The sequence below is a fragment of the Numenius arquata genome, chromosome 9 (genome assembly GCF_964106895.1).
Source record: "Numenius arquata chromosome 9, bNumArq3.hap1.1, whole genome shotgun sequence".
NCBI classification, from domain to species: Eukaryota; Metazoa; Chordata; class Aves; order Charadriiformes; family Scolopacidae; genus Numenius; species Numenius arquata.
This window is the reverse complement of record NC_133584.1, coordinates 56,855,790-56,927,878: the sequence shown is the minus strand read 5'-3', so window position 1 is coordinate 56,927,878 and position 72,089 is coordinate 56,855,790. Positions and strand designations below refer to the sequence as shown.

The 72,089-nt window shown below is 39.8% G+C and overlaps 1 protein-coding gene across 1 annotated transcript; it reads left to right on the top strand.

The window, feature by feature from the left end:
• The first annotated feature begins 16,100 nt into the window (after positions 1 to 16,100).
• LOC141468306 (serotriflin-like) lies at positions 16,101 to 63,189 on the top strand. The gene is made up of 8 exons (XM_074153325.1): positions 16,101 to 16,266; positions 18,838 to 18,899; positions 20,229 to 20,348; positions 20,831 to 20,918; positions 21,318 to 21,463; positions 22,202 to 22,296; positions 22,966 to 23,054; positions 63,062 to 63,189. Exons 2-8 carry the CDS (start codon positions 18,840 to 18,842, stop codon positions 63,187 to 63,189), a joined length of 726 nt encoding a protein of 241 aa, XP_074009426.1. The 5' UTR covers positions 16,101 to 16,266; positions 18,838 to 18,839.
• Positions 63,190 to 72,089: the final 8,900 nt, after the last annotated feature.

The following is a 72,089-nucleotide window of genomic DNA, read 5'->3' as shown; positions in this document are numbered from 1 at the left end:
CTGCCCTTTTTCCCTCTCCAACTCACAAGCACCATCCTGAGCCAAACAGTTGCTAGTATGTCCAACGCTATCTATCCACAATTCCCTCACTAAATGAGAAAGTCAACAGGACACTTTGGGATCAGGATGCCATTCTTCCAGGACATGACTGTTAGACACACCTACACCTCTAACACGGACATAACCCCTAACACACGGATGTTAAATTAATCCTCTTTCTCTTCTGCACAAGCGAAAGGTTAAAGCTGACTGTGAAACATCTTTCTGGCCTGGACGAGCTGAGTTAGGAGAATGCTCTCTCTAGTCTCATAAACTCAAACTAAACAGAGTAAAACCACTTCGGGTATTCCTGCCCAGGTTGGAAGCACAGCTCTGGGTTTCAGGAAAGACACAGCCCTAGAGACTTAAAGAACATAGCTAATTCTAACTGCAGAGTAATCCCTGCTAGCTGGATGTCCCCTTTCCTTTCAGGAGGTTTTTGCAAGTATGAAGACACTTGCTTACAACAGAAACAAAGATATTCTCGCAAACACCCCTATATCCAGCAACACTATCCTGGTTCCTATAAATGCATCACTGAGACAGAAAAATACTTGATTTAAGAGAGTTATATAATTGACATAGGAGAGATTAGTCCTTGAGGTACGATAGAAAATATCTGTAATAAGAATACATTTCCAAATTAAAAAAAAAAACAACAAACTATGCCTACTATATTCTATAATTATGGTATGGCTGTATTATAATTTAGCTATAATGTATCATTTTCCAGCTAGCCTTTATTTTCTATTGAGTCTTGCTACATATTAACTAGGAATATTTCCCCCTTGAGTTTCCTTGTATGCTCAAGGAGCATACAAACTCCCTACTCAAATAGCTGCACCCTCATATTATTATTTTTTCTCAATATTATTTACCTTGACACCACGTGAGAAACCTCAAGAAAGCTACAAAAGCTGCTTCCAACTTTTCATCACAATGTAATTCTCAAAGAATCTGCATTGTCTTTTTTTTTCCACGTTTCTAAACTCCTAAAGAAAATTCAAGGCGTCTTACTTAACTGCAGATTTTTAAACATTAAGGATTTGATCTGATCTAATCTGTCCCTTATTGCTGAATAAAGTGAATCTCTTGCAGAGAATGTTTTATCCTATTTTTCAGAGCCACTTTGGCAGAGATATGATGAATAGCCCTCTTACAGCTATCTATCTCTCTCCATCTACTACATAGGAAGCCTACACAACCTGTTAGATCAGATCCTTAAGCTGAAAAGATTAAGTCAAAGAAATTCTACTTTCTGTTGAACTATTTTATAATTGCATTTCCAGTGGAGTAATTATGAATAAGATGAAAAACAGAACAAAGGAATGAGATCCAATTTCTCCAACTTTTTTTTTTTTTTTTACATATGACCCTCTTTTTAATTCTGGAAGAGCCAAATTAAGGAATTTTCTTATCCTGTAGGCAAACGTTATGCCGGAGCATGCTCTTAACTTTTGCTCAGGCAGAAATTCAAGGATTTGAAGTACAGGAGAAAAAGGAAGCCTGGCATTTAAGCAAACTGACATCTGTTTCATTAACAGACAACCTGGATAACTTGGTTTTGTGTGTAAGAGGTTTTTATTTGTTACAACTCTGCAAACTGAAGGAACTGTTTAATCAGCTTCAGCAGAGCATAATCCCTTAACTTTGATATTTTTCCCTCTCAGCACTTAGCAATGCAAACAATATTATGAATACCTGGAAGCATTGCAGCAGATTCACAATAGCAACCTGTCATAGTCTGCCCATGTGAAATTGTTTCTGAGACAAAAAAGAAAGTGAAATTACCAAGAGAAAATGGCTGTCATTTGGGAAATTCATATTAATTGCCTACAGCCATAGTCAATGTCAACTGACTCAGCAAGGAATATTTAACATCAAGGTTTGAGTAGTCCCCAGAAAATCAACCTCTCTGTTGTAAGTCAGTTGAGCACTTTAACAACTGGCAGAATAGGATTTTCCATAAGACATTTGCTCCATTGATCTGCAAATGACAAGATTTAGGACATACATTTACATAGAACAGAGGTGGGGACAGCTTGGAAAAGTTAGCAGTGCATGGAAATTTTCAAGAACATAAACGTGAGGTTTCCATCATGGACCATATGTGTGCCACTAACGGGCACCACTAAATAAGTTATCCTGTATAACTAAAGCTATTTCATACTGGCAGCAAGCAAGCCAGAAAAAATGGAGAGGAGAGAGCGTTGAGGAGAAATACAGCAGTTATTCAAGCAGATATGGTTTCGGAGGAAAGAAAAAGAAAGCAGAAAAAGCAGTAGCTATCATCCTCCATGTGCATCTCTAGACTTTTAAGCTACAAGAGAATCCACCCCTCCTCAAGATAGTCAGGGGAAAGAAGGGGGAAGGAAGAAAGGCAGAAGGGAAAAAATCATCCATATTAATCCCTGGGATCTCTCTGATTGTCATGGTGGTCTGGTTTCCTCAAGTCATACGACCAATATATTTCTGCTATTACTGAACATTTCCCTTCTTATCAGTGTGGGAAACTGCTGTCTTTCCCGGCATTAATGTTGATGAAGCTCTTATTTTCCTTTCTCATAAGCTCCTCACAATATAAGAACCGTGAAATGGGACTTTCTTTTGGCCACGCCTCTTCATCCCACCTTGATTTACAACCTATACCCATCCCCTTGTATATTTTTGCTTTGCATCTCTGAGAAGAATCTGTATCTATCTTCTCCACAGCCCCTGCTGAAATATAAATTAGATATTCCTTCCTGGCCTTCCCTTCTCTAAGCTGAACAAATGCAGCTCCCTCAGCATCTCCACTTACGCCATTAACTCCAGCCCCGAGTCATCTTTGTGGCCTTCTGCTGGACTTGCTGCAATTTTCAAATATCTTGCTTGTAATGTCTATACCAAGCCAGCAACACCCATATTGACAAAATCCAATGGATAGACAGAAATTATTAAGTGGTCTAAATACTGTTTAAATTATAAACCGTTAAATTACAGTGTCCAGATTAGCTACCTGTAGTGTGCAGTCAACATACAGCCCCAAATTTCTGCTGATTTATAGTGGAGTAAGAGATGGCTGCTATTCTGCGTGTACTAAAATGAAAAACAGACTTCACTGGTGCAGTAACAGTAGGAGTGAAAAAGCAGTGATTTCAAATGTTCTGCATTAGTTTTGGGCTTTGGAAGGATCTGCTTCTTTTGTTTTGGGAGTTTCTCTGTTGTCCTGTAATATTGTTCTATTGTCAGAGAACATTCCAATGGCACATTAAAGTTTCTATTTTTAAAACATAAGATATGCAAGAATAAGACACGTTTCTGCCCGGGCAAATCAATCTAGCTGTGAGTTTGCACTTTCAAAGTTCCCTTGAGAGCACAAAGGTGGAATTCAGTTTACCTGCCCTTGAGCATGTATACAGAGGTGTCTGTTGAAGTTAGGTACCTAGGCTGCCACTACAGCTAGCAGAGATCAAGTCAACGCAGCCAAAATTCATAGTTCTGCATACTCCGTTGATTCACTCAGCGCTGTAACAGGTTGAAGAATACCTGTCCATCTAACTCTTTCCCAAATAATGTCCAAACATAGTTCAAGAATCATCACAGGTCAGAGACCATCCCTGATAGACAATTTTAATGCAGTTTGGAGGCTGAGAGAATCAACAACTTTTCTCAGAGCTAGAGAATAGTCCCCAGAGTGGATTTGCTTGCTACACTTATATATGTGTATGTACTTGTATACACATATACATATTTATAACTGTATTTTCAGAGGGAGGGGAAGGATAGAGAGTCTATGTATGTGTATCTGTGTTAATATATGTAAATAAACATACAGTAGATAAAGCCTCAGAGCATAGACAGATAAGACCTTAACTCTGGCACTTCCATTTAAAAAATTCTCTTTACCTTCTCTTTCTTCAAAGTGAATGTGTGACAGCATAATTTATTTGGCAGCATTTAGGCTCATTTTTGTGCGTTTACTGCTTTTATGTGCTGTGCCTTTCTTCTGGGCTTACTGTGCAAATTCAAAATCTGAAAATTACTATTCATTTTATACATTAGGAAAACTCCATTCTTCTAAACCCAAACTAGCTGTTTGTGAAGAGAGAAATACTGCAAATGGAGCCAGCATATAGGTCACAAGTCTACCAACTAAATTATTGGTGCCTTTTCCAGACTCTTCATTCCAGGCTCTGTTTGGCAACCCATCAGGATCCTTTATGAGAAACCTGTATAACTGCAAGAATCTCAGGTGCTGTGAGAATCAATACAGAATCAATGGTAATTCCTGAGATTTAGCTGGATATTTAAGGAAATTACTCATCTGGAAGAGGTGTAACAACCAATGACTTCCTGTCAGCGTATCAAAGCTCATGGAGATTTATCTTACTGATGGAATAAACTATTTTTGAGCAGAGTCATTGTTTCCTAAGATAAACCACTACCTATTATGTTGCTGCTGAATGACACAAGGATGTGCAATTGCCAAAACATAGAAGAAAGTGTCAAGGACCTCAGAAGAAAATAAAACGTTTATCAGTCCTAGCAGTTCATGGAGATGGGTGAAGACAGTGATTAGTAAAATGAAGAAAGTGTAAAATGGCACCTGTAAATAACTGTAAAAATAGTTGGTGTGAATATTTCATATGGGTTTTGGGGGTTTTTCCTTTTTTTCTTTATTTACTGATTCTTAAATAACCTTATTAAGGTTTTATTTAATTACTCAGAAAATTAAAAAAAGAAAAAGTGAAATTACACCTGGCTTTGCAAAAAAAAAAAATCTAGTAGAAAAATTAAGATCTTCGTTACAAAGTCAACATTTTTTGAGTGTTCAGAAGAAATTAAGATCCTTTCTTTAGTGACTGTAAGACAGACATGTGTCAAAGATCTCCGTAACCAATGGAGCAGGGCAAGCATTTCCAGAATGCAACTCGTCTTGTCTTTAGTTGTTTGAGTGGGTTAAATCACGCCCCGTTGATATCTTTTTCAGTCTAATCACTACTGGACATCTATATGATTAGCTTAGACCAGACATCAGACTTTAACATATGAAAACTTTGTTAAAAAATAATCGCACCATTCATACCTAAATATGGTTATGTTATTCTCTGATATGAAAAAGAAAAATACCATCTGTTTTGTATAACTGATCAATAATAGGCCCTTGTTCTTTTAGAAATGGAGTGAAAACTAATATGAAGAAACATTTGCAGTGCAACTGTAACTTATTTCGAGTAAGGTAATTTGGGGCTTCGTGTGGCCATCTAGTGAATACAAAGAAGCTATTGAACGGTGAGACAATGGCAACTTCTTGAGATGACAAAAAATAATAGAGAGAGAACCCACCTTTGTCTATAATTTAATTCCCAGATGTACTGTCATGTAGCAGCATTAGGGCATAATGAATCTGCTCTGTTATTTGCTTTGCTGCGGGCTTTGAGCCAGGGAGTCATTCTGCCCGAGAGACAAAAGACACTCTGTCTGCGCAGAGATCCCTGCATCTTCCCGGCACGTTTCCTCATGCATTTTGTGAACTGTCTTTCCCCTCCCCTCTCCCTCTGTTATGTTAGCTGTGAACTGCAGTGAAAATCTGTCTGTGACAGACACTTGCTGTACTTGGTCAGCTGTCAGACAAGCATGAGGTGAAAGACTTCAAATATGGCATCGGGCTCACGAACACACATACACGCACACACACATAGGGAGAAACAGCCATCACTGGCTACTGCTCAGGTCCAAGCAGGAAAACAAAAACAAAACACACACAAAATCCTCAAGGAAGAGAGTGCTCCTATACGAGTCTGAGAACTTGCAAACAAAGAAGGCATGTTTAATGGTTTCATTAAAATCAAACATGTAAGATTTAAAATCAAACATATAAGATTTAAAATCAAACATGTAAGATCTAAACTCGAAGGGATGGTTCCTAATCTCAAACTGCAGGGTTAATAATGTCTTTGTTCTACACCCAGAACTCATCTGTGGCAGTATTTACTGGAGAAGGTCTACACTTCGAAAGTTGTTTCTGTTAATGCCAATACCAGGACAAATATAAAGGAAAAAGACCCGATGAGAAACCTGTGAATGGATGAATGGCCCAGGCTGGCTCACAGAGTATGAACTTAAATCATCCCATTGCAATCCGCCTTCATTCAGGTACTTATTTTGTACCTGGCAATGCATTTTCATGTCTAGCACAGTTAGGATGCTGTAACCTCACCACATTAATCTAAGGTACATCGCAGTGAAGTCACAGTTTATCCAATGTGCTAGGGCTCCAAGTGAAATATCCTCTTTGCATCTTGTACCGTAACAGAAAAGTGTTGTCTTCTCCTACAACACCAGCTGAATCCCACCTGTAAATATAATGCACCATGCAGGGAAATCAAAGGATGCTTCTCAGCTGGATCCAGTCTGAGATCAGGTCTTGAAAAGCCTTGTTTATTCAAGATCTGATCAAATAAAGCATCTGGGCTGGAGTACACAAATGACACAAGAAACACCTTGATTTTCTTGTGACTGTGAGAGACATATTTTAGATCTACTAGGCTGCCTTACTCTTTTAGTGTAATCTGTAAATCTAAACAAACAACATGACCCACATTAATATGTCTAATATTCCAAGGTATTACTACTGTCTCTGGATGCCTGTGGACAACTGAATCTTCCTGCCAGTGATTACAAGAGTCAGGACATTTGGGTCAAGTGTAGACACCTACAATTAGGTGTGTGAACTTGAATCCTTCCATAGGCTCACTCTTAGTGGCTGGCGAGATATAGGCACCTGTAGAGGGTGGTTCACCCTTTTCTAAGATTGAGACAATCAAGACATGTCAGAGATAAATTGGATAAGAGTGTCTGACCTTTTCTCTTCATTGAGTATGGATTGGGTACTAAGGTGGACTAAATCCCTAACATTTCACCAGCTGAGTCTCCATTTCTTTCCCTGAGCTCAGCTATTTTGGGCTGTGTAAGATGCCCTGGCATATCTCAGACAGCCACGCAGGGCTGTCAGATATTACAAAACGTCAACGGGAAGCTCAGACTTTCTGAATCAGTAGCTAATGTTGAAGGCAGAATCTCAAGACAGTTCCAGGCACGGAAGCTGTGGTAACTGAATTCTACATCTGAAGGAGAGTGACAGAAGCAGACATTGGGCTATATTTAGCTGCCCAGACTTTGGTATTTAGTGTCATTTTAGAAGCCATGCAGACATGACTTTTCCAGACAACTTCTGGGAAATCCTCAGAGTTTTGAAGCATAGCTGAGGCCAGGCAAGATAACGCACAGTGACTGAAACAATAAGGTTGCGATTCATTTGCCTACACATAGACATTTGGGTTATTTTGAGTACTTCAGGATGTCCTACCTAGCCTCCATCTGACACTCCAGAAGGACAGTCTCCCATGAGTGCTGTGTAATACCTGTCACTACCATGCGTATGTCTCAAATATGCTACAGCAAAATTGGCAACACACATCCATGTTTCAGCAACAAAATCCCCTCTTGTATGTCTGCACTTCAAACTTCCCTGAGCATATGGAGATCCAACCTTGCAATTTGTCACCCACATAGCACAGAACCGCAAGTATCAGCCAGCTAAGGCACAGAGCAATATAGTGCAGTATGGTGTCTAAGCCAAGGGAGATACCCCTCATCCCCAGGCAGTGCTCATGGCTTCATGAATGGAGATACTTGTTTCTTCTTGAAAATCACCCAAGATTTCTCAGCTTTCTCTACACTTACTACTGAGGACATACATACCCGAAGAGCATGCTCAGACCCCTCTGGTAGATATATAGCACACAAGATAAGATCTGCATCATGCAGATCTCTCTTAATGACATTTTTTGTAAGAGAAGGAGAAAGGAAGGACTGGCATTGTCTACAGAAATTAATTTCCATTTGTGACTGAGCCACAAACTTCCTGCATTTGACAAGAAACTTGTTTCCTCCTATCATATCCTGCGATTAATATTGCTATTACTTCCCCTTTTTTGAGATAACTTGGGTGGACACATTCATTGATGCTTATCAAATATGTCCAGAAATATCTTTATCACTGAAACATTTAGAATCCCCAGGGCTTCTTGCCAGGGAGATAATAATCAGACTCATCTCCTGACAATACTGAACTTTTTCATTTCTCTTCAACCTCTTTGGTCCTTCTTTTTTTTCTTTCTTTCTGAGCACCAAAAAGTCCCTCTTGACCTCCACAAATTAAACCTTCATCTAATGACAAACAGTTTGCTTTCTCTTCAACATTTTGGCACTTGACATTCTCTTCCCCTTGCCCTGACTGTGACTGTTTTCACAAAAGTGACCTCCCCAGAATGATAAATCATAGAAAGTCACACAAAAACCAGAAAGAAATTCTAGAAATTCCCTCTAAAGAGAACAAAAGAACAGGAAAGACTAACTCTCCAGGGGTGTGCACCAGCTTTGAATATGCTATTCCCTTCCTTCACCCATTTTCCTCAGCTTCTGCTACACCTGTTTAATGAGGCAAACTTTTAGTATGTCTTTAATTAATTATTTAAATAAAAACAATTATAAAAATAGGAAAAGTAAAAAATATATGAAAATTTTGGCTCTTGGAGCTCTTTTTCTCCTACACATTGATGAAGAACATAATGAAGATCAAATAAGATGTTGGGGTTCAAGTTTGAGTGGACACTGGCTTTGGCCATAGGAGAAGTGACACTTTAGGTCTTGGGTCTTTTCATGTGATAAGATGTATATCACCACAGCCGGTGAAACAATGACTGAATTTCCAAATAAATTGTCTTGAGTCAGTCCAAAAGACTTGACGATTTGTTCTGATTTGCAGTGCTTGGGGAACCATAGGCACTGGAGCAAAATGCATTTGCACTGTGAACACACCACTCTCCTTGCCCAGTGGATTTTCTTCTCTACTCTGAGCAATGGAGAGATAAATAAACACATACAGGAATACAGAAAACCAGAAATACAGTTCTGCAACAGAATTTCCTTCTACTTAGATTCCTTGATGGAATTAATTTTTTAATTCCAAGACTATTTTCTTAATAAAGTACAGTACTGGTCATAAACACAAGACTTTGCTATTTGTATAACAGATTCCTGCTTTAGACCACTTCAGGGTTTGACCCAGCTACACTGTACCTAAATAATCACTTTGGGAAGAAGGGAAATAAGAGCTCTACTAGTCCAGTGCAGCACTCAGTGAAGATACTGAATTTTGGAACACACCTTTGGACGTACTGTTTCCTTAAACAATCCATGTTGAACAAAGGGTAAGAAATATGTATTGGACATTTATAAAAATCCACAGAATGATCCTTTTCTATTGTCTTTTACAGGCCCAAAATGTTGCCTTCCATAACATCTAACATGTTCTTCTTGACATCTTTTAATCAGAATTGATAACAGCAGGTATGCCAGGAATTAACTCTACCAAAGATATAAATGAGGCCTTATTGAAAAGCATGCTATGGTACAAGAATATGTTACACAACCTTGTCATACTGCTAAAATAGTGGCAAGCAACATCTCACCCTAAACATGGAACCGCTTCTTTCAGATAAACTATGGAAATTTAAATTCATTTGTAGTTGCATTTTGCTGTGTGATTGCCTAGTAGAGTAGATCCTTGAAACATAATCCTTCTAAATAAATGTACAGTTGCTAAATGCATTTGCTATGGCAGAAGTCTGAAGTTCCTAACTAAAGAAGTTGTTTAACCTTCTTCTAAGTCATGCTTGCTTAGAGTTACTGGCTTTAGTACTCTGGGAAGAGCTACAGAAGAGCCTGGGGTTTGTGCTCTGCATGTAGAAGTTAGGGATGATGGAGAGGGAGGAAAGAGACACTGGCTCTTGAAAGAACCAGTATCATCTTTAGGATGGGAGCACTCTGCCCGCGTGATTGACTTTGTAAGCAGTCTACTCCTTGAGATATCTAGTAGAGCCTTCAGTCTGCTGTTTTCCAAAGGTTGAGCTTAATAGCACAATATTTCCATCAGTTTACTGGCAAAACTGTGGCTTTGGGAAACACAAAAGTGAGCTAGAAATAGAAACTGAGGCATCAAGTTTCTTTTTGGATTATTAATATAAGTTGGAATCTCAATAATGGACTCAAAATATTTAACAAGCATGTGATCTGAGGTTACACTGATTACAAAGGAATTAAATCCCTGAGATAAATGCAGATGATACACAGAAAAGAGCACACTTTTGTTCAGGGTAATAAAAAAATGATATGCTCAAATAAATGAGAACATTTTTTGTCATATGGAGCACGAGAAAAGAATGTGGTCAATTATGTCTAAAATACCAGTGGGAAAACTGCCAGAAAGCCTCTTTGGCCTTTAGAAGAAATGCATTTATTGAATGTTCCATTTACGTAATAGGTATGAAACTCCAGATGTGCTCGATATGCATTGTCTGGACATCTAAAGACAGGTAAGAGGAATCTGCAGTATGTTTCTTTATATAGTTTATTAGTCCTTTTTGTTCTTACTGTGAGAGCTTCTGGGATCCGGTTCTGTGCTAAGAAACCATTTTAGAAGATGCGGTACAAATGAGAACAAATGGACGCTGTTCCTCCTAGAGGGTATATAACTAGCTAGCAGGCAAGATAAAAGAAGGGTACAGATAAACAGGAATAATAAATGGAGATAATAAGGACAAAATAAAATGGTTTTGACCTATTTGTAAGACAATATCCACAGACTAGAGCTAGCTAACGGCAACAAAATATTTTGAGGGATAAAAGCAAAGAAGATCCAGAAATAACTCTGCAAATGTTTAACGACCACTTTCCATATAACAAAACTAAAGATCCTGAAAATTTATCAACTAAAAGGTAGAAGGTGAAAGTCATCACCAGTGGCTGAGGAAGTCATGGTCAAAACCTGAGGAGTGAGTGAAAGACAAATGTCAGGAGCCAGAGAGGGGTTCCACATATCTGAAAAATGGAAACAAGTAGCTTATGACTAATGAGATGGAGTTGGCATGTAAATTTTAAGAAAAATAAGGAATTGTATTTATATTAACAATGCCAGGCATACAGACATGTTATAAATGCCTGAGAATTAATGTGATTTACTAGAGAAGTGAGGTTTAGGTAATCATGTTTTCTGTGTGCATGACCACTTTGCTTCCTCAGTGGATGTGATTTATTTCATCAGCCTTTAGACATCTTCAGTATAGAAACCTACCACTGAGTTAGTTGCTCTAGGCTTTATTTAGAGAAAATGAAGTGAAACAGACATTTGTAGGCCTTAGTGGCTAGAATCTATTTTAGATAAGTAATACAGGATGAAATGATTCACATCCTGGAAGTGTCCATTTTTCTTCATATGCTATCAAGGGAGATGCGCCTGACTAGCTTCAATGACATCAAAGAAGTTAATTTCCCAAATTTAATGAAAATGACCAGCCAAGCATAAAAAGAAGACATTTTCAGGGTGAGGGAGGCTAGTAGATCAACTTTTACTAAACACTGAATATTTACATGTCTGTCTTAGACCTTATTTTCACAGTAAGCCTAATACTGAATTTTCTGGTTAGGGATAACAAGACATTTCAGTTCAGCATAATACTAAGAATAATTCTGAGAAAAAACAGTACACAGTAAACTGAGGAGAGCTCACAAAAAAACCCCAGCTGTTTCCTCTCAAGGGTCCAATAATATGAGGCACCTCCATTAATCGCCTGGGTGATGGGACAGAGTACACCCTCAGAAAGTTTGCAAATGATACAAAACTGAGAGGAGTGTCTCAGACACCAAGTGGTTGTGCTGCCATTCAGAGAGACCTCAACAGGATGGAGAAATGGACCAACAGGAGCCTCATGAAGTTAAGCAAGGGGAAATGCCAAGTCATGCCCCTGAGGAAGAATACCCCCATACGTGTAAACAAATGTACATACTGGGGGCTAACTGCTGGGGACTGACTGGCTGGAAAGCAGCTTTGCAGAGAAGGACCTGGGGATCCTGCTAGACACCAAGTTAAATATGAGCCAACAATGTACCTTTGTGGCAAAGGTGGCCAACTGCAGCCTGGGCTGCAAAAGACAGAGTGTTGCCAGCAGGTCAACGGAGGTGATCCTTCCCCTCTACTCAGTGCTAACTGGAGTGCTGGATCCAGTTCTGGGCCATGTACAAATATCTGATGTGAGTGTATAAAGATGATGGAACCAGACTCTTATCAGCAGTATCCAGGGAAAGGATGAGAGGTGATGGACACAAATTGAAATACAGGAAATTCTATATAAACTTGATAAAAAACTTTTTTTACAGTGAGGATGATCGAACACTGGAACAGCTTACTCAGAGAGGTTGTGAAATCTCTGTCTTTGGAGACATTCAAAACTCAACTGGATTCAGCCCTGAGCAAAGGGCCACAAAGATGTTCAGTGGGCTGGAGAACCTCCTCTCTGAAGAAAGACTGAAGAAGTTAGGTCTTTTCTCCATGAAGAAGAGAAGGCTCAGGAAGGGCCTCATCACAGTATTCCAGGACTTAAAGGGCAGCTACAAAGAAGATGGAGGCTGTCTCTTCATAAGGAGTCACATAGAGAATACAAGGGGCAATGGGTACAAATTGCACTGTGAGAGGTTTCACTTCAACATAAGAAATAAATTTTTCAAAGCAAGAAAAACCATTCACTGGAACAATCTCCTCAGGGACATGGTGTAGTCCCCATCGCTGGAGGTTTTCAAGATGCAATCGAACAGGATGATAGATAATCTCATCTAGATTACCTTTCCCACAGAAGGTTGGACCAACTGATCTTTCAAGGTGCCTTCCAACCCGAGCTGGCCTATGATTCTATGATTCTATGACAATAAACTACAGGAAAAATTTATGAAGCATCATGATAGAATCTCTGTTCACAAAAATGTTGTTCATAGAATCATACAGTGCCACAGGCAGGGACACCTCCCACTAGACCAGGTTCCTTAAAGCCCCATCCAGCCTGACCTTGAACACTTCCAGGGATAGGGCATCCACAAATTCTCTGGGAAGTTCCAGTGTCTCACGAACCCCACAATAATGAATTTCTTCCTAATATCTAATCTAAACCTGCTCTCAGTTTAAAACCATTACCCCTTGTCCTATCATTACACTCCCTCATAAAGAGTCCCACCCCATCTCTCCTGTAGGCCCCCTTTAGGTACTGGAAGGCTGCTATAAGGTCTCCCCAGAGCCTTCTCTTCTCCAGGCTGAACAACCCCAACTCTCTCAGCCTGTCCTCATAGGAGTGGTGCTCTAGCCCTCTTATCATCTTTGTGGGCCTCCTCTGGACTTACTCCAACAGGTCCATGTCCTTCTTATTTTGGGGGCCCCAGAGCGGGATGCAGACCTGGTGGAATCTCACCAGAGTGGAGCAGAATCACCCCCTTCGACCTGCTGGCCACACTTTTTCTGATGCAGCCCAGGATGTGGGGGCTTCCTGCTTTGCGAGTGCACATTGCCAGCTAATGTTGAGTTTCTCATCCACCAACATCTGCAAGTCCTTTTCCTCAAGCCTGCTCTCAACTCATTCTCCCCCCAGCCTGTATTTGTGCTTGGGATTGCCATGACTCACTTGCAGGACCTTGAACTTCCGCTTCTTGAACTTCATTAGGTTTGCACGGGCCCGCCTCTCAAGCCTATCCAGGTCCCTCTGGATGGCACCCCTTCCCTCCAGTGTGTCTACTGAGCCACACAGCTTGGTGTTATCTGCAAACTTGCTGATGGTGCACTCAATCCCACTGTACATGTTGCCAACAAAGATTTTAAACAGCACTGGTCCCAGTACCATCCCCTGAGAAACCCACTCATCACTGGTCTCCACTTGGACATTGAACCATTGACCGCAACTCTTTGAGTGTGGCCATCCAGCAAATTCCTTTTCCGCTGAGTGGTCCATCCGTCAGATCTGTGTCCCTCCAGTTTAGAGAGAAAAATGTCGTGCAGTACAGTGTCAAATGCTTTGCACAAGTCCAGGTAGATGACATTAGTTGCTCTTCCCTTATCCACCAATGCATTTATTCCCCATGCTATGTGCCTTTGCATAGAGGCATTTAAGTTGGGCCCTGATGAAGATAATTTACTGGCTGGAGTGGTTAGTTTTCCTGTATGCTACTCTCCAGATGCTCTCCTGCTGACCTGTGGCTCTTCTTCAGGTTCTGGGCATGTATTGCTGGCATTGGCATCATAGGAATGGTTTGGATTAGAGGTTCCCCTCCCCTGGCAACTCTAGTTTAAAGCCCTTTAAATCCCCTGTTACAGGATAGGATGTTGCTCTGAATCACTCACTCGGGTTTATACACAGTTTTTATGCTTGACTGGGGAGATGATTCACAAGGTTTCAGTGACATTAGGCAGAGATATGAATGACATGAGCATAATAGGATCCATTCTTTACCTTTGGATCCATGGTTCACTTAATTCAGGACCACCGGAATGCAATCTTTTTCATTAGTAATGGTTATTACGATTATGCTAGTACCACTTGCTTTCTCATATAACAATTAGAGGTTCCCACTAAAATTAATTAGTCGTATCTGTCAACAAGTAAGTGCCTTTCCAGTGTAAACAATACAAAAATCACACAACCTTAGTACAGTTTGGGTTGTACAGGACCCCTGAAGCTCGTCTGGTCTAACACCATGCTCAAAGCATTGCCAACTTGAAAGGTAGGTATTGTCCGGTTTTTAATATCTCCAATTATGCAAAACCTACCACCTCCCCAGTCAATCTGCTTCAGCGCTTAACAAGCCTCACTGTAAAAAGTATTTGTTTATATCTAGTTCCAATTTGTAGCCCTTACCTCATGTCCATGTTGTAAAAGAGTCCATCTCTTCTTTCCTCTTGCCATCTTAGTGGCCCTTTGCTGGGCTTACTTCAGTTCGTTAATGATTTTCTTGTACTGGGGACTCCAAAACCAGACACAGTTTCAGAAGTGCTTAAAAATGAGCATAATCCCTGTTTTCAGTACTCTTGCTACATAGTGGCTTATGCAGTGCCGTGCATGGTTAGACCTCACTGTTGCAAGGGAGCACTGTTGACTCATATGCAACTTGTCGTCCAACAACAAGCCTTAAGCGCTTTTTGTTAGAGCTGCTCCCCAGACAATTGGTCTCCCTCAACTGTTTTCTTTCAGATCATTTCTGTCAAATCACTTCCCCAGCTTTTTGATATTCCTCTGAACGACAGCCTTATTATCCAGCATATTGACTGCTCCCTGCAATTTGGTGTCAACCAGAAACTTGCTGACAGTGTATTCCTTTCCATATAATTACAAAACAACAAATCACACCACTACCATTTTGTCTGGCAGAGCCAATGTGCTGGTTTCCCAGGTACTGAAAAATCAAAAGATTGTTTTGAAGGCACACTTCACAAGGAATGATGGTAGGAACTGAGTGACTACGAGGAAGGAAGAACTGAATTTAAATAGAAAAATAATGACGTTTTATATAAAAGCAGTGACGGCTGTTCTGGTCAGTAACTTCTTGAGACTAAATGTGGACAAAACCAGTCGATGTGCACACAAAAATACGCTTCTGGTCTGGCAGTATTTCTACTTGTTCTCATCTTACTCCATGTACCCGAAAATGTCAAATCAAACTACTATATGTGTTTTAATGGTAGTGCACACGATAATATTTTAATCTTTATCCAATAAAAGTATCAATTAAAGAAATATCCTTGTCTCCTTTGACTTTTATACTACAAGACTGATGTAAAGACACCATAGCTGGAGCAGGAACTTGACCCAATACTTTTTTTACCCCCATGAAAAAATCAATAGGCAAGATTCCATCTTGTTTACCACAATGTCAGTCTGGAGACACCTCAGGAGCCAGCTGAGTTTATTTGCATGGCTAGAGATTAAGATCAATTCTCACTACAACTGGATGTGTCAATCATTAGCAGAGAACATTTGTACCTGGTGTTCACATTGACTGCAAATTTCACATACAAGGAGCAATACATACAAAATTCATTTCACAGTATTTAATCTCTTCCAATACAAGAGGTAAGAGGAAATAAAAATGGAACACAAGGAAACAACCTCCTTCTTGGAAGAATGTGCACTTGACAAATACACTATTCTATCTGGTCACTATTTGAATTTTATACCTGTGACGCTGACTCACCTTGTCCTATCAGGAAACAGAAGAGCTATAAATTACTTGCCAGTGAACAACACTGGTCACTTCCAAAACCACCTGCAGACGGACAGAAGAAACTTCCGATCTTCCTGGAAACAAAAGGTAAGATTCAGTTTGATTTGTTTGCTTAAAGTATTGCAATTTTTTTTCATATATTAAAATGCAACTTATTGTCAGAAGGCTTCCTGAACAATTTAGAGCAGTAACAAAAAGAGGATTTTATTCAGTGAAAAATAAGGATTACATAGGCAGCAGTGTAACACAAGCTGAAGAAAAGGGAGAGAAAATTGGTGAACAATCAAAAAACAGATGAAAAGCTGCCTGTATGCAAGAAAGCAGTATCTTTCTTTTTTTAGGAGGAGGGATGAGAAAAACATATTCACACAAGTTTGCTAAACTCATACAAACCAGGGATGCTAAAGCACCATCTTTCAGTGGCAGATCCCTGTTCACAGATGGAGTTACAGGAAAGTCAATAAGACTTGGCACATGTCCTGATTTGTGTTTGATTGAGGGGGAGCAGGGGAGGGGGGCAGAGAGACTGATTTTAGGACCAGTGCCTAGAAATTAATGCAGAGCAATTAAATTTACATCTCATAAACTATAAGCATTTGGTTGAAATCAGTGGGATTGCCAAAAGTATGTTAATATCTTGGAGCAGGAAACCCACAGGGTTTTAAAAAGCATTCCAATAGCATTTTGAAACTTGTATTGTGTATTAAATTACCAATTATATTTAATCGTAAGTTAATTCATAGAAAATGCTACAGTGAATTAAATCTTTGCCCATGTCTTTAAGTTACCTTCTTCACTTTGGTTTGCAAAATAGAAAGCTTCACAACTTCAATGAAGAGTTATTTTTCCGTTGAATCAGGGAATTTGTTCATACTTGGTTTAGGTGCAAAAAGGGTTGTTTTCTATTTGCATATCATCACATTTTGCACTCAAAAGAGGTATTTTTGCTTGTAACTTGAGTACAGCTAAAAATAACCCCCACCTCTATTTATTTACTAGTTAGAAATTAAGTGAAAAGAATAATTTTTCATGTTATTGAGAGTATAAACTTTTATTGCTGAGCACCTAGGTCATATACACTGCAAAGTTTTGTAATAGCTCTGGGAAATAAGTGGTAGAAAAATTAGTAAGAAAAATTTCTGTGAATGCAAAGCACTTCAGGGAGGCATAGGTGATGTCACAAACGTGTGACGAAAGTCAATACTAAGAACAGGAAATCATTGACTTATACTGTTAATTACCAGTATGGTTTTTGCCCAGATCAATTAGACCTCATGTATAAGTGCTTGGAATAAGCCACCCTGTTTTGGAGGCTGAGAGAGTTTAATTGTACAGATGTGGCCAGTCTGTCCAGTTTTTTGGCCTCTGAGCTACAGCTGCCCATAGTCACAGTCCAATTCAATGGGCTTTGCTCTTTAGCAGAGCTGGAGTAACTCCCCTGCCTACAGGCTGGGGACTGTGGGTCACCTCCAGTGCATAAGCAAGCTGGTGAGGAAAATGGGCCTTGCTGTACTATTTGGAAGAGGGTAATTTTTCTTAACCACATGTTCTCCGTGAGCTTGAGAACCTTGTGTTTTATATAAACTGGTTGCCTTGAGGTAAAGGGGCTTTGCTGAATATGGAAAGATCAGCAAATCCTATTGGCCATTCCCCAGGAACAAATTAAAACTAAAACCAGCAGCCCCTCAAAAACCAAATAAGAAGTTAAGCTAATAATATACCTCTGTGGCAACACGCCCATAAATTCCCTTGCAGTGGGAGGCTGGGAAAAATGCCAAAATATGTAAATTCCACTCTAGTCACCTGCTTGCCTGCCCAAGGTAGCTAAGCAGAAACAAGCTGAATGTAACTCCTATGACTGATTGCAGACATCTGAACTTTGAAGTGACTTACATTACCTCCTGGGTCACTGTAGTTTCATGGTATGGTGCTTTGAACCTCCTAAGCAAGTTAGAGTCTTGGAGTCTAGGGTCTGGTGGTTGCTTCTTCAACTGGAGAAGGCTCTCGTTTCTGTTGCCATTCCACACTACTTATAATATAATCAAGAGCTGTCTTTAAAAAAATCAAAATAAATAAGAAGCTTTCTGAAACAAGTCTTTCACGGGAAGCCAGTGCTGGTCCATTTCTGGTCCAGACAGTTCTGCCCCAGCTCACTTGCTGGTCATTAAGTAAGGGACACCTGAGCATAGAGGTCTGGACATGGGCTGAGTGTTTAATTCCCCTTTCAACCAACGCACCCAGTCAAAGCAGGCAATGGGGAGCAGCGGAAGTTTCAGAGTTAGAGACACAGAAACAAACTATAAGCAGCCTCCCACCCCAGCTGTTCCAATGTGTGGCAGTGAGCAGAAGGCTTCCTACAGGAAGGGAAATACATGTGTCCTCCTGTACTGTGAATTCAGGTATTTGGCCAGGATTACAGCAGGAAATATGAAGTGTACAATGCAGTTGATTCATAGAAATTTGGAAATGTAGAGGAGGAATGAGTTGAATTGTTTTAACTTCTGAAAATGGGAGGAGGAGAGCAGGAGGAGAGAAAGAAAGCATTACCTTGCTAATTGAGAAAAAGCCAGGAAATACACAAAAGAAAGATGCACTGTGTATTCAGAGAAATAAGAGCTCTGTAAAAAATAAATTAAATCCTCATTCTCCCCTTTTCAGAGATGATTCTGCCAGTGGTGTTCCTGTGTCTTGCAGCTGTGCTGTCTCCATCCACTGGAGTGGTAAGATCCATGCTTTGTACTCAGAAAATCTGGGTGGGATCCCAGTTGCTGATGGTCTGACTGAATATGGCTTTTCCTGTGCACACTGATGAGACGTGGAAAGAGTCTGATTAGAGATCTAGGGTCTGGAAAGCATTTATCCTTGAAGTCTATTTGATTTCAGAGCAGTAGACTGGTTCCACACTTGCACATTAAACCATCTATAAAGTCAGTGTTACTTACGAGTTGGGTCATATTTCTATTTGTTCATATGTTGATGAAAATATGTCCATAAATATATTTTTAAAAATATGTTCATATTTTCATCTATATTTTCAAGAAGCTCTTATACACAGATCCTGCAATCTGGATCTCCTGAAGATCCAGCCCTCTTCCTATTAATTCCCCATAGTTTCACAGACAACAGTTACCTGAGTTTCTCCTTTTCTTATCCTACAGGTCCTGACATAACTGCCTGTCCCTTTGCTAAAGTCCCATCCTCTCAACATGTATCACTTTTTTATCCCTCAAACAGCCAAACGAACAGACTCAGCACACACTTAGAGTGGTTCCTTCCAACCCATACTCAGTCTGAAGTCTGAGTTTTATTACTTCTGTTTAAGAAACACTCATGTGACTGAAGGCTTGACTACATTTCCCCCTAATTTTTCAATTTCTGCTCTCTGTGCTGCAGTCTAGTGAGAATGGTTGTAAAAGGGAGGCTGAGTTCTTCACATGGGTATTTTTTAATTAAAAAACACATGAAACTATGAGAAATGCTATCAGTTTTGGCAGGAGTAGAAGAAAAAGTAAGGCATGAAAAACATAGGCACGCTTTTTTGTTCAGTGGAGTGTCCTGATGAACAAGAGGTCTGTGACTATCCTGTGATTAAACCGCAGGTTCCTTCAATAAAAAAGCATTGATAGGCACATTTAAATTACTGAAGAAAGGGAACACATCGTAAGCACATCTGTATCTTCAGCTGATTTTTAGATCCTGTTTCCTCCAAACCTTATGAAGGAAACTATAATAATAGTAAAATAAGTCTTATTCAGTTGCCTAAATTTAAGAATCTACAGGTACACGAGACATTACAGGATATCTCAGCCATCCACAGAGGGTTGGCAGATATGATGCAGGAATGAGTGTTATTACTGCTAAGCTGTGGAAATGCTGGACGCACCCTTGGAGATACCTAGGAGACAAAGTGTACCATAGTACCTCCTCCATCACAAGGATGATCTTTGTGGTTGATATTAGTATCCTGATATTTTAAGATTTCCTAGACAAGATTCAGGATTTAGTTACATTCAAATGTAAAAGGAATATAACATGTTCTTTCAATTTAGGAACCTGCAAGTTTCGATGCTCTGTCAACTAGCAGAGCAGATCAGCAAAAGGTGATTGTTGACAAACATAATAGCCTCAGGAGAGGAGTAAAACCAACTGCCAGCAACATGTTGAAGATGGTAAGTTGCGTGCTGTAAATCTGTTTTTCATGGGTAATGCACTCTATGAGAGATACAGGACTGTCTGCAAGGTCACATTATTTTATTTAGCTACAAATTCACTCTCCAGACCTTTCTTAAGGATTGAGCACGGCCAGCACCAAGAGAAACATAAAGCTGGACAGGTGGGAAAAAAAGTCTGGAAAATTTTGTGGTGTATGAACAATAATATTTCTTTCTTTTGAAGGAAAAGAAAAAGGATATGGAGGAGCCATGGTATTTTTCATTTCTTTCTGGTGCATTCTTCATCAGTCTTTACAGTTTCTATTCTCCTGGGTACATAGTGACTTTGTTCCTACCCCCAATGCTCCCAAAAAGGGGAAGAAAAGAATTTTGAATATTATGTTTTCTGATTTGAAGTGTAATTTCCAAATGTTGTTCCTTCATGAGGGGTTATTAATTGGTAAGTGTCTGAATGACTAATATTTTCTTCTTTCATTAAGGAATGGAGTCCTTCGGCTGCAAAGAATGCCCAAAAATGGGCTGATCGATGTACTTTAAGTCACAGTCCTATTAACATGAGGACAACCAGTAAGTGAAGCATGAGTGCTAACTGAATAATGTCATACATGTTAGTGATGTGACCAGTTTGTTTTTTGTTTGGTGTGTTTGGTTGGTTTTTGTTGGGTTTTCTTTGAGATGCCGTTTATATTCAATGTAATTTTGTTGGTGCCTGGGACAAAATATCTGCAGACATGCAGAAGGTCTATCAACAACCAAACTAGTAGCCAAACAGGCTGGCCATGCTGCAAACTGGTCAAGTGACAACTTCAGTATTGACAAAGAGTGATGTCACTGAACTGGAAAAAAACACCAACACTCTCCTGTTCCACCTGGGATGAGAACTTCCATGGAAATAGTACCACCTTTTGCTGTCTTTTTTTCACACATATATCTTTTATGCATTTCTGAGTACCTTTCTCTTTTCAGCTGTACCATGTGGTGAAAACCTTTTCATGTCAACCGCCCCCTTCCCATGGTCAGACGCTATTCAGGCCTGGTACAATGAGAAGAAACATTTCGAATATGGAATTGGAGCAAAAACACAAGGCGCTGTGATTGGCCATTACACTCAGGTAGATGCAACTTTTTTATATTTCAGACTGGATAAATAAATACCTATATGCTAGATAAGCAACATTTACCCTCTCATTATATTTAAAGAGAATAAACACAATGGAGGCATGAGAGTTATTCTGACAAACAAGAAGAAAGCTTTCAAAGTAACAGAATTAAAATGAAAATAATAGGCTAAGCGTCTTTACAGAGTAAAGATACTGGTATTTCAAAACTTAAGGAAGAAACGAAGAGAAGAAGCTTATTTGTTTGTATAACATCTAAAAATTGCTCAGACGCTGCAAGAACAGGGTTATTAAAGTATCAGGAAGGAGATATAAATAGGTTTGTTACAGAGTTCCATTGACTCAGAGAGTTTTTAGTTGGACAATGGCTTATGATAACCTCCTTTGTTCACCTGCATGAACCACAGGATAAAAAATTTTACATTATAATTCCTACATCTTCTTCAACAGTTTTAATTGAATGAAAACATATATAATTGAGACAGTTTAACTCATATGTTTTATATATGTGTATGATAAATTATCATTATATCCTAAATGTTTTTTGATTTGGGGATGAAAACAAGGAAATTAAAAAGTTTTTCCAGCAAAGTGACAATTCTATTTTATTATAAAGGTTTAATAGAGTGGCTTGATTTGTTTGCAAATGTTTATTTAATGCATATTGTACTTAAATGATTTTCATATATATATATTTTTCATTCTCTCATGATTTTATTCTTATACCTACAGGTGGTTTGGTACAATTCTTATCAAATTGGATGTGCTATCGCTTTCTGTCCCAACAGTAAATACAAGTATTTTCAAGTCTGCCACTACTGCCCTGCGTACGTACTAATTCTGACTCTGGAACTTCTTATTATGTTATCAAAATTAGTCAGGAGATAGTGAAATTTGTAACAGAGCACATTATCCATAGCTGAGGAACAGGTGTGAAGAGTGTATAAGGAATACAAAAAGATAGAAACATATTCATTAAAAGAATTATCAAACAAAAAAAAACATAAAACACATAAAAGTGACACTTATTTTCAGATTAAATTTCATTTGCCTAAAAATCCTAAAATTAATTTTCACATTCACATTGTAATATATTGTGGTGGCCTGACCCTGGCTGGCCACCAGTAGCCCACTGAGCTACTTTGTCACCACCACCCACCTCAACAGGACAAAGTGAGAGAAAATACAACAAAAAGTTCGTGAGTCAAGGACAGAGAGATCCCTCAGCAGTTTGGCTCAGTAGCGGGTACAAATTGGCTTTGTCTGAAACAGGGACAGCTTCTCGTGTCTTCTCACAGAGGCCACCCCTGCAAATTCCCCTCCACCCCACTACCAAAACCTTTCTAGATAAACGCCAACGCATATATAAAAATTGTTTCACATATAACCAAAGACTGAGTGCAAATTAATATATGCATGCACCCTTATAATTAAGTTTTATTCTCAGATATGGTACAGTGACTTTATAGCTCATGTTGGTAATGTTGATGTTTCAGGGGGAATTTCATAAGTTCAATTCCAAAGCCCTACAAAGAAGGAGCACCCTGCGGTGATTGCCCTAATGCTTGCGATAACGGATTATGCAGTAAGTTTTAAGCATTTTAATTGTGACTTGCATAAAGTCGAGGCTTTAAAAAAATCCTAATTAATTTATGCAAATTTAAAGTTTTTGAAATTATTTCTTCAAGTACCAGGCCAAAAGCACTATTACAGAACCACACTTCACCATGCCAGGTGCTTTACCTAGGTGAGAAGACTTGTGGAGTGAAACCAAAGAAGAAGGAGTCTATGATAAGGGTGGACAAATGTTAGACAGTCATTGGTGTACACTGGGATGCAGATGTCCTCTGCTTCATGGATCAAGATATTCATATGGCCTAGATAGATCATTAAAGATGACAGTGTCGTGGTCTCCATGTGGAAACTCTCATGTATGCCTCCTAGTGTAAGAAGATGCATTGACTGCAGTGAGGTCCAAAATAAGTTTATATGAATGGTAGCACAGAAATTTCGGCTCCAGGTTTCCAGCTGCAGTTTATATGTTTTTCCATACTCAGGAAAGGCAATTCTCACCCTTGAATCTAGGAAATGCCAGGGAAGGAGGGGACTTTATTTTTTTCCTTCTTCCTTCTTTGAACAATGGTGGCTGATCAGGTAGTGGTAGCAACACATTTGTTAAGAGCAAGAAGCAAATCTGAGTTCTAAGAATTCTAACAGAAAATAAAAACTAATGGGCTAAGTCTCATAATGCAAGACTTGATTTCAATCTTCTGTTTCTGAATTAAGCTAATTCTCATCACAGGCTGTAGTATAAAGGAAGAAAGCTTCTAAACATCTCACAGAATTTCCGTGAGAAACCTCCTTGAAAGAGCTAAGAATTTTGTATGTGTGGTCAAAGGTTTTGGATGCTGCTGTGGAGTAAATGGCAACAAAGGGTAAAAAATTACAGAGAAAAGAAATATTGGTGAAAAAAATATTCTAAAAAGAAGTGCTGCACGTTCTCTTTTCCCATTTATGATTAAATTTATGTTTCAATTCATTTTCAGCCAAGCTTTGAAAACTTGAAGGTGTTTATTCCAACTGCCATGGCAAAGTGTCCTGGATATACCCATTGCTTCGTCAAGTTCCCTGTCCTGCTTCCTGCCAATGCAAAACTGAAAGAAAATAACAGGCTCAACTTTTTCCTTCCTGAACATCCATCTCTTTAGTAATTTCTTCCAGAAAACCAGATTCCATCCTGCCTCACCAACAATGCAGAAGGACTAACTTCAGTATGGTGACTCGCTAAGAAAAGCTGTAGAAGGATGTACATATTCTATTCATATAATGGTCTAGAACACAATGGAGATCTTAATCGAAATTTGGCATTTGGGTGCCAGATATATTTAATGGTTAACTTCTCAAATTTTTCTTTTCCCAAAGTGTTATCTAAGGAGCCTTGTTTAAAGTTCTGTGGTTCCATATGTTCTTAGTATATATAGAGCTCCTTGGTCATGCAACTAGTCTTAACTTGACCAACATTTTGAACTATTGTACTTTTAAGAGGATCAGAAGATCAACAGGGTTTCCTGAAACATATAGTTCTCAAAAGGAATTGGGAAAGCAGTGTATTTTCCACTAGAATTAGTCTGGTTTAGAATCTGTATCTTTTGCTGACATACCTTCTACTGTAAAATGTTTAGTTGTATTTAAAAGTGAAAAAAAAAAAAAAAAGGTGTATTTAATTTAAATTAATGATCTTGCTTATAGTATAAGATTGCACTTAGCATAAATATGGGTAACCAAACCTGCCCTCTAATGGAAAAGAACTGTCTGAGAAAAGGGCTTAATTCACAAAAACAGATAGTCAAGGGGAAAGGTCCCTCCATATGGAAACTTTGGTTTTAGTAAGAAGAAAGGGTCTCTTCCAAAATTATTTATTTAATATATGATTTTGCTGTATCAATCATTAAATTACTCATTCTTCATTGACCAATTCATTGTCATTTTCCTTCTTTCTTATTACTGTGAAATACAGTTCACTCCCACCAACTTTGTGACTTTATCAGCATTAGGTCCTGAAGGGAGCCTGATTCTTCAGCAGTATAAGCAGAAACAGTTCATGTAAGAAACTGAAGATTTCCTAGGCAAAAACAGAAGTCAGACAAACACCTTTCCTTGAGGCTCCTTTCAGAGAGAATGACCATTAATGTAAATAACATGCAATACTCACTTCTGTGACCTTCGGGAGTAAAGTGTTCTACTGTGCAGTCAAGAGTCGGAGGAAATATTATTTTAGTCTCACCTTACAATGGTTTCACATTTCAGTCTTCTTTTAGTAAGGAAGCTGCTGTCATAATTGAGATTCCAAGTCCCAGAGTCTTTGGCACAGAATAATTTCAGCACACACTTCTGACTCATTCATTTCAGTGGCAATTTCAACACACATTTCTGACTCATTCATTTCTTCTAGTATGAAAGATGAGCACTAAGCTAAAAGTCTGGTTTCACAATTCAAGCGCTTGTTGTTTGGGTCGTTGGTTTGTTTTCTCTCATTCATCTCCACCACTTTTTCCCTCCCTGGTATACCGCCCTCTCATTTGGGTACATCTCTACTAGTAAATTAAGCAACACTGGGACATAGATGTGAGCGCTGGAACATGACTTACCACACTCTTACATAATAAGCAGAAGTCCAAGTAAGAATGATGATAATGCAATAGCTAATCCAGTGTTGTTATCAGTAAGGAAATGGGTAGATCCATTACCCCCAACTCCTAAAAAAGTCCATTTATTATGAGTAGCAGGTCTAGAAATCTATTCCTTTCCGTCGTAACCCATAACACGAGAACTGATTTCTCAGTCACTCACAAGATGAAAGCAGTTGTGTAATGAGGTAAAAATCAGCCCTCATACAGCTCACCCATGAGGACCCAGGTCAATAAGCTTAATTTAAATATCTAGGAAGGTAATAGAGCAAATTGTTTAGCAGTCATTTTGTAATCAGTAGGGTATAAAATATCAGCATGGATTTGTCACAAGCTGATCTTGCCAAACCAAACTTTCTTCTTCAATGAGTAATTCAGACGAGTGGATGTTGCTTTGGCTTTGGTAGCATGTTTGACAAAGCAGCAAAAGACATTTGCAATCCAGGGAGATGTGGTTCAGATGAAAGTAATAAGACAAGGCCCATACATGCTGCTGGACACACACACCCATGATGCTCCTGGGCAGAGGGCAGGGATGGAGGCCTCTGGCAATGCAGGTGGGTGTTGCACAGACAGGCAGCAGCCACATCCAGAGCTAATAGCACAGTTCTCGCATGTGATGTCCGTTACCTTCCCCAGCCACAAGTCACAATCACAGTTGAAGACGGCTTTTGCTGTCTTTGACATGGTATGGAAACAGTATGGAAAACCTTCACTGAATGCTCCTCTTGGCTAGAGAAGAGTCAGATCCACATTCCCATTTGCCATAAGCACATTCAAGGCATTTTCTTGGACAAAAACATGTTCTAGGTTCTCAGGGTACTTTCAACGAACATTAAGAGCTGATTCTGTTCTAACACAAGAGGACAAGAGGAAATGACCTCATGTTGCGTCAGGGGAGGTTTATATTAGACATAAAAAAAAATTTTTTACACTGAAAGAGTTATCAAACATTGGAACAGGCTGCCCAGGGAAGTGGTGGAATCATCCCTGAAGGTATTTAAAAGACGGGTAGATGTAGTGCTTAGTGATATGGTTTAGTGGTGGTTTTGTCAGTGTCAGTTGATGGTTGGACTCAATGATCTGAAAGGTCCCTTCCGACCTAGACAATCCTATGATTCTATGATTCTGAGAAATATGCCAGAATTTTAATCCAGTTCATCTTAGTATAAAATGAATAACTGGTACTTAAGAAAGACAAGATCTGGAGAAGTAATAACAATCAATATATCGATGATGGTATAAACAGCCCTTGGAGCAGGAAAACCAAGATGTTCTGTGCTGTGCTACAGAGACATTAAACTGCTTCTATTTGCTTCAAGGTATTTTATAGTCTTTTTTCCTCCAAAGGGACATACCTTTGATGGGTGAAGTACAGAATGTTTTCCTCACCTATCTCAAATAGCATTTAACTTAGAGCTCACAGTACATTCTTCATAAACATTGGCTTTATTGCAGACTGGCATTGCATCGGGTCTCCTGTTCCACTGACACATTCTCTCACTACAAAGCAAATTGGTAAAAAGTAGACCTCCACCAACACCTTTTTTTCATTTAAGCATAGATTGGAAGGGAGATGGCTATGACAGTTGCTTTAAGTGGGGTCCAGCTGTTGTTTTGTCTTGGGCAGGAGAAAGGTTTAGTGATTGACTCTGGTACCAAATGGTCATGCTGCAACCAGGTAGTGCTGGTAAAAGACTTAAAAGCTCTTATAACATATACTTCATAATGTACAGCAAGGTGGTGTGCCTTGTCCCTGATAGCTCCCTGTGGTCGCTGGGGTCCCCACATCAGATCATCCTAGCCCACCCTGTTCCTGGGTTGTTTCACCTTTCAAGGTGAAACCCTTGAAACCCTTCCTACCTTTACCAAGGATCCAGAGCAGACAAGAAGCTGCCATGGGAGGGCCCATGGAAAGGGGTTGTTTCCCATTTCTCTTTCTCACCTACTTCTGATGAACCTCCCTGTAGACAGCTGGCTGCTCTAGGATGGTGCTTGAATTATATCCTGGCCCCTGATTCACTGTGGAAAAATACACAGGAGAAGAGAAGAGAAGAGAAGAGAAGAGAAGAGAAGAGAAGAGAAGAGAAGAGAAGAGAAGAGAAGAGAAGAGAAGAGAAGAGAAGAGAAGAGAAGAGAAGAGAAGAGAAGAGAAGAGAAGAGAAGAGAAGAGAAGAGAAGAGAAGAGAAGAGAAGAGAGAGAAGAGAAGAGAAATCAGTTGGAAGTGACCTACGTTGATCACCTGGTCCAACTGCCTGACCACAAACTACTTTAGAAATAGTTCCTCTCTAACCTGCATCAATGCTCTCACTTGTTCACTGGTGTAACAGGAACAGTGGAACTTTATCATATGTCCAGTTCAGCTTAGTCAGTATCCTGTCTCTCACCATTACAAAAATAATGTTGTTTAACAGCAGGTAGAAAATTCCTGTGGCAGGTAAAACTGAGTTTGCTCTTTCCCCAGATTTGATATCCAACAGTCATGACATCCCTTTAGCGCTGAAACAGAAACTTTAATGCTATTTTGAAAATGTGTCATCATTAGTTATGAAACTCCTGGATATTCCTAAAACGTATGCAGCCTTCTGAAAGCTGTAAGACGGATGTATTTTACACCCTTCTCATACTGTAGTCCTTGATTCACTTATTTTTTTCAGAATTTGAAGAAATGTTCTTGAAACCTGCAAAGCAAAAACACGCAGTACACTTTTAAATGCGTGCCTAGAGCCTTGATTGATTTGACACTTTAAAGTGTTACAACAATGTTTCAACGGTGAGGATGGAAAAATGGTGAAGTCTTGCTATGTGCGGTGGGTTTGAGAAATCCCTCCCGAAACTGTGGATTACCTCTCACTTAGACTCTCTCCTGGCTGCACGATGCAACAACTTTTTTTCCAAAATTCAAGAAAAAGATATTGTACGTGCTTTAAAGTAACATTTGTTCTCTGTGAAAGGGAGTTGAATGAAGCAAAGTGTGCGCCCATCTGAAGGAAATAACTGCAAGAAGGATCTCTAATTTTTAAATTACGCCCTCATCACAGAGCTAACTTTCCCTAAGCCAATGCTTTGCACTTGTTGGCGTATGCCAGGACAGCAGTGTTTAACCACGCGTCTCTACATCCAATAGCTTTATAAGAGAAGTAAATCTTCAGTAAATGGCAATGCATTCCAATGAATGGTGAGACCTATTCTAACTTGCAAATTGTATATCATGTAACCAACAGCAGGAGAAAAATAACCCCGTTTTGTGTCTTTTCAAGACTATTTTCACATGAATAGGCTTTTTTTTTTTCCCCACTTAATTTTGCTTATACCTTTTTAGTCATTTACAAATAACATCCAAGGAGCAAACTCCAAAGCTTTTTAAAAGACAGAGCTAGTGACCAGACAACCACACGGGCTTAATATAAGGATACCTTTGAAAGCAAGCATGACAAACCAACAGATCTCATAAATAAATATAAAATGTTTTAAACTGAGTTTTGATAATGTAATGTCTTCAGTGACTTTCTTTCCATACTTTCTTGAGATTTGAAGAGGAAGCTGTATTTTTTTTTAGTCTGCCTGACAGCTTTCAGCAAAACACTGCCTTTCAGCAAAGCACTGGCATGTATTACAAAGGCAAAAATGTACTTGCTGCAAGAGGCATCATCATTAGATAATAGACTTGACAAATACTAATGTTTTGGAGTATGCTAATGAAATTTAACATCCTGCACACTATTTTTAATGTATCAACTTGTTTTTCCCTTTTTCAGACTAAACATAATTTATTAACATCTGAGGAAGCCAAGAAATGTAGGCTCTGCCATTGTTACCAACATCCTGCTATGAAGGCATACATGAATGCGTTGATTAAAATATGGCAAATTCCATAGTATTCAAATACAGTCTTGAAGAAAGTCCTAAGCTTTGAATGGAAGGACAGCTTGACTTTTTGAAATGTGGGTCACAAGTAGTTGAAATTGCATGGTAGGTAAAATTTTCCATTCCTCAGCTGAACCTAATTGGTTGATAACTAAAAAGAGAGAGAGGCCACAGTGAGGTTACAAAGATTGGGAGCGTAGTACCATAATGAAGTTATATTTATACTTTTCACACTTCTGATTTTGACTGCTATATTAAACAAATGCATTGATTTCTAGTGCGTTTTTTCCTACGTTTTTGCAGGACCATGTGCCTTTGGCTTCATCTCTCACATAATTATGTAAACACAGAGATATTAATTAGAATTGTGAATTTACACAAGACCCAGAAATGGTGGGTTTTTTTTTTTTCCCATTCAGTTAATTCCTGCCAGTGCTGGTTCGTCCTTCCATACTGTTTGTCTAACTTTTAACCTATCGTATGTCAGATTGGTTTTATCAAACAGATTTCCTCAGAGGCTGAGTCATCATCTGCTGCATCCTGTGCTAGATCCAGTACCAGACTGTCCACAGGCTGCATCAGCCAGGTTTTTATTCTGTTCTGCAAGAGTGAAGACATCATAAAAAATACAATGGACTTTAAAAAGGGCTTAAAAAAATTGGAACTGTTGTACCTCAATTATTAATCATTTGAGCAGAAAGGTGCCTTTTCAACTTGTACGGAGGTAATCCTCATCCATTTTCTCTGTAACAGTTAACCACAGGTAAGTTTTTTAGATGTTACACAAAAAAAGTAATGGACATTTTCCTGACTGTTTCTATGCCTTTTCAGATGCATTTCCTGACTTTACGTGTGTGCCCACCTGCTCTGCTGCATCAGCTTGTTAGACAGGTAAGAAAGATAAGACAAACTTTAAAGAAAACAGAAATAATCTACAGATAGTTTTACATATTTGTGGGTCATCATTTTATCATTTTGTAGCAGTAAAAGAAATCACTCGGTGATACACATTCAGATCTTATGAGGGCCAGAGACCATCTGTGCCCTGAGCTGGCCTAAGAAATGCTCTAGAACCTGATGTTTTACACCATGAAATCCAGCCGTGGATTTCACACCCACAGTCCTCTGTCTGGCACCCAGGCTGCCGGCACAGTGCCTTACACAAGAGGTAAGTGTCTCCAAATTGGATGCAAATTGCAACAAAAGACTGAGCAAGGAGCGGCCTATTACGATTTAGTAGGAAATTAGGTTTTAATCCTCCTACTCACTCTGTGCCGTGGCATGCATAAGGGTTACAGATTTCCTTTGGCATGGCAGAGAGCTATCAGAGGCAGTTAGGACCACACATTTGGATTTAAGCAGCTGTATTTCTACCAGAGCTGTCTGTAGGGATCCTTTAATCTGAGTCTCAGCCTCTCCACAAACCAGCACTCGCTGTATTATGTCAAGAATAGACCTCTTACTTTTTCGGCTTTAAGTGCTGTAAGTATAGCTATTACTCTGCCTATAGTTTGCTATGGCCATAGTTTGCAAAATTTATCATTTAGTAGCAGTGTTGTATCAAACAATTTCTGCTAAATTTTCCATAAGTTTTGCTGTTAATTCTGTTCTGGCTGTTTCGGGGGGAGCTGGTCTACAATAAAAAATAACTTCTCAGAAATCAGTTATTTTTAATCTGGGTAAGCTCCCCAGCACAACTCACCATAAGGTACAACATCAAGTCCTTTTGTTACAACTGAGGGGCTGTAAAAAGGCAGAAATGATCTTTGTGGGAGGGGGAATGTTGAACTATGCTATTACTTTGTGCATAGCTCATGGGTGGGATTTCAGACATAATCTGTTAAAATGAAGAGAATGACTTTTTAGGGATGGAATTAAGAGATGAGGGAGCAACAAAAAAATTCTATAACAATTTGGCTGTGAAATCTGACCACACCGTGGAAGCCAAGTTACCTGGGATGGCTTACACAGGTTACCACCACTGGAAGAGGAGGATCATGTCCAGTGCCACCACTGTGTTTCTTCATTACTGAGTTGATTCCACTTCCTAATCTGTTAGAAAACTATGCACGATCTGGCTGGTACTGAGACATGCAGACACAGAACGGAATAGAATCTCCCCCAGAAACAGTGCGAAACTATTAGATGGCTCCAAATCAGCTGCATCCCAGGAGAGTATTTAGGAGAGATGGCTGAGGTCCACTATTCTCTCCTTTCATCTGTTTCCCTGCTTCAGACATGATCCCTCCTTATCAACAGTAAGTTGATGTGCTTGTAGTCCTTGTCACGTAGATGTGCTGTGAAGGAAAAGAAGTAAAAGGAAAAGGTAAGAAAGGCATTTAATGACTGAACTACAGGGGCCTTTAAGTGTTATTTTGGAACTGATTTTATCCTGGCCATAGCTCAGGTAATACCAGCAGCCTTCATGGCTCCACAGAGTGCAGCTACTCTACTATTTATCCCCTGACCTGCACGGGTTTTGTAGCTTGTACAAGAGCTCTGGGTTGCCCCCAGGATCAGGCACAGCCTCAGGGTGAAGGAGAGACCAATGGTGCAGTCACAAAACAGACACACCTTTACCGTCAGACAGACCAGTACTAACAAGGAGCTGCATTTGCCACCTTCTCCCTCCTCACCAAATCCACATCTGGTTGCCATAAGAAGCAACCAAGAAAGTTTTAGCTGTCTCTGGTGAAAGTGTCCTAGTGCCTAAATAACGCTTACTGGGATAAATCAGCATGCTAACCCAGCAGAAAATTCTTCCTCTAGTTAGTTTTCTCTTAGAAGGGATCACTCCTCTCCTCTAATCACAGCATCAAAGCAAATACAAAACAGGACCTTAAGCAATTGAACATGTTTGACTTGCCTGCATCCTGTACCTGTCCTGAGCTGCTGGTGTTAAACAACCACTTACACACAAAGGCAGAAAACTTCCCGAGGCATGGGGAATGGCTAAACAAGAATTTGTTTCTAGTTTAAATGTGCCTTAAGATCTGCAGCTGCAACACTCTAACAAAACAGAAAACAGGTCAAAAGAAGCACTCGTTAGATGAAACCCCTCTATAGGGTTACTGCTAAGATTACAGTGCTGGGGGAATACATTGCAGAGTCTGTCATGTATTTATCTCTCAGCTTATCAGAGGATTGTGTCAAAGAAAATGATGAGTAAAAGATAAGTTAGTTCGAGACTGACAAGACCATGTTGTCTAGATTGCTTGAACAGCAACACAGCAAGGTGTTAACCAGCATCGTTAGCAAAATCGTGAATAGGAATTGCATGCCTGGTGGCACTTGTGAGGAGCAGCCACCATCTAATGAGTGCCACGGGTCTTTGGTTAGTGCCGTGTACTGCCAGCTACATCTGTGAAACAAGGTGAAGATAAAAGATAAGGAATAATAAAGTAGGATATCATTAATCAGCTTCTACAAAAGTAGCATATCAGTAGATAGCATTTAATAATACATCGCCCCAAGCAGCTCCATGTCTGAGCCTGATCTCGTCTTCTGCATAAAGCATCTCCCTTGAGCCCAAGCTGTCTTTGTTCACTTTATGAACTGCATCAACGGACCCGCTTTGCCGTTAGTGGGTGGTAGGAGGAGGCTCATCCTGCCAGGAGGTGATACACAATACCTAGCTTCCCTTTTTTGCTGCATCTAAGGAACTAAAAACAAATAACAAGTCCGTTCATGTTAACCCATCACTTAATGAGCCATAACCGCCAGCCAGTCCAACCTCTGCCAGTTAATAAGAAACAAGATTGCACAGTTTAGGCGCTGAAGAGACCTATTGGCCAAGAGGTACCACACAGCTCCCAGAACAACCAAAGCAAATAAACTCATCCATTAAAACATCAGGAATATCAATATGGGGGTGGGATCCATCTTGAATTACTTTAGCCATCTACAGCCAGTTTAGTAAGACTGACAGCCTTTAATGGGGAGAGAGAAATTGGTAATTTTGTGGAACAAAATTCATAGGAAAGTTATTCATAAGTTTATTCATAAGTTTATTCATAACTCATTATTCATAAGTTTCATAGGAAACTCAATTTTTTTTCAAACAGAAGCAGTATGTGATACTCTGGGTTGGCAAAAATCTACTCGTAGGGCTGGTGGGTACTCTACAGGATCTACAGAAAAACAAGGGGATAGTTTTAAACTTCTAAAAGCAATTGCTGTGAGTCTTCAGCTTTGCAATCAGTGAAGCTATTTGCTATTATATTGATTTTGGCTGGGATAGAATTAATTTTCTTCATGGTAGCTTGTATGGTGGTGTTTTGGATTTGTGACAAAACAGTGCTGATAACACACTGGTGTTGTAGCTGTTGCTGAGCAGTGCTTACACAGCATCAAAGTCTTCTCTGCTTCTCACACTGCCGCACCAGTGGGTAGGCTGGGGTGCACGAGAAGGTGAAAAGAGAGATAGCTGGGACAGCTGACCCCAACTGATCAAAGGGATATTCCAGACCACATGATGTCGTGCTCAGCAATAAAAACTGGCTGAAGAAGGAGGAAGGGAGGGACGTCTGGAGTTATGGTGTCTGTCTTCCCACGTAACCATTACATGTGATGAAGCCCTGCTTTCCTGCAGATGGCTCAACACCTGCCTGCTGATGGGAAGTAGTGAATGCATTATTTGTTCTGCTTTGTTTGTGCATGCAGATTTTATTTTACCTATTAAACTGTCTTTATCTCAACCCATGATTTTTTGCATTTTTACCCTTCTGATTCTCTCCCCCACCCTGCTGAGGGGGAGTTAGCGAGCGGCTGTGTGGGGCTTAGCTCCCTACCAGGGCTAAAACACAACAGTCATAAAAACTTTACCATCTCTCATGATGTTCCCACCCGTGGTAGGAGGACTGGAACTGGATGAGCTTTCAAAGTCCCTTCCAACCCAAACTGTTCTATAACTCTGTGAGAGTCTGCATGAAAAGCAATTTTTTTTTTCATGCCAGGAGTGTCACGTAAGTGCACCACGCAGGTGAATGAGTGTATGAGCTCAATTGTGGGGAAGCAGCAGGCATGTTTGAAAGACAAAATAGCAGTTGTGCAGCATGCCTGGATATGGAATACATATGGTATGTGTAGTATTGTCCATCGTCATGAGCAGATGTCGTATGACTGTACAACTGGGAAACACCTCAGCAACTGCACTGCACTCGAAAAACAGCCCTCAGATCTAGAGCGGGAATGGGTGACGTGTACATGCCAGAGCTATGAAGGTAATCATGATTAGCTAAGCAGCTGAAGAAGTGGAGAGGTGCAATTTTGCATTGCTTCTCACAGAGGAAACACAGCACATTTTAATCATTCCTACAGATCATACAGAGACACCATCAGGCAGGCTCCAAAGATAACACACCGATGAGAAGATGAATCAGTTGGGAGCAGGTTTTCTTTCTGGTGACTTTGCGCAGCTGTTTCCAATAAACGTGAACTAGCTCAGATATGTCTTCCTTACACGTGTCCATTGCAGTCTAACAAATTCCCTGTGTATTTTAGGGGATACATACACGCTGTTGGTCAATCACTGATGGCATTCTACAGTAGGAATAGTTAACGTTGTCTCCATGGCATGACCTGAATCTATTTTTAGCTTTAGACCTTTTTCTAGATCTTCCTCCAAACCCTTTCCATCCATTCTTTTTTCCATGTCTCTATCTATATTGATAGGCTACAGAGAGCCAGAACACAGGTTTAAGCGCTGATATGATTTTCTTTACCTTTATAATCTTAGTCGTTGACATCAAATGAATTAGCTAGAGATTCCCCATGTTTGAATCCTGAATCTGTCTCCTCTTGAAGCAACATTGCTCCCTTTGATTACATTACAAATTGTGAGTTTGCCCAGAACGGGCAGTGACTGACTCATTAGCAGGAGCACAGGAGGTAGCAGGGTGAAGTGTCATCACAGAATGATGCAGTCGAGGAAGTCACCTTTCAACAAAGTGCACTTGTAACTAAGATCTGCCTGGCTTTTCTCTGTGATTTTCTCTGCCTTTGACGAGGCCAGCAGGTCACAGCCACATGACATCTCTAGGTCCCATGAAGACCGGTGATTTTGTAATCACCTTGTTCAGAGTTATAACTAGCTGCTAAATACTATAGCACACAAAAAATGCCAAATGTTCACAGGAATAACACAACAAAAAGGAAATGATTGAAAACAAAATGCATGTTTACACCTGTGTTAGCCCAGCCTGGCTCTCCCTTGTTGTCTCAACTGTGTTCAGGTTTATACAGATGTTTCCCTGGTGTAGAGCTGAATGTGGCAATCTGATTTCAGGCTGTTCCTTCTCACTTGCTTTACAGGAAAGGAAAAGCATTTACCTGTTCAGTTTAAGAGTTGCTGTGAGAATTTGACATGGTGCCAAAACATGTAAACCATTTGGTGTGTCATACTTCCAATCTCTGCTGACTCTGTTCGTATATATTTTTGTCAAATTACTGGAAGAGTTTATTTCCTCCTTAAACTACCTTTGCCAACGACTTCAGTAACTAAAGAATGAGACTATCTTTAATAAATCCTTAGGAGGTAATTCAGCCTTGACAGACCCTGTTAAGAAATGTGTTTTAGTCTTATATGACTACATAAAACAAACCTCTAGTTTTCTCTAGCATTCTCTAGCATTTTAGCATGTAAGGTCTCTGGGGAGACCATACAGTCCCTTCCAGTACCTTTCCTGTAGGGGGCCTACAGGAAAGATGGGGAGGGACTCTTTATTAGGGAGTGTAGACATAACACCAGGGGTAACTGCATTAAACTGGAAGATGGAACATTTAGGTTAGATATCAGGAAGAAATTATTTCCTGTGAGGGCGGTGAGACACTGGAAGAGGTTGTCCAGAGAAGCTGTGGCTGCCCCATCCCTGGAGGTGTTCAAGGCCAGGTTGGACAGGGCTTTGAGCAACCTGGTCTAGTGGGAGGTGTCCCTGCCCATGGCAGGGTGGTTGGAACTGGATGATCTTTAAGGTCCCTTCCATCCTAGACCATTCTATGATTCTATGATTTTATGACATTTCTTCAAGAAGATTTGGCTTCCTCATGTAGATGCCCTTAAAGCTACACTTTTTCTTCTATCATCAAAACCCAAACTACTTAGATTTTCTTCATCCAAGCATATTACATTAACTTCAATAATATCTTTCTAATAAATGAGGAAAAAAAGCTGAACAGGACTCAAAAACCCTATAGTACATGACTCCTGATAGGGACAGAGTCCAGCTAAGCTAAAAGGCTCTCCAGTGTCTGTGGATTTGACTGTAGATATTAGGGTTTTATTGTATATTGATATAAATTAATGAGAATCAAAGCTAGAAAATCAACCCAATCTGCAACAATTGTCAAAGTGATTTAATTTTTATAACAGTGTGTATAAAATAAAATCACTGGACAGTGTAGGGGATGGAATATTCCAGAGAAAATGCTGAAATATGGTACCAATCCTGGTGACACAGGTGGCCTCCTTCCTTCCCAGGAGGAAGACACAGATTCCTTCAATTCCAGGTTTAATTGGGTCATACCTTGGCCACATCAGATGCTCTGTGTATGAACTGATTGACTATTTATTTTACATGCGTAAGCCTGACACATCTGGCACGCTCAAGACTTGCTGTGCATGATCAGTTAGCAGTGGAGAGTATCAGATGATGCATGGTGTTGACACATGTGCAGCGAGGTGAATCCAGTCCTGCACGTTTCTGCTTGCCATGTCACAACTAGCATCGTATCATGCACGCCAAGCTACAGAAACCTGCCCAATGTCGTTCAACTTGCCTTCATCGAAAATATAGGAGTGCCCTCTGGTGGAAAACTGAACATCTGAAGCTGAAGTTTCACAGTCATTAAAAATTACCCTTTTTCCTCCACTGCAAATACATGCAATTTGTTGCTTGCAAACCAAAGGAAACTGCAGGGCCCAGATCAGTTCTTAGTTACATCAATGGATATTTTCACTTAGAAATAAGATAGCTTACTAAAACATTGCCCCTGCTTAGGCAACCTGGAAATTTTGTTTTATTCTTAAAAAAAAAAGAAGATTTAGATTTCATCTTCTTTCCTACTTTAATAAAAGCATTATTAAATAAAAGCACAGGTCCTCTTGGTGTACTAGGGACTGATGTTTCATCTCCTGAAACTTAAAAAGACTATCTGCTTAACAGTTACCAAGCATAACACATTTTATATTAAATATATAATTTTGGTGGGATATGGAGCTCTGTTTTAGGTGATAGTTTTCTCTATAGCTATGGGAGAGTTAGAGACTGCCAAAAGAGTATTTTTTATTGTCAATATACCACAAAAACTATTCTTGCAGGTAGTGGCATGAACTCTTAATGTTTTGGACTTTGTTGAACATCCTGTGCGAGTATGTCTATAATCATAAAGGAGGTCTACACCTAAATATATAACTTACAGACCTCTATGTCAGGGTAGAAAAATCTCCCCTGTTTGTGATTTTGAAATAGGGGACAGTCTATGTCTGTTTAATGGCTGTAAATACCTCACACTCAAGGGAGAGCACGATAAGAACAGAAAAAACAGCCTCTGCCCACCTCAACACTAGACTACTGGCAGCTTAGCCTTGTGATAGAGAAATGGTTTACATCTAGCAACATCCCTTTATTTTAAAATTATTTATTTAAAGCTCACAGTCACACATGCAGAGTTTCATTCTCCAAGATGCTCAGTCTTTTGGCTTAAATATAAAAACTCCTGTGCTTTAACTTACATGTATGCTTAAGTATTTGTCTGGACCAGGGCCAGTACAGTCAAATATTTCTTCTGTCAAAGTTGTGCTTAGAAACTAGTTCAGGTATGCCAAAGAGTTTTGCACAGTTATGGTCCTTCTCTCAGTCATCATTAACACAGCAGAGCAAAAACTCAAATCCATGGCATCATAAAGTACAACATAGTTAATAAATATGCTGCTAGTGTACCCAGAATGGAGTCATTCCAGAAAAGTAATAACATCCCTGTTTGAATACCTTGTAAGTATATGCAACAGAGCTTTATGTATGCTAATATACATAAAATGTATTTTAGGATGTTTGGAAAAATACAGCACAAAGTAGAGTGAAACAGGAACTTGGTTTTTATTTGTCAAGTTTATGAAAATAGAGTTATTTTTGTGTTAATTGCTTCTGAAAAATAAAGTGGGGAGATTCCATGCAAAAGCACAATGACTGATTTCAAAAGCAAGAAGGTTGTAAAATAAAGGCTTGGTACCTGCCTAATGACACCTGCAGCACTATTTTAAAATAGTTCACCTTCGATGAAATTCTTTTCTTATAACTCAATGAGTTATATTTTTGAAAAATTTTGTGTTTTTTTAAGGTTATTAGGCCAATTCATGAAAGAAAAATCTGCCAAAGATATACATAAATATAAATGCAAATACACTGCCTCTAATTCAATGAATCCAGCAGAGGCTGGGAGACAGCCTGGAAAGCATCCTATCTTTATCCTGCACTTAAAATCTTCCTAAGAGTTTGCTTTTGGCCTTTCCTGCAGAAAGACAGTGAAATTAAGATGACTTTTGGTATGATCCACTCCTACCACTTTCATATTTTTGCTCATTTATCTGTTTAAGCTTGGACTCGCTAGGATTGCTCTACAACACTGCAAGAACAGCTGAAAGAGCTGTGCGGCAAAGTAGCGCCTGCTCAGGCTTGCAGAGCAAAATTATTGCTTGTCTTTAACTTCAGGGCTCTGAAGACTTCCTTGCAGACTGAAGCAAGGCTCAAGACCAGTTTGAGGTTCCAGCAGAGCTTTCCCTGTGGCTGGGATGCTCAGGGATACAGTTGGTGTGGGGAAATTGCAGACCCTTCACCTTCAGAGAGCAGGACAGGAAGGCAGGTGCCATTTAATCCTAACTCTCAGAGAGGGTCTATGCGCATATCGTATGATAAATAGATTTGATATTATAAATAGCAGACAAGTAAGCATAAAAAACAATAGCAGGCATTACATGTTCAATGCAGCTTTTATAATGTTTATAGAGAATAATACAACAAAACATCATAGATAAGAAAACTCAGAAGAAAGAAATGAGTTGAGGATTTTCATGAGAAATACAACCCGCTACAAATCAATCACTGTTTGTATAGAATAAAGTAACTGTGTATTATCGACAAACACCATGTAGTGCTAATGATATCTGATCAGCTTCCACAGAGGAAGAAAAATTTTAATTAGTGATAAAATAATAAAACAAATATTTTTGTGATAGGACTCTCTTTTCTGGCACTGAGCCTGTCTTCAGGCAGAGATTTCCATTCCCTCACGCCCCTCGAATTTTTTAAATTTTGTCTCGGAAGGAACATAATCTTAAATATAAATTCTTTCCTTATGTAAGGTTAAGTAGATAACGAGTGAGAAAGAAAGTATCATACAGTTCGTCATACTGTAATGTGTGAATGACTGGAACTGTGTTGGTTTTTATTTAACATATAGTACTGTGTTTAAAGTTTGATTTTATGTTATTTTATTATTTACTCTGAGACGCAAATCTCTTGGGAGGAGGTGGGGGTGCAATTGGTTTCCAGAGCCAACTCAGCAGAGACTAAATTCAACAGAGGTGAAGCCAATTTAGGCAAATAGCTCTCTGGAATGCTTTAGGTCCATGGATTCTGCATTTGGACTTTCAAAGTTTCTTCCAACTCTATTTTTTGTTGAAGTGAAATGTAAATTACTTTTCATTGCTCACCAGTTGTTTATAAGCCTTAAAAGAAAAATGAAAAGCATCTTCTATAAGGAAAAAATATTAAGCAGTGTACTTCAAATTAAAATGACAAATCTCCAGGGGCTTCTAGAGATACTGACGTCACCCAATGAAAAAATAAAGCAGCACAAACCAAGGCTGTTATTTCAGTTGCACTGACATGTCCTACAGTCATACAGCCATCCCCGCTGGGAGCTGGTCTGTATTCGTATAATAAATCAGTGTCAGTATAAAGCCTTTCTGTCTGAATGTCAATGCGTATAGATTTGAAACCACAATCAGATATCACACCCTGAGCAAATCTACTGAACTCATATAAAAACTTGCAGAGTTGGGCTTGCAGAAAGGTGGGAAAGTCTGTCATGACACCCATGCAGTCTTATCCCCATATTATCCATCCTCAGTGCCCAGAAAATGGCTGTGTGTGCGGAGCATGTCTGTGGCCATCCCACACTGTCGGGGAAGGGGATGGATGGCTGCTCTCCATTAGAGGGCAACAGGAGACCGTGTTCACAGGAAAATTACTGTCTGGAACTGCTTATTAGTGGCAATACTCAACAGCGCATTTGGTGGCCTCTGCATTCTCCACGGTAAAAGATCTGGCCTGGGTTTCATCCCACCGTGTTTGGTCATTCCTGAGGGCTGGAGGGGAAGCTGGGTGTGCAAAGTGCTTCTCTGTGCTAGCTGCCCAAATGTAACATCCTACCTGCGCTACAATTAATGGTTAGAACAAAATCTCCACTTAGACTGGAAGTTGTCCCCTAAGCCATTCTGGAGGATCCACCACATTGAACTGAAGCTTATACCACAGCTGGCTGAGTTTTGGACAGGGTCCTCCATGGGCTAGGTTAGGGAAGCAACTCTGATTTGCTGCCCCATTGTGCCTTGCAGAGAAGCTTCTGTGCAGATGCAGTCTGGGATGGCTCGCTGGTTATCTTAGGTACAGTTGATGTGAATATCCCCTCTCATTTGCCCCTTTAATTTGAATAAGGCCAAAATAAAGGGAGACCTTAAATCAATATTTGGACTGTATGGGTTTACCAAATCAGCCACCTCCTCCACTTCACAAGAGATTCCAGCTGGCTTAACTGTCCTTGCATATCTGACTCGATGCCCGGCTTTGACAGCCAGTGTCCTTACCCTCACCACTGAGAGACAGAAAAGTAAAACTAGAGAGAGAGGAAGGACTGTTGAGATAGGGTTGTTAGTAGCTCAATGCTTCAAAAAGGAAAACTTCAACATGGAAATGTATGCAGTCCTAAAAGAAAAAAAAAAAAAAAACAAACCAAGAAAAAAGCCTGGGAGGCAGGTCAGGAGCTAGACGGGAATCATAGGACTTCTGTATTTTTTGGTGAGTCATCAGAGCCATCAATGTCTATACAGAGCACCCTGGTGATCGTAGAATCAGTCATAGAATTGTCCAGGTTGGAAGGGGCCTTTAAGATCACTGAGTCCAACCATCAACCTAACACTGACAAAAACCATCACTAAACCGTGTCCATCAGCACCACGTCTACACATCTTTTAAATACCTCCAGGGATGACGATTCCACCACTTCCCTGGGCAGCCTGTTCCAATGCTTAACAACCCTTTCTGTGAAGAATTTTTTCCTAGTATCCATCCTAAACCTGCCCTAGCACAACTTGTCTTTCTTGCAGTGAGGACGCTCTCTAATAAGGTGGGGAGGCTAACCAACCCCCTTGGTGACTGTTCTGCCAGCAACGATTCTGCACGGTTGTGAGCCCGTTAGCCATAAAGTTTGTCAGACCATGGCCACCTTTCCATATGACAAAAATCATATAAAGCCACAAATACTTGCTTTATGTTTTGTATCTCTCGGTTGAACAGCTTGTGCCTGACTAAAGGTGCCAGAGCAAACGGACCCAAGAGAGAGGTCATAACACCAGAGGTGGCCAAACAAAGAACTGGGAAGCTGGAGGCATCTACTGAACCTGCCTCCAAACTATCTGACCCTCACTCTGGTCCACACATTTGACCAATATTGTCACTATGCATGGTTTCCCCTGTGTTTTCTCAGGTCTTTCAGACAGGAGTAAGGGACAAAGAAAGAAAAGGGTTTAGGAAGGAAAATGAAGGAAAGGGGTTGTAACTTGCTCTTAAACTCAGGCTTTGAGATGATGACATTCTTCTAAGGTAAATATGCATTAGCATGTTTATTTGATAAGCTGAACAGAGCTTGTGATTTGTTGCTTGGCACTAAAAGTACTCTTGGAGCAAATGAAAAAATGCTCTGGTTTTACAACATGGAATATTAAAGAAAAATTACTTTGGCAAACAGAAAGTTTCCTGGTAAACACTCTCTGGCTCTGTGGGAGTGGTACTTCACTGACCCAAAGTGTTTGCTTTCCACAGAGCAAAGGACAAGCAAGACAAAAGTCCGTGAGACTAATCTGCAGATCTGTCATATGAGAATGTCACCATGTGAAAGCTTTTTTCTCTTTCTCTCCTAAAGCTACACAGATATGGGGATGACCCAGGTGGTGAAATTTAAACATCTAGTCATACACAGGGAAAATGCAATAAATCTCCATGTAAATTGTCTTCACTACAATGGAAGACAGGACACATCCATCTGCAGGATTAAAGATAGCAGTGAGATGGCAGTGGTGTAGTCAAGTCTGACGAAATTCACCAGCGAGACTTAAGGAACTAATTGAACAAATCTTTGAACCATGAACATCCAACTTCATGACAGCAATCACCTCACAGAAGAAGCAATTTAGAGCTTTGGGAAGATAAATATGGATCTTCTGCCTAAAAAGGGAATCAAAGGAGCATTTGAATCACTGGGCTAGTTTGATCCAGGGAAAAATTCTGCATCAAACTATTGAAAAGGCAATGCATAAATTTATAAATGTTCTGTTGATAGTAAAACACATGTCATATTTCAAATTTCCACCAACCAAGCCTGTGAGATAAAGAGGCCTCACAGTCGACAAGTCCTTAAAAGGGAACTTCTGTGTTTCCCTTTACGTACGCAAAGCAGAAATGTGAAACAAGTTACTTTGCTGCTCTGGTATACAAACTATTGGCACATAGGAAAGACCCTGCTTGTGTTCAACTGGAGATAGGCAGAAGAATGAAGGCTAAAGTAGAATAATTATGTCAAGTGACTGGATATGGTAAAGTAAACGCAACCAGAATGAACTGGAAAATAACAAGGGTGCTTTTTGGGTTGCAGTGGCACTCACACCTACCATTAAGTAACACCATATAAGGGCAAGATTGCCTAGGGAATGCTATCAAAAACATCGGGTTTTGGATACACTAAAAGTAAAACTAAGATCAAAGGGGGAAATGTAATTAGGAAAGGACTGCTTATTTGAGAGGAGTTTTAGAAGAGAAAATGGGGTGTGAGGGCAGTGAAAGGCGGTCTCAAACTCAGAAAAATGGAAAAGAAAGGAAAAAATTAAAGAACAACAGTAAGTGAATCTTCTGGTAGCAGGAGCGTGGACACCTACAGACATCAGTGATGCCAACCTGCAGACCTGAGTCCACCGGGACAGCCGAGGGTCCCCCATCGGAAAACCCACTGTAGTTTGTATCAGGTCAACACCTGACAGGGGAGGGAAATAACACTGGGTTACAGTATTTAGAGAATTGTAATTTAATAGTGGAGCTAGATCTTAAATTATATTTAAGAGCTATAATTAATAACTTCATAGTTGCCAATTGGATTATGGATTATTTTGGTTCCGTAGATTGCTGATGGATATTACTGGATGCTTTGGTTATTACCTCAAAGTGTGTTCACTAATCAATAAACACCTTGATGAGTTTGCATAAGCTAAATCTCAAGTGTCAGATCCAAAGAGGTAGTACCAACCCTCAGCTGTAACAGGTGAATAACTGGCAAAACGAGTAAACTGTAAGCAATACACAAGATATACTTTGACTTTAATAAGACTTTCCACATTGACTTAATGTCATTACATATAGAGAAAGAAAATGAGGTTTAGATTACATCTCCATGAAAGAAAAACACACTTACAGAATCACAGAATCACAGAATCTTCTTGGTTGGAAGGGACCTTTGAGATCATCGAGTCCAACCACAAAAAAAAAAAACCCAAAACCACAATAATAAAAACACAAACAAAAAAACAAAAAACAAACACCAAAACAAAAACAAAAAAAACCCCCACACAAAACAAACACCCACAACCACACACCACACCCACCCACAAACAGACACAAACCAACAATCTCAGGCACTAGAGCATGCCCTGAAGTGCCATGTCTACACATTTCTTAAATACCTCCAGGGATGGCGACTCCACCACCTCTCTGGGCAGGCTGTTCCAGTGCCTGACCACCCTCTCAGTAAAGTAATTCTTCCTAATATCCAATCTAAACCTCCCCTGCCACAACTTCAGACCATTTCCTCTGGTCCTGTCATTATTCCCTTGGGAGAAGAGGCCAACACCCACCTCTCTACAACCTCCTTTCAGGTAGTTGTAGAGGGCAATGAGGTCCCCCCTCAGCCTCCTCTTCTCCAAACTAAACAAGCCCCATTGCCTCAGCCTCTCCTCATATGACTTGTTCTCTAGACCCCTCACCAGCTTGGTGGCTCTCCTCTGGACACGCTCCAGCAGCTCAATGTCCTTCCTGTAGTGAAGGGCCCAGAACTGAACACAGTACTCGAGGTGAGGCCTCACCAGCGCCGAATACAGAGGCACCATCACTTCCCTACTCCTGCTGGCCATGCTGTTCCTGATACAGGCCAGGATGCTGTTGGCCTTCTTGGCCACCTGGGCACACTGCTGGCTCATGTTAAGCCAGCTGTCCACCAACACCCCTAGGTCCTTTTCTGCTGGGCAGCTTTCCAGCTACTCTTGCCCAGCCTGTAGCATTGCCTGGGGTTGTTGTGACCGAAATGCAGGACCTGGCACTTGGCTTTATTAAACCTCATCCCATTGGCCTTGGCCCATTGATCCAACCTGTCCAGGTCCCTCTATACAGCCTTCCGACCCTCAAGCAGATCAACACTCCCACCTATTTTGGTGTCGTCTGCAAACTTACTGAGGGTGCACTCAATCCCCTTATCCAGATCATCAGTAAAGATATTAAACAAGACTGGCGCCAAAACTGAGCCCTGAGGGACACCACTGGTGACCGGCCACCAACCGGATTTCACCCCATTAATTACAACTCTCTGGGCACGGCCGTCCAGCCAGTTTTTCACTCAGTGAAGAGTACACTTGTCTATACCACGACTTGCCAGCTTCTCCAGGAGAATGCTGTGGGGGATGGTGTCCAAGGCCTTACCAAAGTCCAGGTAGACAACATTGAAAAAGTTGAAACTCGGAAAAGTTTCAATTCACATCTCACTTTGACATGAAGAATTGATATCAGGTAAGGGTCCTGAGGGCTCCCGTGCTGTGTGAGCCAATCACTATTTTCATTGCTTACTTCTGCAGTTGAACACGGAGTTCAATTCTAAAAAAATTTTATAACTGGACCTGATTGAGGTTCCATGTTGTGTAGGGGATGGACTGGAATTCAAAAAAAAGGAGTTAATATATTGGAAATATTATCCAGGCCAACAAAAGATGAGACAACAGAATAACAAAGTATATGAATGCAAAAGGGGGATAGCAAGCCTTAAAATGGATGAGACATCAGAAAAGGCATGCTTTGTTCTGGGATGTCTTAACCACTTTCCTGTTAGTAAGGCCTATAAGTTAATTATTTCACTCTGTTCATCACCAGTAAGTCCTAAATTGGTGTACAAATATTACAAAGAAATTTTTAATATATCATTATGTAAATATTACTACAGAGATGACTCAGTACATAATAACTATACTGCACTTTCTGGAAAATCCTAGCACAGTTTTTCAGAACAGGAATGTATGAGTTCAACTTTATTCTGGCCTAAGTTAGGTTAGGCATGATAACTTAAAATATTACATGGCTGCAGCAAGCAACAAAGTGGCTTCTTTCTTGAAAGACCTTCCTCGGCTTCTCAAGGTGATTGTGAGGCTGATAATGTTCAGAAAAAAGATAGCAGGAAGCAGTCTGAGTAACTAGAACTAAGGGATTTATCTATTCTTCCTTTTTGAGGGGGAAAGAGTAACCAGACCAACATGAATAGCTGGTCAGAATCAAATATAACATACAGTATAACAATAATTAAAGACAGAGTTCTGGGTGGCCCGTACACTGCAGTGCATATTTCCAAAAAGAGATGATCCATAAATCAATATTTCTCCTTCATAAAGTAGCAAACCTTAAAAAATGAGAGGACAAATAAGAAAAAATGAAAAAAATCAACAAGCTAAACCAAAGAACAACAACCAAATCCCCCCCCCCCCAAAAAAAACCAAACAAAAAAACAAAGCTAAAGCTTTAATATTTATGCTTTAAATTACAGTGTTATAATCTAAATTGCACTTGAAACAATAAGCCTGGAAAAGTCACCATCCTGGGGCTTCCATAGCTGTTCTTAAGTGCTCCCAAAACCCAGTCATATACATTCTCTATATCTTGCATCCAGTGCATTGTTTCTCCAAGATTATGAGATGGTTCTTTGACAAAGTGCTTAAAATAAATGGCTGGAAGTTATTTTTCAGATCTGGATAGACACTCTTCCTTTCTCCTACCAGACCTTTACAAATGCTCACAACAATCCTATTCCCAAAGCTCTCTCACCACAGAAGAACTGAAAGCTGTCCATGGTTGTACTACAATAAAGTATTCTCAAAGAGAAATATGAATGTGAATCATTATTGAAAAAGAGCATGAGGATCTGTAATGAGGCAATACCCTTATCTGTTAATTGCAGTGTCAAACTGTGACTGCAAAACCTAAATAAAACATAGAAATGTCTGTTGAAGAATCTCTTTAAGAAAGACAAATTTAAAACTAAAGCTTAGACCTTGGAAATGAAGTGTTTGATTCTGTAAAGATGATTAAAATAATTGCTACTGTTCTGGGGATCTTTTCCTGCAGCTCAACCAGGGACCTAGAGATAGTACTTTATTTGAAATAAATAAATAAGAACTTTCTTTCTCATTTTCTTCAACACATTAGGAAAAAAAAAAAAGTCAGACTAGATCACCTAATTCAGTTGGGGACAAGGTGCTTAATTCGGGACATTTCTGTGAAAATCAGAGACAAAGACAAGTGGAAGTGTGCTTAGATCTCCATCTCCTTCACAGTTAGCAGTTACGTGAATAAAATACTTCACCCACTGCGCAGGAAACTTGGATGGATGCATCCCCTGTCTGTCCTGAAGAACATGGATAGAGACTGTCCTGAAGAACATGTTCCTCTTAGAAGAGTGCCCTAATCCTCATGTCTCCAGGGATTTGGAGCGGCTTGCGCTCATGAATATGCCCTCTCTGTTGCCTCTTCTCCCTCTTCCCAATGACATCTGGAAGTGGCTAAGATGCCCAAACATAAGTGTTTAAAGCCATATCAGCTGACCCGGTGCTATAGTATCTCTGTGTGGGGCTGGCAGGTGGTTTTTGAGAGACCCATACCCTTCTGGAATAGACAGAAGAGGCCAGGAAAGACCTACATGGCATTGACAGCCACTCTGGGCACCTATATCTGCTCAGGGTTTGAAATTTTGAAAGCAATGCTGGAATATATTTACACTGCTTCCTAGGGAGCATCTTAACCATGAGGCTGCAGAGTTGACATCAAAAGGGGAGAGTAGCTTCCTCAAAATTATGTACAAACCCCTTTTGAGGAGCTCTGTTAAGAGCTGTTATGTCTTCCCTATTAAAACAGCGGGAATTAAACTGGATTTCATTTAGCCCAATTGGATGTTTCAATCCCATGCCAGTAGGAGAAAGGAACAGCGTTTATCCAGCTCTGAAAAATTACTTCCAGGCAAAACTTATTGTCAGGTGTGATCAAAATCCCCGGTAGTTTCAGGATAACTAAACACTGCTCTTCAGCTAGCTCACAATTTTCCAAAGGAGAATAAAAAAGAAACCCTCTCCTACTCCTACAGCTGAACATTCTGTGCCAGAAACAGTAAAAGTTTTGTTCATGGCTGTGGACTCACTGGAGCCTTCCCACTCTGAGAAACTGGTTTGTAGCTACGTCAGCAGTCGAACCACAGTTCTGCTCTCTCTGAGTGCAAAGTCATCTTGCCCGTTTTCAAAAATTTTTTTCTTGCATTTTTCCACAGGACTAAAAACTCACAGATTCAAAGCATTCCAGTCACATACCAGAGCAGTAATTTCTTTAGGTTAGACCACGCAGAGAAGATACTCCTTTTCCTCAGAAGAAGCTAGTATGCAGTTCATGAGTCATCTAGGTTGAGGGACTGCTTGTTACAGCTTGCAAAGGTGACATTAAAAAGAGGATCATGTCAACACCACTATCTACCCCTTCTCTGTAGACTCTATTCTCCTAAGGATCAGTGAATGTCAGCCTAGCTGACTTCATAAACCAAGTTGACATTAAAAAGTGGAATACTCTTGGTATTTTGTCTTCATCTTTGGTGTCAGAGGTAGGATGTGAAAGACCTGCTGCTTCCAACACCAGAGATTTTTTTTCAGCTCCAGGTTGACTCCCAGCTGATGTGTTCTCCCCCTCTAGGACACAGTTTTCCTATTTGTGCTGGCTCAGCAAGCACATTTGATTGTTTAGTTTGAGCTGGATGGATTAGAAATCAAACCTGGAAGAGGTTCAACCTTCAATGAAAGGGCCTGGGCTATTGCTGCACTGTTCACATAGTGCCAATCGTAGACTTCTGCCCTTTTGCTTTGGGTTTTATGAGATGTTAGCTCTATGTTCCTCACCCTACCCATTTCCTCTCTGCCCACAGCTGCAGCTTCTGCAAATCCACATCCACAGCTGTTACCACAAAATTGATCTCTCCTGGTGGTCTGCAGCTGTATTGATGCAATGAGGGATAGGATTCCCATCCCCAAAATCCTAAATGTAAGCAAGACAGTAGCCAAAGGTATTAAGCTGTTAAGAGCTGAGGACAGGAAAAGACAGTCACCACCTATTTCTTTTTGATTCTGCAGGTTGCGTATCCAGGTACTTTTTGTGGTGGCTTCTCCTTGCCAGCAGTGGACGTGAAGAGAAAAACGTGTCTGCTGTTCTAGGAGCTGATTGCTAAATTTCTTGTTTGATTGTGCATTCAATGGATACAATAGAGCAGTCTTTAGCTCCAACCAGCTGAGCAGCTCACTGTCAGACCTTCTCCACAAAGCATGACTGCACGTGGTTGTAAATTCAACAGTTGATATGCCCTGCAATGGCCCCATTTTGTAGCTGACCTTGTTCTGAGTGTACTTGTATCTTCCTTTTGTATAGTTCTCTTTTGACATCTCATTTCTTTCCCCTCCTCCTCAGCAATTCCTGCTTATTACATTTTGTATTAAGGTTCTACCATGTCTAAACATGTGCCAGGTAAACCAGATAGAAAGGTAGTCCCTATTCCAGTTTTAATATCAATAAAATACCAGAGAATGTCAGAACACAGGACAAAGACGGCAATTTAAACCAGACATGGCCAGTAAATGCACTTGAATTTGGAATGGTAGGTGAAGCAAAGCAATCAGACCCACATCTCTGAAGACAATTGTTCTGAGGAAGATTAATTTATCAGTATAGACATGATTTATGAGACATCAGCCACGCAAGGAAAACAGAAGGATGGGAATATTTATTTACTGTGTTTCTAAAACAATTTCTGGCTGCTGTAAGTTTGGGTTTGTATGGTTTTTTTCTTTTTACAGATTCATTTTGGGATGTCTGATCCAAACTAAACTTCCTCATAGATAACAGATATTTCCAGTCTGTTACACTCCATTGCTGAAGAGTAGGAGGTGAGATTCACTTCTCCTGGACTGAAATATCTATAAGGCAGACTATTTGCTCCAAATTCCTTTTATCATTAGTTGACCAAAAATACATGTTTTTAATCCCAGACCTATGTGGTCTTGTTTAGGGTGAATCATTCAGGGCAATGCATGTCACATCTCCAAAGGGAGCTTTTCTCCAGTAACTATAAAGTGAACTAATTTTAGATGAAGGCACACTATAGGTATATAAAGTTTAGTATGTTGAATTCTACCTTAGTTATTAAAAGACTACAAAGGGTGCATGGAATTATAACAACAATATTGCAAGCCATGAAATAAAATGTACAGGGGTACATACTTAAAAAACAGAGATGCCTTGAGTGTTCCTGATCTCATCTGCTTTTCACCTGGAGATTCATCTGAATCTACAAGGTTAGCTTGTCCAAAAGACTACTCCGGGTTCCTCTCCTCGGCGGAGCAACATCAATGAAGACAAAAGAACTTGAGACCTGATGAAATGTAGACATTTTAGCATGAGACTCTCTAAAGAGAGTCTCTCCCAAGACACCCCTTATTGTCTCATCTAAGTGCTTAACTCAGTTGGGTGTCGAGAACCTGCTAAGATGCCCCAGAGTATCCTGCTGGGACTCCAGCTAAAATTTGGAAGGGCGCAGGTCTTCCGTATGTCCTTTGTAACATCTTTAGAACTGCAAGGGTGTCTTAGACATCTTGTTTTATATGACACGGTGCCAAGGGCTTCCATATAACCTGCTGCATTTAGACTTAGGTCTCCACTGACCTAGAAGATCTCCTTCCCACTGTTGGGATAAAAAGCTCGGATGCAGAAACACTCTTTTAGTTAGACATAACTATATTTTATGACTTCTTTCAAAAGAATCTATTCATTCATTTATGAAGAAACAGGTGTTTGCTTTTCCCCACCTTAATCATAGGAAAGCACTAACGTAAGCACGTATGCTTAGATATCGTCAATACTAGTGTTAATAACTGGATACTTTCCAATATCAGAAACTTGTAAAAGACGTGTATCAGTTTCAGTCAGGAAATATTTTTTTTCTGTGGTTCATTACTGAACAGGGTGTTCCAGGTTTGCTTCCTGGGCTGTGTGTACATTTTCTATCAGATCATGTCTTTCTAAAAGGGAAAAACATTACAGGATGCAGAAAACAGAAATCTATGTACCCCCTTACAGTGCTTTTTCTCAGGGCCTTTTTCATGCAACTAAATACTCCCTCTTTACTGTTTTCCCATCTAGTCCTATAGTTCCTGCATGTCAGACTGTGGAATGGCTCAGATTCAGCAAAGTATGTGGAAAGCCCTCTCAGTCAAGATATGGTGTGAATGGGTATATAATATGCCCTCTGGTTATATAGGTTACATCCATCTTTTATCAAGTAGTTTCCCATTTCAGAGTGTTGTAACTTCTATGCTGTTACAAAATAGGTGAGAAAAAGCTCCACAAACAAGCTTGGCTGTGGCAAAATGAATTTAGTTCAGTAATTGTTATAAGTGAAATTGCAACTAATCAGTAATATAATTTCCAAACAATTCTATATGATGGGATACCATGATTTTAAACATTATCTTAGTGCTTCTTTTTACTGCTCCAAGTGTTTCTCATTTGCTTTCTGCAACCAGTGCAATAGAATGGTCCATGCAGGACTCACTGACTTGCAAATGTAATTTTCCTGTCGTCTTCTACATTTCAATATGATTTTTAGTCTCAGAAAGTTCAAGATATTTTTTACTAACTGGACACTGTTACAAGAAGACCAACCTTCTTTGTGTGTCATCTACCATATCTTTGGTATACTCTTATGTCAAGCGCATGAGAAGGCTAAAATGCTTATACATGGAATGAATTTAGGGCTAAAATTTTTTCTAAAGAATTCATGGCAAAAGTCCCCACATTTTCATCACTATTGTTAGATTAGAGAAACACTTTTTCCCAGCAAATATATTTGGCAAACAAAAAGGCATTCATTAAAAACTTTAGTTGTTTATATAGCTTGTTTTACATGGAGATTGTTATGGCTGAAGTCATTAACCATGTAAACCGAAGCTGTTACTGGAATAACACTGCCTCGGGTACGCACAGTCAGACACAGTTATGTGTGTGCTTAGTCTACAGCCTCAGTTGTTGAGAATTTCCTTGCTACTGGCCAGAGAGCAAATAACTCGAACAATATTTATTCACAGTAGTTTTAAACTTACAAGTCAGTCACATAATATTATGTATATAAGCACACAAAGCTCAGTAGCAGCCACCAGAAGGACAAGACCAAAACCAGTCTCAGGACGGAGCAGATGTCTCCAAATCTAGGTAGTAGGAGACGGTTTGGGTCTTCCTCAGATGTTATTCGTCCCTCCCCGCTGCAGATCTGATTAAGCCATGTTCAGTAGAGGGTTAAACTCAGCAACAGTGCCTGAAATGCTCTCCTTTGTAATGTGAAAGCAAATTTCAACCCTTAAAGACCATTTCAACCCTTAAAGACCAGAGCTGGGCCACAGTGGGCATCGATTTAGTCAACACATCTACTTGGACTGAAAGATGGAAGAGAAAAGCTGTGGTGAGTAGCTTTGTTTTCCAAAGGATGAAAGCAGATGTTGAATGGTGTGTGTCTCTGAGGAGGGTGGATTCGATCTACCTGCCCTCCATGCTGGCTGAACACACGCCTCCTCCAGTTCAAAAGCAATAGTGTGGTATTATAACGGTGCTGTAGTCAAAATTTCCAATTTGCAAGTCACCTGTGCCCAGCATCTCAACTCTGGTAGTCCAATAGCCACCTAAGAGACTCATAGCTTCTGTGTTCATGTGCCTTGCCTTTGCCTGGGCTAGCTTTCTTTGCATGGCACCTACCCCCATCTGACAGTAAATCTGACATTATTACCCTATTGGTTTTCTCCCTACGAATAATTTGGAGTGGAAGGTGAGTTGGGTTGTGTGGAAGAAATTAATAATGTTCCTTTTTGCAAAACAAAGTTAGCTGAAAGGATCAGGTCTGCCAGGTGTTTTATACAGCTAAGAAAAATACCTATGCAAAGCCTGAACCACACAGAACAGCATGAATTTTAATCAAAGGCACTGGTTAAGTTGTCATTAACTTCAGTGGAACTGGAGAACTGAGGAAACTGGAATTTTGCCTTCATCACTTGAGCTCAAATTAAACACTTGTAGTTCAGATTTATATAAGGGCTAGAAGAACTTCCACAGTCAAATCACTCAAGCTCTTTTTTTTTTTTCCTAAAGAACTTTACATAGATTTATATTTAAAAAATACATACATTTGCAGAACACTGTGGAATTAATTTTTAATTTTTTAAAAAATTAAAGTACTCCACCCCTTCAGTTAATCCATATGAGGAAGTGGGAATTGATATGCTCAATTACTCTTTGTACCATGGTCCCGGATGTCAGTTTTCTTAATCTTTGTTTTCTTCCCAATTATTTTGCCCATAGACCATGAATTGTAGCGTATCTCACAGACATTCTTTATAGAACAAATGGATTTCACTATTTAAACAGGTGTGGCAAGCTTTAAAGAAATACTTACATAGTATTATTTAATTTTAACAATACAAATAAAGCTCAGGTGACTGTGGCAAATTAATGAAAATTACTGAGTACAGCGGATGGGGTAAAATAATGGAACTATCTCCCAGGACGCTGAGTATCTGGAGGTGTTAGACTGCCTCCCCTCACAATCAATAGAGATGCAGCCTCAATAACTACGGTAGGCAGTTTATTAGGCTTTCTGATGGTGATAACCCTGGTCTCATCAAAGTTGTCATAAGCATTTCAGATAAAAAAGCGCCCTTGCCCTTATCTCAGAACATGGAAGGATATGGGAGGCCTTATCACAAGCAACTTCCCATAGTGCTGCCCGCTATACAAATAAAGAACAAAAGCAGCTGTGTTAGAGAGGAATTATAATCCGATATCAAAATGCTGGCAACAGCATGTAGCTGCAGAAATACTGCAGAAAACGGGAAACAATGAAACAATATTGACTTGTAGTATGGACAGAAACCTCGACCCAGCATAACAAAAATTGTCCTCAGTGTACAAGGAATCACAGCAAAAGCAAGGATGAGGAAGGGAACTGCAAGGAAAGAATGAGGAGATGTGCAGACACTTTATGCCTTCTGAAAGCCAACAGGCAGCAAGGAAGGAAGCAAGACAGGTTGGGTTTAAATAAAGCAGAGCTGAGCATGGAGGACCTGTCCAAGCTGACTTTGTGATATTGCCTTGTCAATAAGTGAAAGCAAAGGTTTTGCAAAAAAAGAAAGGTGAACTGGGCGATGTTGCACTAGAGCAAAAAAGCAAACACAATCCACACATCTCTTCAAGCTAAAGGGGGAAGGTGTGCACATCTGTAGCCATTCTGCAAGTAGGTTACTCTTGAGCAACACAAGGGGTGAATTGTGTGTACAATAGTACCTAGTGCCACAGCTTTTTGGCCTCAGTGAGCTAATGCGATACAAATTTTATTTAGCAAATGGAAGTTCGGGCACCTACTTGGAAGAAAATATCACTGTGTTGCCCTGTGTGCAGGTCTTTCTGCGCACGGCTATGAAGTGAGTTGCTGGCTTACGTCTCTGCCTCAAAACATTTATTCCACTCGTTTGGCAGAGCCAGAAAAGACAACTGTAGAGCAACCTCCCCCTAAACTTGAGCTTTCATTTTGTGAACACGACATCAGCACTGCAGCTAGCTGATCAAACTGCAAGCATTTTGGCAAAGTCAAAGTGCTGCAAAATGACAGGCCCTTTATCTTCTCCCTTTATCTTCTCTCTCCCTTACCCTGGAGACAAGCAAAAAAAAAAAAAGCCAGAACAATGCAGTTGGATTGGTTCATTTTCAGTCACCTGTTCCTTAAGAAAAGTTCTTTCTTCTAAAATGTGCAGCCCCAAAGCTGATGTCATTTATTGGCAATAAATATTGATAAGGAAAGAGAAGAGAACGCACATATATACAACCCTAGAGTGAGGAGTGCCTATCACTCCTGCCACTCTTCCTAAGGAACAAGAGGATTCTGGCTGGACAGAGGTAATGTATGCAGAATTTCATTTCAGTATTATAGATTTTATCCGTAAAGTCACTTGGTCAGTATCGACTGGGCACTGTGCTACAAAGGCTAAGGTAGTTAATATCTAAGTTGTACCAATGTAAAAGAAAATGTTTGCTTATAATAATCCCAGGGGAAGAATTTAAAAATAAATTATATCTTCTACTTAGAAAGTAAACCTTCCTTCTGTGTGAGTGAGAGATGGCTTCAATGAAGTTTAATTCCTATATTTCTTTAGATCAAAAGGTAACGCTTCATTCTTCAGATGCGAACATAAATGAATCCATTTCGCAGAGTGTGGTCAATCATGGGAAATGCTTTTCTAATGTAATTTGAATTATTTTTATGTTGAATTTATTTCACTTGAGTATTGGGATATACCAGTACAGCTGAACTCAGAATTCTGCCATCTAGAAGTGTTAACTGTCTGTCCCAGCTTTCAGGTATCTACGGTATTAAAATGTCCATTATATCTTACAGTATGCAGTAAGCTTATTGTGTTTTCTTAATGCTGAATTACTATTCCTTTTACAAAATAAACATTAAAGATGTAAACTCAGAGAAAGTAGAAAAAACTTATATCAAAGTAACTGAAAAGACAAATATTCCCACTCTTACAAACTTTCAAAGCTGATATGCCCCGAAAGCTTTATCAGCTGGCAGGAAAAATGCTCCGCTGACAAGTGAAGCACCAGGACTACACACGAAAAGCCTGGACTGTATTTTTCAAATAGAACTTTGTTGCTAGCTTTTTAGCTATAGATATAATTATTTTTTACATTCAATCAAATTTGCATGAAATTCCAGTTTTGAAGCAGAGCTACCTTAAAGTGCGTTGCTAGCATTTGTCTTTCAGAAGCATAGAAACGGTTTAGTGGATTGAATACTATTGACATGGAAGGATAATTGTATCTGGGAACTGTTGTCTTTTGACTTTGAAAGTAAAGCCAAATACATTTACTCCAAGGCCAGCTCTAAGGTTTATTATGTTTGATGTTTTTTATTAGATCTATTTACCTTGCTTGCTTCAGTCTGTTTTAAAATAATCCATTGAGCTCAAAATTGCTTTTTCTTGGGATTTTGCCACATCTTTACTCTTTACCAATTAAAAAGACATGATTTCCTGTATATCCTCAATAATACTAAGATACGTAACCATTGCTTCTTATGACATGTAGAAAAAATATCCCATGAATATGAGAGGTTTCGGAGTGTGTACACACTGTGGTGTTTGTTTCTATAATGCATCTTAGCAGCAAGAGGGCAATAGCCAACATTATTTCATGAAGGTGTAAGGTATAACTTGAGGGTCACTATTGCCATTTACTGGAGTCATTATAATGCTGATTTGATAAGGAAAAAGGGAGCAGGAAAGGAATGCAGACAGCAGGTGATGTGTTAAGTGCTGCATTAAAAAACACCAGTTCCCATTACGGATGATGCTTGCTTGAGCAGGACACTGATGTGACCCTACTGAACAAATTAATGGACTTTTTTTATACAAGGAGGCAAAGATGAAGGAAATGTTGCAAATTCAAGAGGGGCTTGATCCGTCTGTTACAAGAAACACACAACTTTACGCTGCTTACAGTCCCTTCTTCAATGCAAGGTGCAGCTCTCTCTCTGTAGGAGACAGTAGTGCCCATACACCACCACACACTCATTCCCACGGTTTCAGCACATTCCTCTGTATTAGGTTCCAACTAAAGTAACCTTCTGTGTGGCAGGCTTGACTTCGCAACAGTTTTGCATCTTGCTCACATACGACATTGCACCATAAACTTTATGCAACAGAGATTAATGGATTTTGGGGTTTGTTTGTGTTTTGTTTTTTTTTTTTTTTTCCTCTGTAGAGATGGATCTACTGACTGCAATCGTTTTCCTGGCTGCTTTGCTACACCAATCTGATGGAGAGGTAGGAGCATTCATCTATGCAAAAGAGCCATATCTGAGCACATTGTACAGATATCTGACATGCCATAGTCTGGTCTAGTGATCTCTAGAGCTTTAAAATTCAGGGTTGAAATTATTGTTAACACGTTAATATAACACAATAAAGAAGAACTCTTGGTTTTCTCAGATCTTTGCATTAAAATATTTCTTCTGCCTAGCAAAATATTCTTCTCTTCACAAGAATAATTTTAAAAATAAATTTTCCCCAAAAATAGTATGAACTGAAGCTATTCTAAAATAGTTTAGCTGACTATCAGAAATCTAGTCTTCACCTCTCCTTAGAGAGAATTAGTCTTGTAAGATGTAGGTATCTACTATGCAGACATTTGAACGTGAGCTATTCATCAAGATAAGGAATGAAAAGAAGTAAGTACTTCAGGGAGGCCAATCATCTCTTTCTTCAATAAATCTCAAATGAATTATGTCCTAAGTTGATAGTTTTCTTTACCTGAATATAGCAGCAGCCTAAAATAACTGGCTGAGATTTTATTTCTACCGCTGTAAATGTCTTAAGTTAAACAAGATATATGACACTTTGTGGGGTAGGTTCGGCTGCCCAAAATGTCTTAGCTCAGGTTGAGACTCTCCAGTATCAGAGCCATTCATGGGCAGTTGTACCGACAGCTATACCTTTCTGGAGCAACATTCAGATAGGACTGTCTGTGTATTGCCAATGGCATTAGGGGCCATTTTAAGCCACTGACTACAGACTTTAAAACGTAGAATTGAGCTCTGAAGTCAAATCAGTGGGATTCATTCCTATTTCTTGAACATTTCATAATTTAGTCTCTCTCATTTTACACTTTTCTCATTGGCCATAAATGCAAACTGAATGACTTTTAGATATTTACATCTATGGTATAGCTACGTAAAATTAAATAAGGTGAAGCAGTGCCTAAAAAAGAGACCACCACACCAATGGCGGAACTCATCTCACTGACTTAAGCATCAAAGCATTAATTGTCCAGATCTCTGTCAGGCACTCTCTACAAACAAAAGAAGGAGAAAGAGGTACTTGCAGGGAATGGTTTTTCCAGTCCTAAAAAGGAGCTCAGATTTGTGGGCTGAGCTACCTCTGCTCTCTCCAGTAATGACAAAGAGAGTGAAGGTGTCTAGCTTAGATTGAGATGTCTCATTTTCAGACATTAAGTGGGAAGAATATTTTCCCGAAGGATGTTTTGTTTTCCAACATAAGCATTGCAACTCTTTTTCTCTGCAAGGATTCATGACCTGACATCACTATGTATAAGACAATCTAAATCCTTCATTGCTTTCTTGACCTTAGGTATTTCAGAAGATGGCCTGCAAACAGCCTTAATTTCTGAGCCAGGCTCACAAACTTCCAAAGCTTACAGCTGACATGAGCTAGGGACCTTTTTAGTGCACACAAGAGGTGAAATCCCATCTTGAGATTTGGTTCCAGAGCTAAGCTTTCTCCATGTTTGGTGTGGAGACATCTGAAGGTAGAATTCCTACCTACAAATTTCTAAATAGAGTCATGTCTCCTAATGAAAAGTGCAGTCCAAATCAAGGAAGGAAGAAAAAAAAAATCAACATTTAAAGGAATAGAAAAACCCATATAGGAAAGTTGGGAATTTCCAAGAAGCTTTACTTTAACAAGAAGCTCATAATTTATCTCACTTATTAAACTTCTGAGAACTGAAACCTTCATTTTTATTGCTTTCCAGCTTTTTCAGTATAAACAAGTTTATCAGTATCAACAAATGGGCGATTTGTCCTTTCAAAACGAAAAACAGATCCTTGACCAACACAATGAAATACGGAGATCTGTATTGCCCACGTCCAGGAACATGCTGAAGATGGTAAGCTATGCATTGCAATTAGCCTGCTTTCTACATCATTAGCAGAGGATTGTAGCCTTCTTAAACAACCCATGCTCAGTGAACACAGAGGGCAGGAAAGGTGCTTTGGAACTGAGGTGAAAAAAAATCAGAATTTTGTCCCTTTGTTTCTGCAGGCTTAACGCTCAATTTTGCACACTTTGATGCTGCCAGCACTTGTAAAACCATTGCAAAGGTCTCCGGACAGGCCACAAGTGTTTGAAACCTCTCTCCTAACCAACATGTCTTAGTTTCTCCACTCAGAAAAACTCAATTAAGCAACATAGGAACCATTCCATGCCTAGGGTTATTTGTCTACAGGACCCATGAACACAGGTTTGCCCCAAACACATCTATTTATTGCTGTCAAACCTACGTTAACAGAACCTGCACAGTGAATCACAACCCCTTGCCTTATGTTTGTTCACTGCAGTAGACAGCAACAGCAAGCCTTTTCAGGGAGAGTATTTAAACCGGGGATAAGGTACAAAATGCAGTGATGGCCCTTGGATTATGGATAGCACTCTTTAGACTACGGAATAAGCAGCTCCCTTAGGAAAAGAGAAACACGTGCCCTGGATAAAGCAAAGAGTATGTAAAGTGAAGGTGGAGCAGGAGCACAAGCAGCAGCATGCTTCTGAATTACACATTTTGGGAAGGGGGCAAAAAAGAACCCCTAGATCTGCATAGCCATTTGTCCTCAGCTGAGCTTGCTCTGCCCATCACTGCTCCCATCCCTGTCACCCCTGATGTTCCTTGTTATCCCTGTCCCATGAGGAGATGAGCTGGTCTGTGCTTTTTGGTTAAGTCTACATGTGAGTCTTGCAAACACTCCCCAAGTTCAAAGTCCAGCTTGTGTCTATCACTACATCTCAGCTGCACCTGGGCTAAAAATCAGTTTTATACCACTTAGCGCGCTGCACCCTGCAAAGTTCACTCAGACACAAAGCCAAAAGAAAGCGACAGCATGTTATAAAATTCTTATTAATTGGGACCACCTGGAGATCAGGACTGTGTGACACTGTGCAGAGTAATCTGCTCTGCAACCTTTAAGAGCTGAAGAAATGTGCTGCCCATGCCCCAGTAGTGTAAACTGGCACAAACTCCTCTGCTTTCTGTTGAGGACCACGGGAGCACTCAGTGAACAAACCCAAGTGTCTCCCCATTTTTTTTTAATCTCATGGACTGCACTAACTTATCTGTGTTATGGACACTCCTTCCTTTGTGTCTTTCAGGTGTGGAGTGATAAAGCTGCCAAGGGTGCTCAGAAATGGGCAAATAAGTGTGCGATGAAAATCAGTCCGAGAGATCAGAGAGTCTTTAATGGTACGTGACAAATATGGAGCCTAAGCTGCTCAGTTAATGACAGTTTGCAGATGATGCCTACGCATGTGAACTAGAAAAAAAGGGTAACTTGTAATCTGTTGTAGAACATCTTTTTAGGATTATTGAACACAAAACCATCATCTTTGTCAGATAAATATGCTGAAAGACAAATTGTTGGAACTTGAGTGAGAGGGACGTTACATTCTTGCCCTACTTTTTTAATTTTCTTTATGTGTCTACTTTTGGCTCCTGCTGGAGGCAAGACAGCACAGTAGATCACCATGTTGGTATGACTGAACACAGACATTTTTGTGTAACATTTTGTAGTCAAATAAGTATCTGTGACTGAAAGCTTGCCAAAAGCAGAGTAACATTCCCTGCAGCTTTCATAGGATCAGGTGTACTGCCCTCTTCTTAAAATCACAGGGCAAACAGGTTGGCATTGTAGAAATTTTTTTAGGATGTAACTACACCCCCTCTGTCCTATCTCCTACCCTACAATTTGCTTCTCTCCTAAGTAATAAAATAGACTTACTTCTACTTCAGGTGTCACCTGCGGTGAGAATGTATTGCTGTCAACTTACCCAAGAACATGGTCTGAAGCAATTCAAGTCTGGTACAGTCAGTCCTCTAATTTCAAGTACGGATTTGGAGCAACTTCGAAAAATGTCAATGTCGGGAGCTATACTCAGGTATGGAGACAAACTGCAATGATATGCTTGAATTACAGGAGTACACTTAGGGCAGCTGGGAGAGATTAATCATCAGAAAAAAAAAGAAAAAGTCACTGTCATCAAACCATTTTCTGTCATTCACACTCTGATCCAAAGATGAATGATAAATTAAAACTCTTTTTCATCTAACTCTGAAGCAATGGAACTAGTATTTTGGAAGGACTGCCTAGAAAAGAAATATTATTCTGTAGAAAAAAAAAATCAATACCTTTAATTTAGAAATAAATGTTTTCTATATGGGTGTTGAAATACCCAATTAAGAAATGTCAAAGCAAAATATCTATGATGAAAATATTTGACTTCAAACTTTAGTGCCCTGCCAGAAAATGTGTTCAAAAACATTTGGAAACTGGAGAACATGGTTAACTCATTTTTCTATTTATTCTTTCTGACAGCTAAACTGTAAACTTAAAAACTAAATAGAAAAAAAAAAAAAAAACCACAAAAAACGCAAACCAGAACAAACTCAAATTATCTTCTGGTTCTGATATTTTGTGAGCTCTTTGATGAGAATGCAGTAAAACTTGACTCTGAAATAATGTGTTTATTTTTTGTTCTACAGATGATCTGGTACAACAGCTACCTGCTTGGATGTGCAGTTTCCTACTGTCCTAAGAATCAGTTCAACTACTTTTATGTTTGCAGATACTGTCCTCCGTATGTACCGCCTTTTTACTCATTTAACATGCAATCCTGGATATGTTTTAAAAAACTCCTGCTGTCCATTGGTCATGTGGAGGACAAAATTATTACAGTTTATTTTTACCATTTATAATTTTGAAAATACTGATGTGACTTGTGGGTTTAATATCAGGTTAAATAGCCATATTTGTTTTATTTCCCATTGAATCATATATTAGGGAAATTTTAGCATATGAACAAAGAAAGGTCTGTCTCTGTCGGAGTCAGGCATCATGCTCAAGTCATCCTATAACTTTGACCACAGACAAGAAAGTCAGATGCAAAGTGAAAGCAACAGTAAACGAATATTCGCAGAGATAAAGATCTGTAAGGTTATTTCCTTATAGGCCACAATCACTTAAAAGCCATTAGAAAAGCAGAACTAGGAAGCACAGAAGATTTTTTTTTAACTGATAATGTTATATAATGCAAACAATCAATTAATTTTCTTTCTCTGAACCTTATTTCCTCTCTTACTTAAAATCAAAGTTTGAATATTCTATGGCTATCTGAAACTAAAACATGACTGTCCATGAAAATAATTTTATCCAAAAACTTCTGGATGCCTTTCATTGTGATAAATAGCTTAAACTCTTGTTAATGGCTCAGAGCTGTACTTTGATCTTGTTTTGTGTTTTATTTCTTTCAAATTCCAGAGGAAATAAAGCAGTGCAAATTGCGACACCTTACAGAAGCGGACCGAAATGTGCAGACTGTCCCGGCTACTGTGACAGAGGGCTTTGCAGTAAGTGAATGTATTCTCCTACTTACAACAAACATTGTGTTACCTTCCATAATATCATTGCTTCTTTTAGCATTTTATTTTTGTGTAGCTACTTCTTGCTAAACTGGACAAATGATCCTAGAACTGCCCCTTTCATTTTCCTCCAGAAATAACAGTGATTAAATACCCCCACCAGAACAGGCACAATCTTGAGCAGGGGGGTTGGACCAGAGGACTTCCAGTGGTCCCTTCCAACCTCAACCACCCTGTGGTAAGGGGTTGCTGTTGGGCAATAGGTGCGTTACCACACCGTCAGTCTTCTGCTGCCCTCTTCTGGAAAGCTCGAGACAAAATGTCTTGATGTACATCTAAGGGCAGGAACAGATTGTCAGGTTTCCCACAGCCGTATGTACATGAAGATCTGTACAGACCCCTGGGTTCTGCAGGTTTCCACGTAGAGCAAGTCACAGCATACAAATAGACGGGACCTGTAAGATACCTGCATTCCCTTTTCTATAATATTCAAGAAATTTTAATAGCAGAGCAAAAATGCAAAGATTTTTATAGACATGAAAATTTGGAATTTTTGGAAAATGCAAATGTATCAGACCAGGACTTCGTTTTCAATTAATATTTCATGGTTTTGTTTCTCTCTCTTGTATTTTAGCCAATCCTTGCAAGTATCAAGACTTCTTTGGAAACTGCAGAAATCTGAAAATCTTGTTTGGCTGTAACCATTCATTGGTGAAGGAGAAGTGTCCTGCTACCTGTAGATGCACCACTCAGATCATATAATGTCCTGGTGGATGTGATTATAGCTGCTGTGAGACTGATTAGGAAAGAGTAGAACTCACTGTGACGTGTATTCACTCTCAGTGCATCAGCTCAGATCGACCTGTGGAACTTTTTTCTGAAATCTCACCATTACTCCAGTCCTAAACATGTCTAGCAGCTCAGAATAACCTCTGATGTTATTTTAGACTTTGTAGAAATCATGCTTAAGCTACTAATGGGTTACTTTGTGGTTTTCCTTGCAGTGGATCTTCCACTGATTCATTACTTTTTAATGGGAAACACACTTTTGAAAGACTTCAGGTTTTTTGCAAAGTATGTTAAATGCCACTTTACTTTCTTCTGTTACCTTTTCTTTGATTACCAATGGAATGTATTCCTGCTAATAAATACGTGATTTACGACCGTTTCACAAACAGAGCTTTTCATTGAAGTTATTTATAATGCAATTTTTTCATTTGGAAAACTCCTTACGGATATTTCAAGACTCTTTGATACTTCATGTGAGTGGGGATGAGGCAGAAAAAGAAAGACAAAGGAGGAAGTGATGCATTTTTTTTTGTATGGCCAAAATAAGAGACACACAGTGAATCTGCCAGTTTTTACTCTGCGGCCTAAACACAAGGCTTCTGACGTATCTGTGTATGCAGGTGATATATAATGTTTTTTCATATGGCACCAGCAGTCAAGAAATATGAAGCTTTTTAAAAGGATTCATACAAAGAAAGAGGTATATATGTCCCTTCCCATCCTCTCTATGAGTAAGTCAGTCCCACACTCACTTGGAATTCATATTGCAGCATGTAGAAAAAAATGCTGCTATTAAAAAAAAAAAAAAAAAAACAAAAACAAACAAACAAACAAAAGAAAAAAAACCAACATCAAAAAGGCAGTGGATCCAAGTCCCCAGAAATCCCCACCAGAATATCTGTTTTTCTCCAGAACTTCCCAGGAACTCTTTTAGTGCCAATTCCTAGCAGTGCAGACCTTTAGGATGCCTCTAACAGGATTAAATTTACCTGAAGGCTGTAGATGTGCCTTCTCCCACCTCTGCAGGCAGGCCACCAACCTGGGGGGAAGCTTAGCTGGAACTGCTGCAGGTGGTCACTGGACCATCTTAGTTTGTGTATTGCTTCTAGTGATACATTTCCTTGAGTAAATTTTTTCTTTCCTATCTTTCCAGGCCCTTTACAATGCAGGGCATGAGTTCAAAGGACTGCATATCTGTATTGACCCAGAACTGGGGACTTAGAGCAGTTGTGGCATTGTCAGTGGCATTGGCATTGGCCTTTCTGAACCATTTAGTGAGGGCCATTATTACAGTCACGCCTCTTTAGATACTGACAATATTATTATATTGATGAAACAGTGTTTCAGAATCATCTTACAGCTTTGGGTTTTTTAAACATGTTATAGCTTCTATCTGATCTTTATATTTCTAACTTTATAAAAAAGGTAGATACGGAGGAAACAGAAGCTCTTTGCTTAAGTTTTGATAGATGCTAAAAAATCAGCAAACATCTGGAACACCATTTTCTCACTGAACAGAGAAGCTCCTTCACTCTAACCTGCCCCCTGATACATCCTGGCGTCATGCAGGATGCATTAGGGTCTCCCACTGGACCTCCAGCTGCTCCTCAAGATGGGTGCTGGTCTCCCATGGGCTTCACATATACAAGCCCTGAGCAGGACTGATCCCACTTACCACCTTCCCTTCCTATTTTAGACCAGTAAAAATAATTTTCTCCGTAGGACTGCAATTCTGGTTAAAAACACAAGAGGGTGAACCATACCCAGACATTCAGCTGCACTTTTTTTTTTCATTTTGTAACCTGTATAAAGAGCTCCTCCTTTTACTAGAAATTAAAGTTCTGGGCCTACCCTGGACTGATTTTAACATTTGCTTGCACAGACTTTCTTAGCTAATACTGGATGTATAAATAATTACTACCTATAGAAACAGTTTGGTAGCAGTTTCTTCCTCTCCATTTTTTCATCCTGTCTCTGCTGGCCAAATTACTATCACATCAAAGCAATTTATACCGTCAAATTAAGGTAATTTATGGTTTCCGGGATATCAATGACTAATCCTGGTAGCCTTGATTTTCTGCCTGCCTGAAGATCAATTTCAACATAATGACTGTGTGCCACTATTTAAGTTTCCTACAAACACAGCAACGTTTGTAGAAAGTGTAATTCAAACCAAAGCTGAGTAAGAATTTCCTAAGAAACCTAGGTTTTCCTCAGAAAATACTAATATATAAATGCCCAGGTCTGCTACAGCAGGATACATAATTTTGGCAAAACTCTCAGGTGTTCTCTGGGATATTTTCCAAGGTTTAATTTCTGCTTGCAGCCAAGGAGGTGTGTGTTAAAAGTCCTTCCATGCATACACTTTCTCTTTCCTCCCTTTCTCTCTGGGCCAATAAATATTTAAAGAGGAATGCACTTATTGTCAGAGATTTCTGAGAGCTCTCTCCCCAGATAGGCAGCTTTTGTGCTCTCAATATCCAGCTATGGTGGGTTTTGAGCGTGGTACCGGCAGTAGCTGGAAGACACCTTCTGCATCATGAAGTGCAACCCTGGGGCATCATAGAATCATAGAATCATAGAAAGGTTAGAGTTGGAAGGAACCTTAAAGATCATCGAGTTCCATGTATCCTGCTTGGCTACTGCAGGGAATCCAGGCATTAACCTTCTTCCTTTCATGGGGAATTTTAAAAGATTCTGCTTCCTTATTGATGTGGAATAGAAGAAATAACAGGTGAGATGAAATGCTACCTGGATGATCCTGTTTCTCAATACAGACTTCAAGGAGAGCTTGGAACACTCCACTTAGTTGTTCATGTCCTGGGAAAGCTGAGTTATTTCTGAACATGAGTTTCCCATATGCAGGTGAGGTAAAAGCAATATGACATTCACTGAGATCCAGCATGTCAAATAACATTTTTCTCAACTCTCTGACTGATTTTTCACAAACGTTTTTTTTATACTGGTGCCCTGAGAGTTGTTTCCTTTGTGATACTAGCATATGTTTTTTGGTATGTGCTGAAGTTACATCTACAGAATTGTGCTACTTTTACGTGTAGCTCAGGCAAGAAGCGAGTAACACCGAGAATTTCTTACAGTTTCCACATTCCAGACACACTCACACGCATATGCTGAGAGATGATAAGAGAAACTACTATGGTACAAGTCTAAGTCTTATCTGTGGAGAATGATGTAAGAGCTCTTAGCAGCTAACTCACATGACAAGGACTTTAAACACAGAGTTTTGAACAAATGTTGTGAAGTAAATTTAGCAGTCTTACAGCTTGTGAAGAAAAAACATGTCTGATATTTAAAATGCACCAACTGCAGTAGTCACGTTATTTAATTTGGCTGTCTGAGAATCAGCCTCTGGGCTAAGCAAAATGGAAGGTGTTTCACTTTCAGTATCACAAAGTCTTGCTGAGAGTCATGGGCCTAAATTTTCTCTGTTTTCCCCAATCTATGGATATGACAGAAAGAAAAACGCTTCCATAAATCTTCCCTCATTCATGTCCTTAACTTATCACACCTACAATAACAGGTTAAGCAGATAAAGCTAAGACTTTATACTAAATGGAAAACAAGGGTTGGAAACCTTGACATTCCTTTAGAAATTTGTGTTGTCAGAATATCCAATTACTGCTCAAGAAACAAAACTGTAGCAAGATGCCTGAGTAAGAGCAAGCACCAAAAGGCCATCAGAGCAGGGACAGGATGAGGATGTTCCCCGCCCCTGGGTCGCTCACGTTCTTCTGGGACAGGCTGCCAAAAATGGGATTCCTCCAAGTGTAAAGGCCACAATTAAACTGTGAAAAACAGGAGGCGGACTTTCTGATTAAGAAGCTACTTGACAGCTACTGTCTCCGCTCTGGGCTGCAAGCAAGACATTTAACCTCCATGCTTCAGTCTCACCGACTGCAACACAGAGATAAACTGACACAGTCAGGGCAAGGAAGATTAATTAGTGAAAGCTGAGAAAGAGCCTATGAAGCACTAAGACCTGTTAATTATAATATCACATTTGGTAGCCACACCTCCAGTATAATTATATCTCAGTTTAACCACAAGTCAAGGCGACACGGGGCAGCGGGAGATACAAGTGAGGAAACGACATTCCCTCCAGCACCGACCCACCAGGTGGTGTTGGAAGGTTCATGAGCTGGTCACTGGGCAAAATCGTCTGCTCTTGGGTGTGTGCAATGCAGCCATGGGACTGTTCCCTAGGACTAACAGATATTCTGACACCTTCATAAACAAGTCTTGAAAAAAGACAATTTTTAGGAAAAGTTGAGGTAACAGATTGGCATGGAAATAATCTTCCATGCCTTAAGGAAATGACCCATGTTCACTGTTCATTCTGTTGCTGATGGACAACCCAGTGCTTAACACGTGTAACTGAAAATGACTCTTTAAAATGCTTATTGTCAGATCTTTTGGTTTTTCCACAGTAATGGAAATGATCATTTCAAACTGAATGACATTTTGCTCTTTCTGTTTTGCATCATTAGCATTCCTCTGCTTTCTTCTCTTCTCCCACTTCTGCATAAAGAAATGGAAGTAAAGAAGGAAAACCCAAGCTGCCAAACTAAAATCAAATTAAGGTTTTTATTTGTTATGTTGACAAATATGAATGAAACACAAGATTTTTTGTTTTATTCACTGACTTTAAAACAACAACTTTTATTTTATAGCATGAATAACCATTCACCTATCTTCTTTAAAAAGTCCTTTACCAATGTAAACATATTCCAGGAACCTGTACTGCAGATAACGAAGTCTATGTTAAACCATGTTATTTTTATTTAGTGATATGTAACATTCTAGGTGCAGGCACATATGATAACTCAGGTTTCCCACAAACTGTTACCTGAACGGTTAAAAGCTGTTTGCTTTGACGAAAGTTGAAATGTAGCCCTTGTGATTTTTGCACAGGATCGAAACAGTGAGGAGTAAGGGAGAGTTTCTAAGTACTACTGCTTCTGAAGCACAGAAATTGCACAAAACCAGTATTTCAAAGCAAGAGTGGATTCACCTCTTGGGCAGATGTGGCTGTGTAACTCTGGCCATATAGAATCATAGAATTACAGAATCATCTTGGTTAGAGGACACCTTTAAGACTATGGACCATTAACCATGGACCATTCATATGGACCATTCAACCATTAACTTAACACTGCCAAAACCACCACTAAACGATATCCCCCAGCACCACGTCTACATGTCTTTTACATACTTCCAGGGATGGTGACTCCATCACTTCCCTGGGAGCCTGATCCAATGCTTGACAACCCTTTCAGTGTAGAGATTTTTCCTAATATCCATTCTAAACCTCCCCTGGCACAAATTGAGGACCTTTCCTCTTGTCCTATCACTTGTTACTTGGGAGGAGACCAACCCCCACTTGCTACACCCTCCTTTCAGGGAGTTGCAGAGAGCGAGAAGGTCTCCCCTCAGCCTCCTTTTCTCCAGGCTGCACAACGCCAGCTCCCTCAGCCTCTTCTCATAAGACTTGTTCTCCAGACCCCTCACCAGCTTCGTTGCCCTTCTCTGGACACGCTCCAGCGACTCAATGTCTTTCTTGTAGTGAGGGGACCAAAAGCGAACACAGTATTTGAGGTGGGGCCTCACCCGTGCCGAGTACAGGGGAAAAATCACTGCCCTAGTCCTGCTGGCCACACCGTTCCTGGTACAGGCCAGGATGCTGTTGGCCTTGGCCACCTGGGCACAGGCTGGCTCCTATTCAGCCAGCAGTCGATCAAGACCTCCAGGTCCTTTTCTGCCAGGCAGCTTTCCAGCCACTCTTCCCCAAGCCTGTAGCGCTGCATGGGGTCATTGTGACCCAAGTGCAGGACCCGGCACTTGGCCTTGTTGAACCCCATACCATTGGCCTCTACCCATTGATAAGATGGAGAAGACTTTCATCCCTCATCTAACGAAGTATCAGAAAACATAAAAATGTCTCTTTTTTTTTGAAGTAGACTCCTAAATTAGTGTTTTGTTTTTAGGAGTGGTTCCTGTACAGGTATCACTATTTCTTATGTCAGGAAACGTTTCTCAATGTATTGGTTACTGCAAGTGACAAAAAGCTTTTTTTTTCCTTCCTTTTTTATTTTACAGGGAGTAATGCATTAGTAATGCAAAACTGTGTTTGATTAAAAGGAATAAATCTCAAAGAGAACTGAGCTTTCATATGAACACTTAATATCCTGGAAATCTGTCACATGGAACAGTTTAATCATTCAGTTTAACCACAAGCTCTAGATCTCCTTTGCAGCATTCATCCACAATTTGTGGCTTACCCACAAGCCCCCTTGAATTTTTTTCACTCCTACACTTGACTCTATACATACTTCCTCAACCTGATGAGCAGCACAAAATACACTACTGTTGAAGCACAGTCTGAATGTTAGAATGATTTATGTGAATATTTTTGTCAACTCAGAGGTGTGAAGAATTCTCACCTTCTAACATTTGTGTTCTGGCAGAAGTTCTACTGCACAGAAGCTTATAGCAGAAAAATGTGTCCTTCATCAGAGATTTTTATTTAATACTGGAAATGTTATCAAAAAAGCTCTTTGGCTGCTAAGAGCTGTCTATCCAGCTAGGAAGGAGTTGGCAGGATGCTCCACTGGTGTATGAATGCAGACTTCTCATCTACAGGTAGACTAACTCAAAGTCAAGTTCTGTTTTCACCACCTTGATCGATAAGGTCTAATGATAGAAGATTCTAGCCATAAATTTTTCCAGTAAGTAGAAGAGCCTAATAATTGGTTGTGACAATGTATGTTAGAGCGAGTCAGTTAACATCTGGTAAGGTCCAGATAAAGATCTGGGAGCCCTTAGTTTTCACATGCTCTAACTCTTCTGGCAGTGTAGGGACAGCATTCTTTCTCTTGGTTCCAGGCAAAATCTGGGTGTCTGAGACAATGGCAGGAAATGAGGCAAACAACTCACGTCTGAAAGTTTGGTAAATCTGGACACATTTTACTCACAAGCTTTTCCAGATCAAAATCAGGCTTTGAGTCTCCTCCCTGCTATTTTTTCCAAAGCAGGCACTATTGTTGTGACTTGGTGGTTATCTGGCAGGCTTTCCTGGAATTCTGTGGTTTCGTGACTGTCCAGAGAACTGTTGCTGCAGGTTAAAGAGTTTTATTTACCACTTTCTGTACCCGGAGGAGGAAGCTCAACACTTTCCCCTTCTCCTTCCTCAGGTACCTATACTGAGTGGACTTTTGCATGCAGAAATGGTGCTATCCAGTACATTCGTGTCTCAGCTAAACCCTATTCCTAGCAGATATTAAAGCAGCCATTGTTTAAAATACTTATTTATTTTTATTATATATTTCCCTTTAGCTATAAATAACAGGCACGGGACCATGTGTTTATCTTCAGGACGTGTGAGGAGTAGTTATGCCTAAAAGGCTTTTTCAAAGCCTATTGGAGAAAATGGAATGAGTGGGTCTAATTGATACCGGTCAGTGACACAAAAGATGGGACATGTTTCATTTGCCAAAACATACACCCAAACTTCTCACTGCCATTCATGGTGAATTTTCTCATAAGTCTCCTTAATATTTTAATATAGTACTTTACATTGAAAACACAAGAGTAACCTGACCAGGTGTCCTGCAGTCCCAAAGGAGACTTCTCAAAAGACAGGTTGAATATGATTGCTCTCTACAAACATGAGAAACATTAAAGAAAATACAAGAGCTGCTTGAGCTACCAGATATTTTTATTACAAGAAAAAGATATATGTATTAATAAATTTAGTGAAGAAATCAGTTTCTAAGCATTAAAACTGGAAAGGTCAGCAGCAGCCTTCCAACTGAATGAAGAAGGACACAAAAACTTTACATATAGAGGACAAAACATTTATGGAAGGGATTGTGTGATAAACTACCTACAATTCCAGGAAAAGTCCTCAATGACCTAAAAATTCCCTGTGTTCCTAAACAGACAAATGCTCAGTGATCAGAGAGGTAAAAATGTCAGTCACAATAACGTGCTGGAAGCAGCCATCGTGCTTCTTCCACAGATTGTCACGGCTGAGCGTCATGGGGAAATCCACTTATAAATGGGAAAGGAGAGAGGAGACAATGGAAAAAAAAAAAAAAGAAATATATAAAGAACCAGGAGGGAAAAGTAAAATGAAAGCAAGCAGTAGGATGTGAAGGCAGGCAGACAAACCATGGTATAAAGGAAAGGCCATCCAAAAATGTATGAAGTTTGCTGGACAAGTAAAAATCACCAGAAACATGAATAACCATCCAAGCCTAATATTTAATAATGGGCATCGAGGAGGTTTTAAGGCACTGAGGGCATTTATATGCTCTAATAGCTCTGACCAGTCTCCCTTGAAGCCTCTCCCACCACCTGCACATGGTCCCAGGAGCCCCTTTTTGGCTCAGTCTGTCTCATCTCAGTGTATCTATCTCAAGTGTTATTTTTTGCCCTGCCTCTTGGATGGGCCTTGGACCATCATTTATGTAATCAATAAGCATAAGAATAGGTGTTTTTGAAATACAGCATCAATCCAGACCATTTTTACATGACATTGACCATAATATGTCATAAACCAAGCTTAAATCTTTGGAGCTTGGATTATTCCAGTGACCTCACACTAACAGTCATTGCAGATCTAGCTAGAGAGATCAGTTGAACAAACCAGTAGAAAAGATTGTTATCCAGCCCTATACGAGTTATTTAATGCTGGTAAGCAGTTGATTTAGTTGTGCCTAGAAAGTGTCTGAGAAGAATGTGACATCGAATGAGCTGTGGCGTGAAAACTTGTATCTTTCACAGGTTGGTATGAACACTTCAGAGATTGGACTTTTCTACCGAAATTATTTTTCCTTATATGCCCGTGTTTA

What these genes read in the sequence shown, in the direction of transcription:
- LOC141468306 (XM_074153325.1), top strand. Translation starts at nt 18,840, where the DNA reads ATGATTCTGCCAGTGGTGTTCCTGTGTCTTGCAGCTGTGCTGTCTCCA. An exon ending in GTCTGCCACTACTGCCCTGC is followed by an intron (nt 22,297 to 22,965) that starts GTACGTACTAAT and finishes TTGATGTTTCAG; the next exon opens with GGGGAATTTCATAAGTTCAA. An exon ending in TTGCGATAACGGATTATGCA is followed by an intron (nt 23,055 to 63,061) that starts GTAAGTTTTAAG and finishes CTTGTATTTTAG; the next exon opens with CCAATCCTTGCAAGTATCAA.